Source organism: Anser cygnoides, chromosome 29, assembly GCF_040182565.1.
Source record: "Anser cygnoides isolate HZ-2024a breed goose chromosome 29, Taihu_goose_T2T_genome, whole genome shotgun sequence".
Classification (NCBI taxonomy): Eukaryota; Metazoa; Chordata; class Aves; order Anseriformes; family Anatidae; genus Anser; species Anser cygnoides.
In genome coordinates, this window is record NC_089901.1 from 4,479,987 (window position 1) to 4,551,002 (window position 71,016).

Sequence of the window (71,016 nt, forward strand, 5' to 3'; positions counted from 1 at the left end):
GGGGATGCACTGCAGTGAGTCCAGAGAGTGCACTGGCACCACTGGAAATGCAGTGCAGTGACTCCAGAGAGTGCACTGGCACCACTGGGGATGCAGTGCAGTGAGTCCAGAGAGTGCACTGGCAGCACGGGGGATGCAGTGCAGTGAGTCCTGAAAGTGCACTGGCACCTCTGGAGATGCACTGCAGTGAGTCCAGAGAGTGCACTGGCACCACTGGAAATGCAGTGCAGTGAGTCCAGAGAGTGCACTGGCAGCACTGGGGATGCAGTGCAGTGAGTCCAGAGAGTGCACTGGCAGCACTGGGGATGCAGTGCAGTGAGTCCAGAGAGTGCAGTGGCACCACTGGGGATGTACTTCAGTGACTCCAGGGAGTGCACTGGCACCACTGGGGATGCAGTGCAGTGAGTCCAGGGAGTGCACTGGCACCACTGGGGATGCACTGCAGTGAGTCCAGAGAGTGCACTGGCACCACTGGGGATGCAGTGCAGTGGGTCCAGAGAGTGCACTGGCACCACTGGGGATGCAGTGCAGTGAGTCCAGAGAGTGCACTGGCACCACTGGGGATGCAGTGCAGTGAGTCCAGAGAGTGCACTGGCACCAGTCGGGATTCAGTGCAGTGAGTCCAGAGAGTTCACTGGCACCACCGGGGATGCAGTGCAGTGAGTCCAGAGCGTGCACTGGCAGCACTGGGGAAGCAGTGCAGTGGGTCCAGAGAGTGCACTGGCACCAGTGGGGATGCAGTGCAGTGAGTCCAGAGAGTGCACTGGCACCACTGGGGATGCAGTGCAGTGACTCCAGAGAGTGCACTGGCACCACTGGGGATGCACTGCAGTGACTCCAGAGAGAGCACTGGCCCCACGGGGGATGCAGTGCAGTGACTCCAGAGAGTGCACTGGCACCACTGGGGATGCACTGCAGTGAGTCCAGAGAGTGCACTGGCACCACTGGAAATGCAGTGCAGTGACTCCAGAGAGTGCACTGGCACCACTGGGGATGCAGTGCAGTGAGTCCTGAAAGTGCACTGGCACCTCTGGAGATGCACTGCAGTGAGTCCAGAGAGTGCACAGGCACCACTGGAAATGCAGTGCAGTGAGTCCAGAGAGTGCACTGGCAGCACTGGGGATGCAGTGCAGTGAGTCCAGAGAGTGCACTGGCACCACTGGGGATGCAGTGCAGTGAGTCCAGAGAGTGCACTGGCCCCACTGGGGATGCAGTGCAGTGAGTCCAGAGAGTGCACTGGCACCACTGGGGATGAAGTGCAGTGAGTCCAGAGAGTTCACTGGCACCTCTGGGGATGCAGTGCAGTCAGTCCAGAGAATGCACTGGCATCAGTGGGGATGCAGTGCAGTGGGTCCAGAGAGTGCACTGGCACCAGTGGGGATGCAGTGCAGTGAGTCCAGAGAGTGCACTGGCACCAGTGGGGATGCAGTGCAGTGAGTTCAGAGAGTGCACTGGCACCACTGGGGATGCACTGCAGTGAGTCCAGAGAGTGCACTGGCACCAGTGGTGAAGCAGTGCAGTGAGTCCAGAGAGAGCACTGCCACCAGTGGGGATGCAGTGCAGTGAGTCCAGAGAATGCAGTGGCACCACTGGGGATGCAGTGCAGTGAGTCCAGAGAGTGCACTGGCACCACTGGGGATGCAGTGCATTGAGTCCAGAGAGTGCACTGGCACCAGTGGAGATGCAGTGCAGTGAGACCAGAGAGTTCACGTGCACCGGTGGGGATGCAGTGCAGTGGGTCCAGAGAGTGCATTGGCACCAGTCGGGATTCAGTGCAGTGAGTCCAGAGAGTGCACTGGCAGCACTGGGGATGCAGTGCAGTGAGTCCAGAGAGTGCACTGGCACCACTGGGGATGTACTTCAGTGACTCCAGGGAGTGCACTGGCACCACTGGGTATGCCGTGCAGTGAGTCCAGAGAGTGCACTGGCACCACTGGGGATGCACTGCAGTGAGTCCAGAGAGTGCACTGGCACCACTGGTGATGGAGTGCAGTGAGTCCAGAGAGTGCACTGGCACCACTGGGGATGCACTGCAGTGAGTCCAGAGAGTGCACTGGCACCACTGGGGATGCAGTGCAGTGAGTCCAGAGAGTGCAGTGGCACCAGTCGGGATTCAGTGCAGTGAGTCCAGAGAGTTCACTGGCACCACCGGGGATGCAGTGCAGTGAGTCCAGAGAGTGCACTGGCACCACTGTGGATGCAGTGCAGTGAGTCCAGAGAGTGCACTGGCACCACTGGGGATGCAGTGCAGTGAGTTCAGAGAGTGCACAGGCACCATTGGGGATGCAATGCAGTGACTACAGAGAGTGCACTGGCCCAATTGGGGATGCAGTTCAGTGAGTGCAGAGAGTGCACTGGCACCACTGGGGATGCAGTGCAGTGAGTCCAGAGAGTGCACTGGCACCAGTGCGGATGAAATGCAGTGACTCCAGAGAGTACACTGGCACCAGTGGGGATGCAGTGCAGTGAGTCCAGAGAGTGCAGTGGCACCAGTCGGGATTCAGTGCAGTGAGTCCAGAGAGTTCACTGGCACCACCGGGGATGCAGTGCAGTGAGTCCAGAGAGTGCACTGGCACCACTGTGGATGCAGTGCAGTGAGTCCAGAGAGTGCACTGGCACCACTGGGGATGCAGTGCAGTGAGTTCAGAGAGTGCACAGGCACCATTGGGGATGCAATGCAATGACTACAGAGAGTGCACTGGCCCAATTGGGGATGCAGTTCAGTGAGTGCAGAGAGTGCACTGGCACCACTGGGGATGCAGTGCAGTGAGTCCAGAGAGTGCACTGGCACCAGTGCGGATGCAATGCAGTGACTCCAGAGAGTACACTGGCACCAGTGGGGATGCAGTGCAGTGAGTCCAGAGAGTGCAGTGGCACCACTGGGGATGCACCCCCGTGAGTCCAGAGAGTGCACTGGCACCACTGGGGATGCAGTGCAGTGAGTCCAGAGAGTGCACTGGCACCACTGGGGATGCAGTGCAGTGAGTCCAGAGAGTGCACTGGCACCACTGGGGATGCAGTGCAGTGACACCAGAGAGTGCACTGGCACCAGTGGGGATGCAGTTCAGTGAGTCCAGAGAGTACACCGGCACCACTGGAGATGCACTGCGGTGAATCCAGAGAGTGCACTGGCACCAGTGGGGATGCACTGCAGTGAGTCCAGAGAGTGCAGTGGCACCACTGGGGATGCAGTGCAGTGAGTCCAGAGAGTGCACTGGCACCACTGGGGATGCAGTGCACTGAGTCCAGAGAGTGCACTGGCACCACTGGGGATGCACCCCGGTGAGTCCAGAGAGTGCACTGTCACCACTGGGAATGCAGTGCAGTGAGTCCAGAGAGTGCACTGGCACCACTGGTGATGCAGTGCAGTGAGTCCAGAGAGTGCACTGGCACCACTGGGGATGCAGTGCAGTGGGTCCAGAGAGTGCACTGGCACCACTGCGGATGCAGTGCAGTGAGTCCAGAGAGTGCACTGGCAGCACTGGTGATGCAGTGCAGTGAGTCCAGAGAGTGCACTGGCACCAGTGGGGATGCAGTGCAGTGACTCCAGAGAGTGCACTGGCACCACTGGAGATGTAGTGCAGTGAGTCCAGAGAGTGCACTGTCACCAGTGGGAATGCAGTGCAGTGAGTCCAGAGAGTGCACTGGCACCACTGGGGATGCAGTGCAGTGAGTCCAGAGAGAGCACTGGCACCACTGGAGATGCAGTGCAGTGAGTCCAGAGAGTGCACTGGCACCACTGGGGATGCAGTGCAGTGGGTCCAGAGAGTGCACTGGCACCACTGGGGATGCACTGCAGTGAGTCCAGAGAGTGCACTGGCACTACTGGGGATGCAGTGCAGTGACACCAGAGAGTGCACTGTCACCAGTGGGGATGCAGTGCAGTGAGTTCAGAGAGTGCACTGGCACCACTGGGGATGCAGTGCAGTGAGTCCAGAGAGTGCACTGGCACCAGTGGTGAAGCAGTGCAGTGAGTCCAGAGAGAGCACTGCCACCAGTGGGGATGCAGTGCAGTGAGTCCAGAGAATGCAGTGGCACCACTGGGGATGCAGTGTAGTGAGTCCAGAGAGTGCACTGGCACCACTGGGGATGCAGTGCATTGAGTCTAGAGAGTGCACTGGCACCAGTGGAGATGCAGTGCAGTGAGTCCAGAGAGTTCACGTGCACCGGTGGGGATGCAGTGCAGTGGGTCCAGAGAGTGCATTGGCACCAGTCGGGATTCAGTGCAGTGAGTCCAGAGAGTGCACTGGCAGCACTGGGGATGCAGTGCAGTGAGTCCAGAGAGTGCACTGGCACCACTGGGGATGTACTTCAGTGACTCCAGGGAGTGCACTGGCACCACTGGTTATGCCGTGCAGTGAGTCCAGAGAGTGCACTGGCACCACTGGGGATGCACTGCAGTGAGTCCAGAGAGTGCACTGGCACCACTGGGGATGCAGTGCAGTGGGTCCAGAGAGTGCACTGGCACCACTGGGGATGCACTGCAGTGAGTCCAGAGAGTGCACTGGCACCACTGGGGATGCAGTGCAGTGAGTCCAGAGAGTGCAGTGGCACCAGTCGGGATACAGTGCAGTGAGTCCAGAGAGTTCACTGGCACCACCGGGGATGCAGTGCAGTGAGTCCAGAGAGTGCACTGGCACCACTGTGGATGCAGTGCAGTGAGTCCAGAGAGTGCACTGGCACCACTGGGGATGCAGTGCAGTGAGTTCAGAGAGTGCACAGGCACCATTGGGGATGCAGTGCAGTGACTACAGAGAGTGCACTGGCCCAATTGGGGATGCAGTTCAGTGAGTGCAGAGAGTGCACTGGCACCACTGGGGATGCAGTGCAGTGAGTCCAGAGAGTGCACTGGCACCAGTGCGGATGCAATGCAGTGACTCCAGAGAGTACACTGGCACCAGTGGGGATGCAGTGCAGTGAGTCCAGAGAGTGCACTGGCACCACTGGGGATGCAGTGCAGTGAGTCCAGAGAGTGCACTGGCACCACTGGGGATGCAGTGCAGTGAGTCCAGAGAGTGCACTGGCACCACTGGGGATGCAGTGCAGTGACACCAGAGAGTGCACTGGCACCAGTGGGGATGCAGTGCAGTGAGTCCAGAGAGTACACCGGCACCACTGGAGATGCACTGCGGTGAATCCAGAGAGTGCACTGGCACCACTGGGGATGCACTGCAGTGAGTCCAGAGAGTGCAGTGGCACCACTGGGGATGCAGTGCAGTGAGTCCAGAGAGTGCACTGGCACCACTGGGGATGCAGTGCACTGAGTCCAGAGAGTGCACTGGCACCACTGGGGATGCACCCCGGTGAGTCCAGAGAGTGCACTGTCACCACTGGGAATGCAGTGCAGTGAGTCCAGAGAGTGCACTGGCACCACTGGTGATGCAGTGCAGTGAGTCCAGAGAGTGCACTGGCACCACTGCGGATGCAGTGCAGTGAGTCCAGAGAGTGCACTGGCAGCACTGGTGATGCAGTGCAGTGAGTCCAGACAGTGCACTGGCACCAGTGGGGATGCAGTGCAGTGACTCCAGAGAGTGCACTGGCACCACTGGAGATGTAGTGCAGTGAGTCCAGAGAGTGCACTGTCACCAGTGGGAATGCAGTGCACTGAGTCCAGAGAGTGCACTGGCACCACTGGGGATGCAGTGCAGTGAGTCCAGAGAGAGCACTGGCACCACTGGAGATGCAGTGCAGTGAGTCCAGAGAGTGCACTGGCACCACTGGGGATGCAGTGCAGTGGGTCCAGAGAGTGCACTGGCACCACTGGGGATGCACTGCAGTGAGTCCAGAGAGTGCACTGGCACTACTGGAGATGCAGTGCAGTGACACCAGAGAGTGCACTGTCACCACTGGGGATGCAGTGCAGTGAGTCCAGAGAGTGCACTGGCACCACTGGGGATGCAGTGCAGTGAGTCCAGAGAGTGCACTGGCACCACTGGGGATGCAGAGCCGTGACTCCAGAGAGTGCACTGGCACCAGAGGGGATGCAGTGAAGTGGGTCCAGAGAGTGCACTGGCACCAGTGGGGATGCAGTGCAGTGAGTCCAGAGAGTGCACTGGCACCACTGGAGATGCAGTGCAGTGAGTCCAGAGAGTGCACTGGCACCAGTGGGGATGCAGTCCAGTGAGTCCAGAGAGTGCACTGGCACCAGTGGGGATGCAGTGCAGTGAGTCCAGAGAGTGCACTGGCACCACTGGGGATGCAGTGCCGTGGGTCCAGAGAGTGCACTGGCACCAGTGGGGATGCAGTGTAGTGAGTCCAGAGAGTGCACTGGCACCAGTGGGGATGCAGTGCAGTGAGTTCAGAGAGTGCACTGGCACCATTGCGGATGCAGTGCAGTGGGTCCAGAGAGTGCACTGGCACCACTGGGGATGCAGTGCAGTGAGTCCAGAGAGTGCACTGGCCCCACTGGGGATGCAGTGCAGTGAGTCCAGAGAGTGCACTGGCACCACTGGGGATGAAGTGCAGTGAGTCCAGAGAGTTCACTGGCACCTCTGGGGATGCAGTGCAGTCAGTCCAGAGAATGCACTGGCATCAGTGGGGATGCAGTGCAGTGGGTCCAGAGAGTGCACTGGCACCAGTGGGGATGCAGTGCAGTGAGTCCAGAGAGTGCACTGGCACCAGTGGGGATGCAGTGCAGTGAGTTCAGAGAGTGCACTGGCACCACTGGGGATGCACTGCAGTGAGTCCAGAGAGTGCACTGGCACCAGTGGTGAAGCAGTGCAGTGAGTCCAGAGAGAGCACTGCCACCAGTGGGGATGCAGTGCAGTGAGTCCAGAGAATGCAGTGGCACCACTGGGGATGCAGTGCAGTGAGTCCAGAGAGTGCACTGGCACCACTGGGGATGCAGTGCATTGAGTCCAGAGAGTGCACTGGCACCAGTGGAGATGCAGTGCAGTGAGACCAGAGAGTTCACGTGCACCGGTGGGGATGCAGTGCAGTGGGTCCAGAGAGTGCATTGGCACCAGTCGGGATTCAGTGCAGTGAGTCCAGAGAGTGCACTGGCAGCACTGGGGATGCAGTGCAGTGAGTCCAGAGAGTGCACTGGCACCACTGGGGATGTACTTCAGTGACTCCAGGGAGTGCACTGGCACCACTGGGTATGCCGTGCAGTGAGTCCAGAGAGTGCACTGGCACCACTGGGGATGCACTGCAGTGAGTCCAGAGAGTGCACTGGCACCACTGGTGATGGAGTGCAGTGAGTCCAGAGAGTGCACTGGCACCACTGGGGATGCACTGCAGTGAGTCCAGAGAGTGCACTGGCACCACTGGGGATGCAGTGCAGTGAGTCCAGAGAGTGCAGTGGCACCAGTCGGGATTCAGTGCAGTGAGTCCAGAGAGTTCACTGGCACCACCGGGGATGCAGTGCAGTGAGTCCAGAGAGTGCACTGGCACCACTGTGGATGCAGTGCAGTGAGTCCAGAGAGTGCACTGGCACCACTGGGGATGCAGTGCAGTGAGTTCAGAGAGTGCACAGGCACCATTGGGGATGCAATGCAGTGACTACAGAGAGTGCACTGGCCCAATTGGGGATGCAGTTCAGTGAGTGCAGAGAGTGCACTGGCACCACTGGGGATGCAGTGCAGTGAGTCCAGAGAGTGCACTGGCACCAGTGCGGATGAAATGCAGTGACTCCAGAGAGTACACTGGCACCAGTGGGGATGCAGTGCAGTGAGTCCAGAGAGTGCAGTGGCACCAGTCGGGATTCAGTGCAGTGAGTCCAGAGAGTTCACTGGCACCACCGGGGATGCAGTGCAGTGAGTCCAGAGAGTGCACTGGCACCACTGTGGATGCAGTGCAGTGAGTCCAGAGAGTGCACTGGCACCACTGGGGATGCAGTGCAGTGAGTTCAGAGAGTGCACAGGCACCATTGGGGATGCAATGCAATGACTACAGAGAGTGCACTGGCCCAATTGGGGATGCAGTTCAGTGAGTGCAGAGAGTGCACTGGCACCACTGGGGATGCAGTGCAGTGAGTCCAGAGAGTGCACTGGCACCAGTGCGGATGCAATGCAGTGACTCCAGAGAGTACACTGGCACCAGTGGGGATGCAGTGCAGTGAGTCCAGAGAGTGCAGTGGCACCACTGGGGATGCACCCCCGTGAGTCCAGAGAGTGCACTGGCACCACTGGGGATGCAGTGCAGTGAGTCCAGAGAGTGCACTGGCACCACTGGGGATGCAGTGCAGTGAGTCCAGAGAGTGCACTGGCACCACTGGGGATGCAGTGCAGTGACACCAGAGAGTGCACTGGCACCAGTGGGGATGCAGTGCAGTGAGTCCAGAGAGTACACCGGCACCACTGGAGATGCACTGCGGTGAATCCAGAGAGTGCACTGGCACCAGTGGGGATGCACTGCAGTGAGTCCAGAGAGTGCAGTGGCACCACTGGGGATGCAGTGCAGTGAGTCCAGAGAGTGCACTGGCACCACTGGGGATGCAGTGCACTGAGTCCAGAGAGTGCACTGGCACCACTGGGGATGCACCCCGGTGAGTCCAGAGAGTGCACTGTCACCACTGGGAATGCAGTGCAGTGAGTCCAGAGAGTGCACTGGCACCACTGGTGATGCAGTGCAGTGAGTCCAGAGAGTGCACTGGCACCACTGGGGATGCAGTGCAGTGGGTCCAGAGAGTGCACTGGCACCACTGCGGATGCAGTGCAGTGAGTCCAGAGAGTGCACTGGCAGCACTGGTGATGCAGTGCAGTGAGTCCAGAGAGTGCACTGGCACCAGTGGGGATGCAGTGCAGTGACTCCAGAGAGTGCACTGGCACCACTGGAGATGTAGTGCAGTGAGTCCAGAGAGTGCACTGTCACCAGTGGGAATGCAGTGCAGTGAGTCCAGAGAGTGCACTGGCACCACTGGGGATGCAGTGCAGTGAGTCCAGAGAGAGCACTGGCACCACTGGAGATGCAGTGCAGTGAGTCCAGAGAGTGCACTGGCACCACTGGGGATGCAGTGCAGTGGGTCCAGAGAGTGCACTGGCACCACTGGGGATGCACTGCAGTGAGTCCAGAGAGTGCACTGGCACTACTGGGGATGCAGTGCAGTGACACCAGAGAGTGCACTGTCACCAGTGGGGATGCAGTGCAGTGAGTTCAGAGAGTGCACTGGCACCACTGGGGATGCAGTGCAGTGAGTCCAGAGAGTGCACTGGCACCAGTGGTGAAGCAGTGCAGTGAGTCCAGAGAGAGCACTGCCACCAGTGGGGATGCAGTGCAGTGAGTCCAGAGAATGCAGTGGCACCACTGGGGATGCAGTGTAGTGAGTCCAGAGAGTGCACTGGCACCACTGGGGATGCAGTGCATTGAGTCTAGAGAGTGCACTGGCACCAGTGGAGATGCAGTGCAGTGAGTCCAGAGAGTTCACGTGCACCGGTGGGGATGCAGTGCAGTGGGTCCAGAGAGTGCATTGGCACCAGTCGGGATTCAGTGCAGTGAGTCCAGAGAGTGCACTGGCAGCACTGGGGATGCAGTGCAGTGAGTCCAGAGAGTGCACTGGCACCACTGGGGATGTACTTCAGTGACTCCAGGGAGTGCACTGGCACCACTGGTTATGCCGTGCAGTGAGTCCAGAGAGTGCACTGGCACCACTGGGGATGCACTGCAGTGAGTCCAGAGAGTGCACTGGCACCACTGGGGATGCAGTGCAGTGGGTCCAGAGAGTGCACTGGCACCACTGGGGATGCACTGCAGTGAGTCCAGAGAGTGCACTGGCACCACTGGGGATGCAGTGCAGTGAGTCCAGAGAGTGCAGTGGCACCAGTCGGGATACAGTGCAGTGAGTCCAGAGAGTTCACTGGCACCACCGGGGATGCAGTGCAGTGAGTCCAGAGAGTGCACTGGCACCACTGTGGATGCAGTGCAGTGAGTCCAGAGAGTGCACTGGCACCACTGGGGATGCAGTGCAGTGAGTTCAGAGAGTGCACAGGCACCATTGGGGATGCAGTGCAGTGACTACAGAGAGTGCACTGGCCCAATTGGGGATGCAGTTCAGTGAGTGCAGAGAGTGCACTGGCACCACTGGGGATGCAGTGCAGTGAGTCCAGAGAGTGCACTGGCACCAGTGCGGATGCAATGCAGTGACTCCAGAGAGTACACTGGCACCAGTGGGGATGCAGTGCAGTGAGTCCAGAGAGTGCACTGGCACCACTGGGGATGCAGTGCAGTGAGTCCAGAGAGTGCACTGGCACCACTGGGGATGCAGTGCAGTGAGTCCAGAGAGTGCACTGGCACCACTGGGGATGCAGTGCAGTGACACCAGAGAGTGCACTGGCACCAGTGGGGATGCAGTGCAGTGAGTCCAGAGAGTACACCGGCACCACTGGAGATGCACTGCGGTGAATCCAGAGAGTGCACTGGCACCACTGGGGATGCACTGCAGTGAGTCCAGAGAGTGCAGTGGCACCACTGGGGATGCAGTGCAGTGAGTCCAGAGAGTGCACTGGCACCACTGGGGATGCAGTGCACTGAGTCCAGAGAGTGCACTGGCACCACTGGGGATGCACCCCGGTGAGTCCAGAGAGTGCACTGTCACCACTGGGAATGCAGTGCAGTGAGTCCAGAGAGTGCACTGGCACCACTGGTGATGCAGTGCAGTGAGTCCAGAGAGTGCACTGGCACCACTGCGGATGCAGTGCAGTGAGTCCAGAGAGTGCACTGGCAGCACTGGTGATGCAGTGCAGTGAGTCCAGACAGTGCACTGGCACCAGTGGGGATGCAGTGCAGTGACTCCAGAGAGTGCACTGGCACCACTGGAGATGTAGTGCAGTGAGTCCAGAGAGTGCACTGTCACCAGTGGGAATGCAGTGCACTGAGTCCAGAGAGTGCACTGGCACCACTGGGGATGCAGTGCAGTGAGTCCAGAGAGAGCACTGGCACCACTGGAGATGCAGTGCAGTGAGTCCAGAGAGTGCACTGGCACCACTGGGGATGCAGTGCAGTGGGTCCAGAGAGTGCACTGGCACCACTGGGGATGCACTGCAGTGAGTCCAGAGAGTGCACTGGCACTACTGGAGATGCAGTGCAGTGACACCAGAGAGTGCACTGTCACCACTGGGGATGCAGTGCAGTGAGTCCAGAGAGTGCACTGGCACCACTGGGGATGCAGTGCAGTGAGTCCAGAGAGTGCACTGGCACCACTGGGGATGCAGAGCCGTGACTCCAGAGAGTGCACTGGCACCAGAGGGGATGCAGTGAAGTGGGTCCAGAGAGTGCACTGGCACCAGTGGGGATGCAGTGCAGTGAGTCCAGAGAGTGCACTGGCACCACTGGAGATGCAGTGCAGTGAGTCCAGAGAGTGCACTGGCACCAGTGGGGATGCAGTCCAGTGACTCCAGAGAGTGCACTGGCCCCACGGGGGATGCAGTGCAGTGAGTCCAGAGAGTGCACTGGCACCACTGGGGATGCAGTGCCGTGGGTCCAGAGAGTGCACTGGCACCAGTGGGGATGCAGTGTAGTGAGTCCAGAGAGTGCACTGGCACCAGTGGGGATGCAGTGCAGTGAGTTCAGAGAGTGCACTGGCACCATTGCGGATGCAGTGCAGTGGGTCCAGAGAGTGCACTGGCACCACTGGGGATGCAGTGCAGTGAGTCCAGAGAGTGCACTGGCACCACTGGGGATGCAGTGCCGTGGGTCCAGAGAGTGCACAGGCACCACTGGGGATGCAGTGCAGTGAGTCCAGAGAGTGCACTGGCACCACTGGGGATGCAGTGCAGTGGGTCCAGAGAGTGCACTGGCACCACTGGGGATGCAGTGCAGTGAGTCCAGAGAGTGCACTGGCACCAGTCGGGATTCAGTGCAGTGAGTCCAGAGAGTTCACTGGCACCAGTGGGGATGCAGTGCAGCGAGTCCAGAGAGTGCACTGGCACCACTGGAGATGTAGTGCAGTGAGTCCAGAGAGTGCACTGTCACCAGTGGGAATGCAGTGCAGTGAGTCCAGAGAGTGCACTGGCACCACTGGGGATGCAGTGCAGTGAGTCCAGAGAGAGCACTGGCACCACTGGAGATGCAGTGCAGTGAGTCCAGAGAGTGCACTGGCACCACTGGGGATGCAGTGCAGTGAGTCCAGAGAGTGCTCTGGCACCACTGGGGATGCACTGCAGTGAGTCCAGAGAGTGCACTGGCACTACTGGGGATGCAGTGCAGTGACACCAGAGAGTGCACTGTCACCACTGGGGATGCAGTGCAGTGAGTCCAGAGAGTGCACTGGCACCACTGGGGATGCAGTGCAGTGAGTCCAGAGAGTGCACTGGCACCACTGGGGATGCAGAGCCGTGACTCCAGAGAGTGCACTGGCACCAGAGGGGATGCAGTGAAGTGGGTCCAGAGAGTGCACTGGCACCAGTGGGGATGCAGTGCAGTGAGTCCAGAGAGTGCACTGGCACCACTGGAGATGCAGTGCAGTGAGTCCAGAGAGTGCACTGGCACCACTGGGGATGCAGTGCAGTGAGTCCAGAGAGTGCACTGGCACCACTGGGGATGCAGTCCAGTGAGTCCAGAGAGTGCACTGGCACCAGTGGGGATGCAGTCCAGTGAGTCCAGAGAGTGCACTGGCACCACTGGGGATGCAGTGCCGTGGGTCCAGAGAGTGCACTGGCACCAGTGGGGATGCAGTGCAGTGAGTCCAGAGAGTGCACTGGCACCAGTGGGGATGCAGTGCAGTGAGTTCAGAGAGTGCACTGGCACCATTGCGGATGCAGTGCAGTGGGTCCAGAGAGTGCACTGGCACCACTAGTTATGCAGTGCAGAGACTCCAGAGAGTGCACTGGCACCACTGGGGATGCAGTGCAGTGAGTCCAGAGAGTACACAGGCACCACAGGGGATGCAGTGCAGTGAGTTCAGAGAGTGCACTGGCACCATTAGGGATGCAGTGCAGTGAGTCCAGAGAATGCACTGGCACCAGTGGGGATGCAGTGCAGTGGGTCCAGAGAGTGCACTGGCACCCCTGAGGATGCAGTGCAGTGAGTCCAGAGAGTGCACTGGCACCACTGGGGATGTACTGCAGTGACTCCAGGGAGTGCTCTGCACCACTGGGGATGCAGTGCAGTGAGACTAGAGAGTGCACTGGCACCACTGGGGATGCAGTGCAGTTAGTCCAGAGAGTGCACTGGCACCACTGGGGATGCAGTGCAGTGAGTCCAGAGAGTGTACTGGCAGCACTGGGGATGCAGTGCAGTGAGTCCAGAGAGTGCACTGGCACCACTGGGGATGCAGTGCAGTGAGTGCCGAGAGTGTACTGGCACCAGTGGGGATGCAGTGCAGTGAGTCCAGAGAGTGCACAGTCACCAGTGGTGAAGCAGTGCAGTGAGTCCAGAGAGAGCACTGCCACCACTGGGGATGCAGTGCAGTGAGTCCAGAGAGTGCACTGGCACCAGTGGGGATGCAGTGCAGTGAGTGCAGAGAGTGCACTGGCACCACTGGGGATGCAGTGCAGTGAGTCCAGAGAGTGCACTGGCACCACTGGGGATGCAGTGCAGTGAGTCCTGAGAGTGCACTGGCACCGCTGGAGATGCACTGCAGTGAGTCCAGAGAGTGCACTGGCACCACTGGAAATGCAGTGCAGTGAGTCCAGAGAGTGCACTGGCAGCACTGGGGATGCAGTGCAGTGAGTCCAGAGAGTGCACTGGCACCACTGGGGATGCAGTGCAGTGACTCCAGAGAGTGCACTGGCCCCACTGGGGATGCAGTGCAGTGAGTCCAGAGAGTGCACTGGCACCACTGGGAATGAAGTGCAGTGAGTCCAGAGAGTTCACTGGCACCACTGGGGATGCAGTGCAGTCAGTCCAGAGAATGCACTGGCATCAGTGGGGATGCAGTGCAGTGGGTCCAGAGAGTGCACTGGCACCAGTGGGGATGCAGTGCAGTGAGTCCAGAGAGTGCACTGGCACCAGTGGGGATGCAGTGCAGTGAGTTCAGAGAGTGCACTGGCACCACTGGGGATGCAGTGCAGTGAGTCCAGAGAGTGCACTGGCACCAGTGGTGAAGCAGTGCAGTGAGTCCAGAGAGAGCACTGCCACCAGTGGGGATGCAGTGCAGTGAGTTCAGAGAGTGCACTGGCAGCACTGGGGATGCAGTGCAGTGACTCCAGAGAGTGCACTGGCACCACTGGGGATGCAGTGCAGTGAGTCCAGAGAGTGCACTGGCAGCACTGGGAATGCAGTGCAGTGAGTCCAGAGAGTTCACGTGCACCGGTGGGGATGCAGTGCAGTGGGTCCAGAGAGTGCATTGGCTCCAGTCGGGATTCAGTGCAGTGAGTCCAGAGTGTACACTGGCAGCACTGGGGATGCAGTGCAGTGAGTCCAGAGAGTGCACTGGCACCATTGGGGATGTACTTCAGTGACTCCAGGGAGTGCACTGGCACCACTGGGGATGCAGTGCAGTGAGTCCAGGGAGTGCACTGGCACCACTGGGGATGCACTGCAGTGAGTCCAGAGAGTGCACTGGCACCACTGGGGATGCAGTGCAGTGGGTCCAGAGAGTGCACTGGCACCACTGGGGATGCACTGCAGTGAGTCCAGAGAGTGCACTGGCACCACTGGGGATGCAGTGCAGTGAGTCCAGAGAGTGCACTGGCACCAGTCGGGATTCAGTGCAGTGAGTCCAGAGAGTTCACTGGCACCACCAGGGATGCAGTGCAGTGAGTCCAGAGAGTGCACTGGCACCACTGTGGATGTACTTCAGTGACTCCAGGGAGTGCACTGGCACCAGTGGGGATGCACTGCAGTGAGTCCAGAGCGTGCACTGGCAGCACTGGGGAAGCAGTGCAGTGGGTCCAGAGAGTGCACTGGCACCAGTGGGGATGCAGTGCAGTGAGTCCAGAGAGTGCACTGGCACCACTGGGGATGCAGTGCAGTGACTCCAGAGAGTGCACTGGCACCACTGGGGATGCACTGCAGTGACTCCAGAGAGTGCACTGGCCCCACGGGGGATGCAGTGCAGTGACTCCAGAGAGTGCACTGGCACCACTGGGGATGCAGTGCAGTGACTCCAGAGAGTGCACTGGCACCACTGGGGATGCACTGCAGTGAGTCCAGAGAGTGCACTGGCACCACTGGAAATGCAGTGCAGTGACTCCAGAGAGTGCACTGGCACCACTGGGGATGCAGTGCAGTGAGTCCTGAAAGTGCACTGGCACCGCTGGAGATGCAGTGCAGTGAGTCCAGAGAGTGCACTGGCACCACTGGAAATGCAGTGCAGTGAGTCCAGAGAGTGCACTGGCACCACTGGGGATGCACTGCAGTGAGTCCAGAGAGTGCACTGGCACCACTGGGGATGCAGTGCAGTGAGTCCAGAGAGTGCACTGGCCTCACTGGGGATGCAGTGCAGTGAGTCCAGAGAGTGCACTGGCACCACTGGGGATGAAGTGCAGTGAGTCCAGAGAGTTCACTGGCACCTCTGGGGATGCAGTGCAGTCAGTCCAGAGAATGCACTGGCATCAGTGGGGATGCAGTGCAGTGGGTCCAGAGAGTGCACTGGCACCAGTGGGGATGCAGTGCAGTGAGTCCAGAGAGTGCACTGGCACCAGTGGGGATGCAGTGCAGTGAGTTCAGAGAGTGCACTGGCACCACTGGGGATGCAGTGCAGTGAGTCCAGAGAGTGCACTGGCACCAGTGGTGAAGCAGTGCAGTGAGTCCAGAGAGAGCACTGCCACCAGTGGGGATGCAGTGCAGTGAGTCCAGAGAATGCAGTGGCACCAGTGGTGATGCAGTGCAGTGAGTCCAGAGAGTTCACATGCACCGGTGGGGATGCAGTGCAGTGGGTCCAGAGAGTGCATTGGCACCAGTCGGGATTCAGTGCAGTGAGTCCAGAGAGTGCACTGGCAGCACTGGGGATGCAGTGCAGTGAGTCCAGAGAGTGCACTGGCACCACTGGGGATGTACTTCAGTGACTCCAGGGAGTGCACTGGCACCACTGGGTATGCAGTGCAGTGAGTCCAGAGAGTGCACTGGCCCCACAGGGGATGCACTGCAGTGAGTCCAGAGAGTGCACTGGCACCACTGGAGATGCAGTGCAGTGGATCCAGAGAGTGCACTGGCACCACTGGGGATGCACTGCAGTGAGTCCAGAGAGTGCACTGGCACCAGTGGGGATGCAGTGCAGTGAGTCCAGAGAGTGCACTGGCACCAGTCGGGATTCAGTGCAGTGAGTCCAGAGAGTTCACTGGCACCACCGGGGATGAAGTGCAGTGAGTCCAGAGAGTGCACTGGCACCACTGTGGATGCAGTGCAGTGAGTCCAGAGAGTGCACTGGCACCACTGGGGATGCAGTGCAGTGAGTCCAGAGAGTGCATTGGCACCAGTGGGGATGCACTGCAGTGAGTCCAGAGCGTGCACTGGCAGCACTGGGGAAGCAGTGCAGTGGGTCCAGAGAGTGCACTGGCACCAGTGGGGATGCAGTGCAGTGAGTCCAGAGAGTGCACTGGCACCACTGGGGATGCAGTGCAGTGACTCCAGAGAGTGCACTGGCACCACTGGGGATGCACTGCAGTGACTCCAGAGAGTGCACTGGCCCCACGGGGGATGCAGTGCAGTGACTCCAGAGAGTGCACTGGCACTACTGGGGATGCAGTGCAGTGACTCCAGAGAGTGCACTGGCACCACTGGGGATGCAGTGCAGTGAGTCCAGAGAGTGCACTGGCACCACTGGGGATGCAGTGCAGTGAATCCAGAGAGTGCACAGGCACCAGTAGGATGGAGTGTAGTGAGTCCAGAGAGTGCACTGGCACCAGAGGGGATGCAGTGCAGTGAGTCCAGAGAGTGCACAGGTACAACTGGGGATGCAGTGCAGTGAGTCCAGAGATTGCACTGGCACCACTGGTGATGCAGTGCAGTGAGTCCAGAGAGTGCACTGGCACCAGTGGGTATGCAGTGCAGTGAATCCAGAGAGTGCACAGGCACCAGTGGGGATGCAGTGCAGTGAGTCCAGAGAGTGCACTGGCACCAGTGGGGATGCAGTGCAGTGAGTCCAGAGAGTGCACTGGCCCCACTTGGTATGCAGTGCAGTGAGTCCAGAGAGAGCACTGGCAACAGAGGGGATACAGTGCAGTGAGTCTAGGGAGTGCACTGGCACCACTGGGGAAGCAGTGCAGTGAGTCCAGAGCATGCACTGGAAGCACTGGGGAAGCAGTGCAGTGACTCCAGATTGTGCACTGGCACCACTGGGGATGCAGTGCAGTGAGTCCAGAGAGTGCACTGGCACCACTGGGGATGCAGTGCAGTGAGTCCAGAGAGTGCAGTGGCACTACTGGGGATGCAGTGCAGTGACACCAGAGAGTGCACAGGCACCAGTGGGGATGCAGTGCAGTGAGTCCAGAGAGTGCACTGGCAACACTGGGGATGCACTGCAGTGAGTCCAGATAGTGCACTGGCACCAGTGGGGATGCAGTGCAGTGAGTCCAGAGAGTGCACTGGCACCACTGGGGATGCAGTGCAGTGGGTCCAGAGAGTGCACTGGCAGCACTGGGGATGCACTGCAGTGAGTCCAGAGAGTGCACTGGCACCAGTGGGGATGCAGTGCAGTGAGTCCAGAGAGTGCACTGGCACCACTGGGGATGCAGTGCAGTGGGTCCATAGAGTGCACTTTGACCTCTGGGGATGCAGTGCAGTGAGTCCAGAGAGTGCACTGGCACCAGTGGGGATGCAGTGCAGTGAGTCCAGAGAGTGCACTGGCACCACTGGGGATGCACTCCGGTGAGTCCAGAGAGTGCACTGGCACCACTGGGGATGCAGTGCAGTGAGTCCAGAGAGTGCACTGGCCTCACTGGGGATGCAGTGCAGTGAGTCGAGAGAGTGCACTGGCACCACTGGGGATGAAGTGCAGTGAGTCCAGAGAGTTCACTGGCACCTCTGGGGATGCAGTGCAGTCAGTCCAGAGAATGCACTGGCATCAGTGGGGATGCAGTGCAGTGGGTCCAGAGAGTGCACTGGCACCAGTGGGGATGCAGTGCAGTGAGTCCAGAGAGTGCACTGGCACCAGTGGGGATGCAGTGCAGTGAGTTCAGAGAGTGCACTGGCACCAGTGGTGAGGCAGTGCAGTGAGTCCAGAGAGAGCACTGCCACCAGTGGGGATGCAGTGCAGTGAGTCCAGAGAATGCAGTGGCACCAGTGGTGATGCAGTGCAGTGAGTCCAGAGAGTTCACATGCACCGGTGGGGATGCAGTGCAGTGGGTCCAGAGAGTGCATTGGCACCAGTCGGGATTCAGTGCAGTGAGTCCAGAGAGTGCACTGGCAGCACTGGGGATGCAGTGCAGTGAGTCCAGAGAGTGCACTGGCACCACTGGGGATGTACTTCAGTGACTCCAGGGAGTGCACTGGCACCACTGGGTATGCAGTGCAGTGAGTCCAGAGAGTGCACTGGCCCCACTGGGGATGCACTGCAGTGAGTCCAGAGAGTGCACTGGCACCACTGGAGATGCAGTGCAGTGGATCCAGAGAGTGCACTGGCACCACTGGGGATGCACTGCAGTGAGTCCAGAGAGTGCACTGGCACCAGTGGGGATGCAGTGCAGTGAGTCCAGAGAGTGCACTGGCACCAGTCGGGATTCAGTGCAGTGAGTCCAGAGAGTTCACTGGCACCACCGGGGATGAAGTGCAGTGAGTCCAGAGAGTGCACTGGCACCACTGTGGATGCAGTGCAGTGAGTCCAGAGAGTGCGCTGGCCCCACGGGGGATGCAGTGCAGTGACTCCAGAGAGTGCACTGGCACTACTGGGGATGCAGTGCAGTGACTCCAGAGAGTGCACTGGCACTACTGGGGATGCAGTGCAGTGACTCCAGAGAGTGCACTGGCACCACTGGGGATGCAGTGCAGTGAGTCCAGAGAGTGCACTGGCACCACTGGGGATGCAGTGCAGTGAATCCAGAGAGTGCACAGGCACCAGTAGGATGGAGTGTAGTGAGTCCAGAGAGTGCACTGGCACCAGAGGGGATGCAGTGCAGTGACTCCAGAGAGTGCACAGGTACAACTGGGGATGCAGTGCAGTGAGTCCAGAGATTGCACTGGCACCACTGGTGATGCAGTGCAGTGAGTCCAGAGAGTGCACTGGCACCAGTGGGTATGCAGTGCAGTGAATCCAGAGAGTGCACAGGCACCAGTGGGGATGCAGTGCAGTGAGTCCAGAGAGTGCACTGGCACCAGTGGGGATGCAGTGCAGTGAGTCCAGAGAGTGCACTGGCCCCACTTGGTATGCAGTGCAGTGAGTCCAGAGAGAGCACTGGCAACAGAGGGGATACAGTGCAGTGAGTCTAGGGAGTGCACTGGCACCACTGGGGAAGCAGTGCAGTGAGTCCAGAGCATGCACTGGAAGCACTGGGGAAGCAGTGCAGTGACTCCAGATTGTGCACTGGCACCACTGGGGATGCAGTGCAGTGAGTCCAGAGAGTGCACTGGCACCACTGGGGATGCAGTGCAGTGAGTCCAGAGAGTGCAGTGGCACTACTGGGGATGCAGTGCAGTGACACCAGAGAGTGCACTGGCACCAGTGGGGATGCAGTGCAGTGAGTCCAGAGAGTGCACTGGCACCACTGGGGATGCACTGCAGTGAGTCCAGATAGTGCACTGGCACCAGTGGGGATGCAGTGCAGTGAGTCCAGAGAGTGCACTGGCACCACTGGGGATGCAGTGCAGTGGGTCCAGAGAGTGCACTGGCAGCACTGGGGATGCACTGCAGTGAGTCCAGAGAGTGCACTGGCACCAGTGGGGATGCAGTGCAGTGAGTCCAGAGAGTGCACTGGCACCTCTGGGGATGCAGTGCAGTGGGTCCAGAGAGTGCACTTTGACCTCTGGGGATGCAGTGCAGTGAGTCCAGAGAGTGCACTGGCACCAGTGGGGATGCAGTGCAGTGAGTCCAGAGAGTGCACTGGCACCACTGGGGATGCACTCCGGTGAGTCCAGAGAGTGCACTGGCACCACTGGGGATGCAGTGCAGTGAGTCCAGAGAGTGCACTGGCACCACTGGGGATGCAGTGCAGTGACACCAGAGAGTGCACTGGCACCACTGGGGATGCAGTGCAGTGGGTTCAGAGAGTGCACTGGCACCACTGGGGATGCAGTGCAGTGAGTCCAGAGAGTGCACTGGCACCAGTGGGGATGCAGTGCAGTGAGTCCAGAGACTGCACTGGCAGCAGTGGGGATGTAGTGCAGTGACTCCAGAGAGTGCACTGGCACTACTGGAGATGCAGTGCAGTGGGTCCAGAGAGTGCACTGGCACCACTGGGGATGCAGTGCAGTGAGTCCAGAGAGTGCACTGGCACCACTGGGGATGCAGTGCAGTGGGTCCAGAGAGTGCACTGGCACCACTGGGGATGCACCCCGGTGAGTCCAGAGAGTGCACTGTCACCACTGGGAATGCAGTGCAGTGAGTCCAGAGAGTGCACTGGCACCACTGGTGATGCAGTGCAGTGAGTCCAGAGAGTGCACTGGCACCACTGGGGATGCAGTGCAGTGGGTCCAGAGAGTGCACTGGCACCACTGCGGATGCAGTGCAGTGAGTCCAGAGAGTGCACTGGCAGCACTGGTGATGCAGTGCAGTGAGTCCAGACAGTGCACTGGCACCAGTGGGGATGCAGTGCAGCGAGTCCAGAGAGTGCACTGGCACCACTGGAGATGTAGTGCAGTGAGTCCAGAGAGTGCACTGTCACCAGTGGGAATGCAGTGCAGTGAGTCCAGAGAGTGCACTGGCACCACTGGGGATGCAGTGCAGTGAGTCCAGAGAGAGCACTGGCACCACTGGAGATGCAGTGCAGTGAGTCCAGAGAGTGCACTGGCAACACTGGGGATGCAGTGCAGTGGGTCCAGAGAGTGCACTGGCACCACTGGGGATGCACTGCAGTGAGTCCAGAGAGTGCACTGGCACTACTGGGGATGCAGTGCAGTGACACCAGAGAGTGCACTGTCACCACTGGGGATGCAGTGCAGTGAGTCCAGAGAGTGCACTGGCACCACTGGGGATGCAGTGCAGTGAGTCCAGAGAGTGCACTGGCACCACTGGGGATGCAGAGCCGTGACTCCAGAGAGTGCACTGGCACCAGAGGGGATGCAGTGAAGTGGGTCCAGAGAGTGCACTGGCACCAGTGGGGATGCAGTGCAGTGAGTCCAGAGAGTGCACTGGCACCACTGGAGATGCAGTGCAGTGAGTCCAGAGAGTGCACTGGCACCACTGGGGATGCAGTGCAGTGAGTCCAGAGAGTGCACTGGCACCAGTGGGGATGCAGTCCAGTGAGTCCAGAGAGTGCACTGGCACCAGTGGGGATGCAGTGCAGTGAGTCCAGAGAGTGCACTGGCACCACTGGGGATGCAGTGCCGTGGGTCCAGAGAGTGCACTGGCACCAGTGGGGATGCAGTGCAGTGAGTCCAGAGAGTGCACTGGCACCAGTGGGGATGCAGTGCAGTGAGTTCAGAGAGTGCACTGGCACCATTGCGGATGCAGTGCAGTGGGTCCAGAGAGTGCACTGGCACCACTGGGGATGCAGTGCAGTGAGTCCAGAGAGTGCACTGGCACCACTGGGGATGCAGTACAGTGAGTCCAGACAGTGCACAGGCACCACTGGGGATGCAGTGCAGTGAGTTCAGAGAGTGCACTGGCACCATTAGGGATGCAGTGCAGTGAGTCCAGAGAATGCACTGGCACCAGTGGGGATGCAGTGCAGTGGGTCCAGAGAGTGCACTGGCACCCCTGAGGATGCAGTGCAGTGAGTCCAGAGAGTGCACTGGCACCACTGGGGATGCACTGCAGTGACTCCAGGGAGTGCTCTGCACCACTGGGGATGCTTGCAGTGAGACTAGAGAGTGCACAGGCACCATGGGGATGCAGTGCAGTTAGTCCAGAGAGTGCACTGGCACCACTGGGGATGCAGTGCAGTGAGTCCAGAGAGTGCACTGGCAGCACTGGGGATGCAGTGCAGTGAGTCCAGAGAGTCCACTGGCACCACTGGGGATGCAGTGCAGTGAGTGCCGAGAGTGTACTGGCACCACTGGGGATGCAGTGCAGTGAGTCCAGAGAGTGCACAGTCACCAGTGGTGAAGCAGTGCAGTGAGTCCAGAGAGAGCACTGCCACCACTGGGGATGCAGTGCAGTGAGTCCAGAGAGTGCACTGGCACCAGTGGGGATGCAGTGCAGTGAGTGCAGAGAGTGCACTGGCACCACTGGGGATGCAGTGCAGTGAGTCCAGAGAGTGCACTGGCACCACTGGGGATGCAGTGCAGTGAGTCCTGAGAGTGCACTGGCACCGCTGGAGATGCACTGCAGTTAGTCCAGAGAGTGCACTGGCACCACTGGAAATGCAGTGCAGTGAGTCCAGAGAGTGCACTGGCAGCACTGGGGATGCAGTGCAGTGAGTCCAGAGAGTGCACTGGCACCACTGGGGGTGCAATTCTGTGGGTCCAGAGAGTGCTCTGGCACCACTGGGGATGCAGTGCAGTGATTCCAGAGAGTGCACTGGCACCACTGGGGATGCAGTGCAGTGAGTCCAGAGAGTGCACTGGCACCAGTGGGGTTGCAGTGCAGTGAGTTCAGAGAGTGCACTGGCACCATTGCGGATGCAGTGCAGTGGGTCCAGAGAGTGCACTGGCACCACTGGGGATGCAGTGCAGTGAGTCCAGAGAGTGCACTGGCACCACTGGGGATGCAGTGCAGTGAGTCCAGACAGTGCACAGGCACCACTGGGGATGCAGTGCAGTGAGTTCAGAGAGTGCACTGGCACCATTAGGGATGCAGTGCAGTGAGTCCAGAGAATGCACTGGCACCAGTGGGGATGCAGTGCAGTGGGTCCAGAGAGTGCACTGGCACCCCTGAGGATGCAGTGCAGTGAGTCCAGAGAGTGCACTGGCACCACTGGGGATGCACTGCAGTGACTCCAGGGAGTGCTCTGCACCACTGGGGATGCTTGCAGTGAGACTAGAGAGTGCACAGGCACCATGGGGATGCAGTGCAGTTAGTCCAGAGAGTGCACTGGCACCACTGGGGATGCAGTGCAGTGAGTCCAGAGAGTGCACTGGCAGCACTGGGGATGCAGTGCAGTGAGTCCAGAGAGTGCACTGGCACCACTGGGGATGCAGTGCAGTGAGTGCCGAGAGTGTACTGGCACCAGTGGGGATGCAGTGCAGTGAGTCCAGAGAGTGCACAGTCACCAGTGGTGAAGCAGTGCAGTGAGTCCAGAGAGAGCACTGGCCCCACTGGGGATGCAGTGCAGTGAGTCCAGAGAGTGCACTGGCACCAGTGGGGATGCAGTGCAGTGAGTGCAGAGAGTGCACTGGCACCACTGGGGATGCAGTGCAGTGAGTCCAGAGAGTGCACTGGCACCACTGGGGATGCAGTGCAGTGAGTCCTGAGAGTGCACTGGCACCGCTGGAGATGCACTGCAGTGAGTCCAGAGAGTGCACTGGCACCACTGGAAATGCAGTGCAGTGAGTCCAGAGAGTGCACTGGCACCACTGGGGATGCAGTGCAGTGAGTCCAGAGAGTGCACTGGCACCACTGGGGATGCAGTGCAGTGACTCCAGAGAGTGCACTGGCATCACTGGGGATGCAGTGCAGTGAGTCCAGAGAGTGCACTGGCACCACTGGGGATGAAGTGCAGTGAGTCCAGAGAGTTCACTGGCACCACTGGGGATGCAGAGCAGTGAGTCCAGAGAGTGCACTGGCACCACTGGGGATGCAGTGCAGTCAGTCCAGAGAATGCACTGGCATCAGTGGGGATGCAGTGCAGTGGGTCCAGAGAGTGCACTGGCACCAGTGGGGATGCAGTGCAGTGAGTCCAGAGAGTGCACTGGCACCAGTGGGGATGCAGTGCAGTGAGTTCAGAGAGTGCACTGGCACCACTGGGGATGCAGTGCAGTGAGTCCACTGAGTGCACTGGCACCAGTGGTGAAGCAGTGCAGTGAGTCCAGAGAGAGCACTGCCACCAGTGGGGATGCAGTGCAGTGAGTCCAGAGAGTGCACTGGCACCACTGGGGATGCAGTGCAGTGAGTCCAGAGAGTGCACTGGCAGCACTGGGGATGCAGTGCAGTGAGTCCAGAGAGTTCACGTGCACCGGTGGGGATGCAGTGCAGTGGGTCCAGAGAGTGCATTGGCACCAGTCGGGATTCAATGCAGTGAGTCCAGAGTGTGCACTGGCAGCACTGGGGATGCAGTGCAGTGAGTCCAGAGAGTGCACTGGCACCACTGGGGATGCAGTGCAGTGAGTCCAGAGAGTGCACTGGCACCACTGGAGATGTAGTGCAGTGAGTCCAGAGAGTGCACTGTCACCAGTGGGAATGCAGTGCACTGAGTCCAGAGAGTGCACTGGCACCACTGGGGATGCACTGCAGTGAGTCCAGAGAGTGCACTGGCACCACTGGGGATGCAGTGCAGTGGGTCCAGAGAGTGCACTGGCACCACTGGGGATGCAGTGCAGTGAGTCCAGAGAGTGCACTGGCACCACTGGGGATGCAGTGCAGTGAGTCCAGAGAGTGCACTGGCACCAGTCGGGATTCAGTGCAGTGAGTCCAGAGAGTTCACTGGCACCACCGGGGATGCAGTGCAGTGAGTCCAGAGAGTGCACTGGCACCACTGTGGATGTACTTCAGTGACTCCAGGGAGTGCACTGGCACCAGTGGGGATGCACTGCAGTGAGTCCAGAGCGTGCACTGGCAGCACTGGGGAAGCAGTGCAGTGGGTCCAGAGAGTGCACTGGCACCAGTGGGGATGCAGTGCAGTGAGTCCAGAGAGTGCACTGGCACCACTGGGGATGCAGTGCAGTGACTCCAGAGAGTGCACTGGCACCACTGGGGATGCACTGCAGTGACTCCAGAGAGTGCACTGGCCCCACGGGGGATGCAGTGCAGTGACTCCAGAGAGTGCACTGGCACCACTGGGGATGCAGTGCAGTGACTCCAGAGAGTGCACTGGCACCACTGGGGATGCACTGCAGTGAGTCCAGAGAGTGCACTGGCACCACTGGAAATGCAGTGCAGTGACTCCAGAGAGTGCACTGGCACCACTGGGGATGCAGTGCAGTGAGTCCTGAAAGTGCACTGGCACCTCTGGAGATGCACTGCAGTGAGTCCAGAGAGTGCACTGGCACCACTGGAAATGCAGTGCAGTGAGTCCAGAGAGTGCACTGGCAGCACTGGGGATGCAGTGCAGTGAGTCCAGAGAGTGCACTGGCACCACTGGGGATGCAGTGCAGTGAGTCCAGAGAGTGCACTGGCCCCACTGGGGATGCAGTGCAGTGAGTCCAGAGAGTGCACTGGCACCACTGGGGATGAAGTGCAGTGAGTCCAGAGAGTTCACTGGCACCTCTGGGGATGCAGTGCAGTCAGTCCAGAGAATGCACTGGCATCAGTGGGGATGCAGTGCAGTGGGTCCAGAGAGTGCACTGGCACCAGTGGGGATGCAGTGCAGTGAGTCCAGAGAGTGCACAGTCACCAGTGGTGAAGCAGTGCAGTGAGTCCAGAGAGAGCACTGCCACCACTGGGGATGCAGTGCAGTGAGTCCAGAGAGTGCACTGGCACCAGTGGTGAAGCAGTGCAATGAGTCCAGAGAGAGCACTGCCACCAGTGGGGATGCAGTGCAGTGAGTCCAGAGAATGCAGTGGCACCACTGGGGATGCAGTGCAGTGAGTCCAGAGAGTGCACTGGCACCACTGGGGATGCAGTGCACTGAGTCCAGAGAGTGCACTGGCACCACAGGGGATGCACTGCAGTGAGTCCAGAGAGTGCACTGTCACCACTGGGAATGCAGTGCAGTGCGTCCAGAGAGTGCACTGGCACCACTGGTGATGCAGTGCAGTGAGTCCAGAGAGTGCACTGGCAGCACTGGTGATGCAGTGCAGTGAGTCCAGACAGTGCACTGGCACCAGTGGGGATGCAGTGCAGCGAGTCCAGAGAGTGCACTGGCACCACTGGAGATGTAGTGCAGTGAGTCCAGAGAGTGCACTGTCACCAGTGGGAATGCAGTGCAGTGAGTCCAGAGAGTGCACTGGCACCACTGGGGATGCAGTGCAGTGAGTCCAGAGAGAGCACTGGCACCACTGGAGATGCAGTGCAGTGAGTCCAGAGAGTGCACTGGCACCACTGGGGATGCAGTGCAGTGGGTCCAGAGAGTGCACTGGCACCACTGGGGATGCACTGCAGTGAGTCCAGAGAGTGCACTGGCACTACTGGGGATGCAGTGCAGTGACACCAGAGAGTGCACTGGCACCAGTGGGGATGCAGTGCAGTGAGTTCAGAGAGTGCACTGGCACCACTGGGGATGCAGTGCAGTGAGTCCAGAGAGTGCACTGGTACCAGTGGTGAAGCAGTGCAGTGAGTCCAGAGAGAGCACTGCCACCAGTGGGGATGCAGTGCAGTGAGTCCAGAGAGTGCACTGGCACCACTGGGGATGCAGTGCAGTGAGTCCAGAGAGTGCACTGGCAGCACTGGGGATGCAGTGCAGTGATTCCAGAGAGTTCACGTGCACCGGTGGGGATGCAGTGCAGTGAGTCCAGAGAGTGCATTGGCACCAGTCGGGATTCAGTGCAGTGAGTCCAGAGTGTGCACTGGCAGCACTGGGGATGCAGTGCAGTGAGTCCAGAGAGTGCACTGGCACCACTGGGGATGTACTTCAGTGACTCCAGGGAGTGCACTGGCACCACTGGGGATGCAGTGCAGTGAGTCCAGGGAGTGCACTGGCCCCACTGGGGATGCACTGCAGTGAGTCCAGAGAGTGCACTGGCACCACTGGGGATGCAGTGCAGTGGGTCCAGAGAGTGCACTGGCACCACTGGGGATGCAGTGCAGTGAGTCCAGAGAGTGCACTGGCACCAGTCGGGATTCAGTGCAGTGAGTCCAGAGAGTTCACTGGCACCGCCGGGGATGCAGTGCAGTGAGTCCAGAGAGTGCACTGGCACCACTGTGGATGTACTTCAGTGACTCCAGGGAGTGCACTGGCACCAGTGGGGTGCACTGCAGTGAGTCCAGAGCGTGCACTGGCAGCACTGGGGAAGCAGTGCAGTGGGTCCAGAGAGTGCACTGGCACCAGTGGGGATGCAGTGCAGTGAGTCCAGAGAGTGCACTGGCACCAGTGGGGATGCAGTGCAGCGAGTCCAGAGAGTGCACTGGCACCACTGGGGATGCACTGCAGTGACTCCAGAGAGTGCACTGGCCCCACGGGGGATGCAGTGCAGTGACTCCAGAGAGTGCACGGGCACCACTGGGGATGCAGTGCAGTGACTCCAGAGAGTGCACTGGCACCACTGGGGATGCACTGCAGTGAGTCCAGAGAGTGCACTGGCACCACTGGAAATGCAGTGCAGTGACTCCAGAGAGTGCACTGGCACCACTGGGGATGCAGTGCAGTGAGTCCAGAGAGTGCACTGGCAGCACTGGGGATGCAGTGCAGTGAGTCCAGAGAGTGCACTGGCACCACTGGGGATGCAGTGCAGTGAGTCCAGAGAGTGCACTGGCCCCACTGGGGATGCAGTGCAGTGAGTCCAGAGAGTGCACTGGCACCACTGGGGATGAAGTGCAGTGAGTCCAGAGAGTTCACTGGCACCTCTGGGGATGCAGTGCAGTCAGTCCAGAGAATGCACTGGCATCAGTGGGGATGCAGTGCAGTGGGTCCAGAGAGTGCACTGGCACCAGTGGGGATGCAGTGCAGTGAGTCCAGAGAGTGCACTGGCACCACTGGGGATGCAGTGCAGTGAGTCCAGAGAGTGCACTGGCACCAGTGGTGAAGCAGTTCAGTGAGTCCAGAGAGAGCACTGCCACCAGTGGGGATGCAGTGCAGTGAGTCCAGAGAGTGCACTGGCACCACTGGGGATGCAGTGCAGTGAGTCCAGAGAGTGCACTGGCACCACTGGGGATGCAGTGCAGTGAGTCCAGAGAGTTCACGTGCACCGGTGGGGATGCAGTGCAGTGGGTCCAGAGAGTGCATTGGCACAAGTCGGGATTCAGTGCAGTGAGTCCAGAGAGTGCACTGGCAGCACTGGGGATGCAGTGCAGTGAGTCCAGAGAGTGCACTGGCACCACTGGGGATGTACTTCAGTGACTCCAGGGAGTGCACTGGCACCACTGGGTATGCCGTGCAGTGAGTCCAGAGAGTGCACTGGCCCCACTGGGGATGCACTGCAGTGAGTCCAGAGAGTGCACTGGCACCACTGGGGATGCAGTGCAGTGGGTCCAGAGAGTGCACTGGCACCACTGGGGATGCACTGCAGTGAGTCCAGAGAGTGCACTGGCACCACTGGGGATGCAGTGCAGTGAGTCCAGAGAGTGCAGTGGCACCAGTCGGGATTCAGTGCAGTGAGTCCAGAGAGTTTACTGGCACCACCGGGGATGCAGTGCAGTGAGTCCAGAGAGTGCACTGGCACCACTGTGGATGCAGTGCAGTGAGTCCAGAGAGTGCACTGGCACCAGTGGGGATGCACTGCAGTGAGTCCAGAGCGTGCACTGGCAGCACTGGGGAAGCAGTGCAGTGGGTCCAGAGAGTGCACTGGCACCAGTGGGGATGCAGTGCAGTGAGTCCAGAGAGTGCACTGGCACCACTGGGGATGCAGTGCAGTGACTCCAGAGAGTGCACTGGCACCACTGGGGATGCAGTGCAGTGACTCCAGAGAGTGCACTGGCACTACTGGGGATGCAGTGCAGTGACTCCAGAGAGTGCACTGGCACCACTGGGGATGCAGTGCAGTGAGTCCAGAGAGTGCACTGGCACCACTGGGGATGCAGTGCAGTGAATCCAGACAGTGCACAGGCACCAGTGGGGATGCAGTGCAGTGAGTCCAGAGAGTGCACTGGCACCAGAGGGGATGCAGTGCAGTGAGTCCAGAGAGTGCACAGGCACAACTGGGGATGCAGTGCAGTGAGTCCAGAGATTGCACTGGCACCACTGGTGATGCAGTGCAGTGAGTCCAGAGAGTGCACTGGCACTACTGGAGATGCAGTGCAGTGAGTCCAGAGAGTGCACTGGCACCACTGGGGATGCAGTGCAGTGAGTCCAGAGAGTGCACTGGCACCACTGGGGATGCAGTGCAGTGGGTCCAGAGAGTGCACTGGCACCACTGGGGATGCACCCCGGTGAGTCCAGAGAGTGCACTGGCACCACTGGGATGCAGTGCAGTGAGTCCAGAGAGTGCACTGGCACCACTGGGGATGAAGTGCAGTGAGTTCAGAGAGTGCACTGGCATCATTGGGGATGCAGTGCAGTGACTACAGAGAGTGCACTGGCCCAATTGGGGATGCAGTTCAGTGAGTGCAGAGAGTGCACTGGCACCACTGGGGATGCAGTGCGGTGAGTCCAGAGAGTGCACTGGCACCAGTGCGGATGCAAGGCAGTGACTCCAGAGAGTACGCTGGCACCAGTGGGGATGCAGTGCAGTGAGTCCAGAGAGTGCAGTGGCACCACTGGGGATGCACCCCCGTGAGTCCAGAGAGTGCACTGGCACCACTGGGGATGCACTGCAGTGAGTCCAGAGAGTGCACTGGCACTACTGGGGATGCAGTGCAGTGACACCAGAGAGTGCACTGTCACCACTGGGGATGCAGTGCAGTGAGTCCAGAGAGTGCACTGGCACCACTGGGGATGCAGTGCAGTGAGTCCAGAGAGTGCACTGGCACCACTGCGGATGCAGAGCCGTGACTCCAGAGAGTGCACTGGCACCAGAGGGGATGCAGTGAAGTGGGTCCAGAGAGTGCACTGGCACCAGTGGGGATGCAGTGCAGTGAGTCCAGAGAGTGCACTGGCACCACTGGAGATGCAGTGCAGTGAGTCCAGAGAGTGCACTGGCACCACTGGGGATGCAGTGCAGTGAGTCCAGAGAGTGCACTGGCACCAGTGGGGATGCAGTGCAGTGAGTCCAGAGAGTGCACTGGCACCACTGGGGATGCAGAGCCGTGGGTCCAGAGAGTGCACTGGCACCAGTGGGGATGCAGTGCAGTGAGTCCAGAGAGTGCACTGGCACCAGTGGGGATGCAGTGCAGTGAGTCCAGAGAGTGCACTGGCACCAGTGGGTATGCAGTGCAGTGAGTTCAGAGAGTGCACTGGCACCATTGCGGATGCAGTGCAGTGGGTCCAGAGAGTGCACTGGCACCCCTGAGGATGCAGTGCAGTGAGTCCAGAGAGTGCACTGGCACCACTGGGGATGCACTGCAGTGACTCCAGGGAGTGCTCTGCACCACTGGGGATGCTTGCAGTGAGACTAGAGAGTGCACTGGCACCACTGGGGATGCAGTGCAGTTAGTCCAGAGAGTGCACTGGCACCACTGGGGATGCAGTGCAGTGAGTCCAGAGAGTGCACTGGCAGCACTGGGGATGCAGTGCAGTGAGTCCAGAGAGTGCACTGGCACCACTGGGGATGCAGTGCAGTGAGTGCCGAGAGTGTACTGGCACCAGTGGGGATGCAGTGCAGTGGGTCCAGAGAGTGCACTGGCACCAGTGGGGATGCAGTGCAGTGAGTCCAGAGAGTGCACTGGCACCACTGGGGATGCAGTGCAGTGAGTTCAGAGAGTGCACTGGCACCACTGGGGATGCAGTGCAGTGAGTCCAGAGAGTGCACTGGTACCAGTGGTGAAGCAGTGCAGTGAGTCCAGAGAGAGCACTGCCACCAGTGGGGATGCAGTGCAGTGAGTCCAGAGAGTGCACTGGCACCACTGGGGATGCAGTGCAGTGAGTCCAGAGAGTGCACTGGCAGCACTGGGGATGCAGTGCAGTGATTCCAGAGAGTTCACGTGCACCGGTGGGGATGCAGTGCAGTGAGTCCAGAGAGTGCATTGGCACCAGTCGGGATTCAGTGCAGTGAGTCCAGAGTGTGCACTGGCAGCACTGGGGATGCAGTGCAGTGAGTCCAGAGAGTGCACTGGCACCACTGGGGATGTACTTCAGTGACTCCAGGGAGTGCACTGGCACCACTGGGGATGCAGTGCAGTGAGTCCAGGGAGTGCACTGGCCCCACTGGGGATGCACTGCAGTGAGTCCAGAGAGTGCACTGGCACCACTGGGGATGCAGTGCAGTGGGTCCAGAGAGTGCACTGGCACCACTGGGGATGCAGTGCAGTGAGTCCAGAGAGTGCACTGGCACCAGTCGGGATTCAGTGCAGTGAGTCCAGAGAGTTCACTGGCACCGCCGGGGATGCAGTGCAGTGAGTCCAGAGAGTGCACTGGCACCACTGTGGATGTACTTCAGTGACTCCAGGGAGTGCACTGGCACCAGTGGGGATGCACTGCAGTGAGTCCAGAGCGTGCACTGGCAGCACTGGGGAAGCAGTGCAGTGGGTCCAGAGAGTGCACTGGCACCAGTGGGGATGCAGTGCAGTGAGTCCAGAGAGTGCACTGGCACCAGTGGGGATGCAGTGCAGCGAGTCCAGAGAGTGCACTGGCACCACTGGGGATGCACTGCAGTGACTCCAGAGAGTGCACTGGCCCCACGGGGGATGCAGTGCAGTGACTCCAGAGAGTGCACGGGCACCACTGGGGATGCAGTGCAGTGACTCCAGAGAGTGCACTGGCACCACTGGGGATGCACTGCAGTGAGTCCAGAGAGTGCACTGGCACCACTGGACATGCAGTGCAGTGACTCCAGAGAGTGCACTGGCACCACTGGGGATGCAGTGCAGTGAGTCCAGAGAGTGCACTGGCAGCACTGGGGATGCAGTGCAGTGAGTCCAGAGAGTGCACTGGCACCACTGGGGATGCAGTGCAGTGAGTCCAGAGAGTGCACTGGCCCCACTGGGGATGCAGTGCAGTGAGTCCAGAGAGTGCACTGGCACCACTGGGGATGAAGTGCAGTGAGTCCAGAGAGTTCACTGGCACCTGTGGGGATGCAGTGCAGTCAGTCCAGAGAATGCACTGGCATCAGTGGGGATGCAGTGCAGTGGGTCCAGAGAGTGCACTGGCACCAGTGGGGATGCAGTGCAGTGAGTCCAGAGAGTGCACTGGCACCAGTGGGGATGCAGTGCAGTGAGTCCAGAGAGTGCACTGGCACCACTGGGGATGCAGTGCAGTGAGTCCAGAGAGTGCACTGGCACCAGTGGTGAAGCAGTTCAGTGAGTCCAGAGTGAGCACTGCCACCAGTGGGGATGCAGTGCAGTGAGTCCAGAGAGTGCACTGGCACCACTGGGGATGCAGTGCAGTGAGTCCAGAGAGTGCACTGGCACCACTGGGGATGCAGTGCAGTGAGTCCAGAGAGTTCACGTGCACCGGTGGGGATGCAGTGCAGTGGGTCCAGAGAGTGCATTGGCACCAGTCGGGATTCAGTGCAGTGAGTCCAGAGAGTGCACTGGCAGCACTGGGGATGCAGTGCAGTGAGTCCAGAGAGTGCACTGGCACCACTGGGGATGTACTTCAGTGACTCCAGGGAGTGCACTGGCACCACTGGGTATGCCGTGCAGTGAGTCCAGAGAGTGCACTGGCCCCACTGGGGATGCACTGCAGTGAGTCCAGAGAGTGCACTGGCACCACTGGGGATGCAGTTCAGTGGGTCCAGAGAGTGCACTGGCACCACTGGGGATGCACTGCAGTGAGTCCAGAGAGTGCACTGGCACCACTGGGGATGCAGTGCAGTGAGTCCAGAGAGTGCAGTGGCACCAGTCGGGATTCAGTGCAGTGAGTCCAGAGAGTTTACTGGCACCACCGGGGATGCAGTGCAGTGAGTCCAGGGAGTGCACTGGCACCACTGTGGATGCAGTGCAGTGAGTCCAGAGAGTGCACTGGCACCAGTGGGGATGCACTGCAGTGAGTCCAGAGCGTGCACTGGCAGCACTGGGGAAGCAGTGCAGTGGGTCCAGAGAGTGCACTGGCACCAGTGGGGATGCAGTGCAGTGAGTCCAGAGAGTGCACTGGCACCACTGGGGATGCAGTGCAGTGACTCCAGAGAGTGCACTGGCACCACTGGGGATGCAGTGCAGTGACTCCAGAGAGTGCACTGGCACTACTGGGGATGCAGTGCAGTGACTCCAGAGAGTGCACTGGCACCACTGGGGATGCAGTGCAGTGAGTCCAGAGAGTGCACTGGCACCACTGGGGATGCAGTGCAGTGAATCCAGACAGTGCACAGGCACCAGTGGGGATGCAGTGTAGTGAGTCCAGAGAGTGCACTGGCACCAGAGGGGATGCAGTGCAGTGAGTCCAGAGAGTGCACAGGCACAACTGGGGATGCAGTGCAGTGAGTCCAGAGATTGCACTGGCACCACTGGTGATGCAGTGCAGTGAGTCCAGAGAGTGCACTGGCACTACTGGAGATGCAGTGCAGTGAGTCCAGAGAGTGCACTGGCACCACTGGGGATGCAGTGCAGTGAGTCCAGAGAGTGCACTGGCACCACTGGGGATGCAGTGCAGTGGGTCCAGAGAGTGCACTGGCACCACTGGGGATGCACCCCGGTGAGTCCAGAGAGTGCACTGGCACCACTGGGATGCAGTGCAGTGAGTCCAGAGAGTGCACTGGCACCACTGGGGATGCAGTGCAGTGAGTTCAGAGAGTGCACTGGCATCATTGGGGATGCAGTGCAGTGACTACAGAGAGTGCACTGGCCCAATTGGGGATGCAGTTCAGTGAGTCCAGAGAGTGCACTGGCACCACTGGGGATGCACTGCAGTGAGTCCAGAGAGTGCAGTGGCACCAGTCGGGATGCAGTACAGTGAGTCCAGAGAGTGCACTGGCCCCACTGGGGATGCAGTGCAGTGAGTCCAGAGAGTGCACTGGCACCAGTGGGGATGCAGTGCAGTGGGTCCAGAGAGTGCACTGGCACCAGTGGGGATGCAGTGCAGTGAGTCCAGAGAGTGCAGTGGCACCACTGGGGATGCAGTGCATTGAGTCCAGAGAGTGCAGTGGCACCAGTCGGGATGCAGTACAGTGAGTCCAGAGAGTGCACTGGCACCACTGGGGACGCAGTGCAGTGAGTAAACAGAGTGCACTGGCACCAGTGGGGATGCAGTGCAGTGAGTCCAGAGAGTGCACTGGCACCACTGGGGATGCAGTGCAGTGAGTCCAGAGAGTGCACTGGCACCACTGGGGATGCACTGCAGTGACTCCAGGGAGTGCACTGGCACCAGAGGGCATGCAGTGCAGTGGTTCCAGAGAGTGCACTGGCACCAGTGGGGTGCAGTGCAGTGAGTCCAGAGAGTGCACTGGCACCACTGGGGATGCAGTGCTGTGAGTCCAGAGAGTGCACTGGCACCACTGGGGATGCAGTGCAGTGAGTCCAGAGAGTGCACTGGCACCAGTGGTGAAGCAGTGCAGTGAGTCCAGAGAGAGCACTGCCACCAGTGGGGATGCAGTGCAGTGAGTCCCGAGATTGCACTCGCACCAGTGGGGATGCAGTGCAGTGAGTCCAGAGCGTGCACTGGAAGCACTGGGGAAGCAGTGCAGTGACTCCAGAGTGTGCACTGGCACCACTGGGGAAGCAGTGTAGTGAGTCCAGAGAGTGCACTGGCCCCACTGGGGATGCAGTGCAGTGAGTCCAGAGAGTGCACTGGCACCACTGGGGATGCAGTGCAGTGAGTCCAGAGAGTGCACTGGCACCACTGGGGATGCAGTGAAGTGACTGCAGAGAGTGCACTGGCACCAGTGGGGATGCAGTGCAGTGAGTCCATAGAGTGCACTGGCACCACTGGGGATGCAGTGCAGTGAGTCCAGAGAGTGCACTGGCAGCACTGGGGATGCAGTGCAGTGAGTCCAGAGAGTGCACTGGCACGACTGGGGATGCACCCCGGTGAGTCCAGAGAGTGCACTGGCACCACTGGGGATGCACCCCGGTGAGTCAAGAGAGTGCACTGGCCCCACTGGGGATGCAGTGCAGTGAGTCCAGAGAGTGCACTGGCACCACTGGGGATGCACTGCAGTGAGTCCAGAGAGTGCACTGGCACCACTGGGTTAGCAGTGCATTGAGTCCAGAGCGTGCACTGGCACCAGTGGGGAAGCAGTGCAGTGACTCCAGAGTGTGCACTGGCACCACTGGGGATGCAGTGCAGTGAGTCCAGAGAGTGCACTGGTACCACTGGGAATGCAGTGCAGTGAGTCCAGAGAGTGCACTGGCACCACTGTGGATGCAGTGCAATGAGTCCAGAGAGTGCACTGGCACCACTGGTGATGCAGTGCAGTGAGTCCAGAGAGTGCACTGGCACCACTGGGGATGCAGAGCAGTGACTCCAGAGAGTGCACTGGCACCACTGGGGATGCAGTGCAGTGAGTCCAGAAAGTGCACTGGCACCAGCGGGGATGCAGTGCAGTGAGTCCAGAGAGTGCACTGGCACCAGTGGGGATGCAGTGCAGTGAGTCCAGAGAGTACACTGGCACTACTGGGGATGCAGTGCAGTGACACCAGAGAGTGCACTGGCACCACTGGGGATGCAGTGCAGTGAGTCCAGAGACTGCACTGGCACCAGTGGGGATGCAGTGCAGTGAGTCCAGAGAGTGCACTGGCAGCACTGGGGATGCAGTGCAGTGACTCCAGAGAGTGCACTGGCACCACTGGGGATGCAGTGCAGTGGGTCCAGAGAGTGCACTGGCACCACTGGGGATGCACTGCAGTGAGTCCAGAGAGTGCACTGTCACCACTGGGGATGCAGTGCATTGAGTCCAGAGAGTGCACTGGCACCACTGGGGATGCAGTGCAGTGACTCCAGAGAGTGCACTGGCACCACTGGGGATGCAGTGCAGTGAGTCCAGAGAGTGCACTGGCACCAGTCGGGATGCAGTGCAGTGAGTCCAGAGAGTGCACTGGCACCACTGGGGGTGCAATGCTGTGGGTCCAGAGAGTGCACTGGCACCACTGGGGATGCAGTGCAGTGATTCCAGAGAGTGCACTGGCACCAGTGGGGATGCACTTCAGCGACTCCAGAGAGTGCACTGGCCCCACTGGGGATGCAGTGCAGTGAGTCCAGAGAGTGCACTGGCACCAGTGGGGATGCAGTGCAGTGAGTCCATAGAGTGCACTGGCACCACTGGGGATGCAGTGCAGTGGGTCCAGAGAGTGCACTGGCAGCACTGGGGATGCAGTGCAGTGAGTCCAGAGAGTGCACTGGCACCGGTGGGGATGCAGTGCACTGAGTCCAGAGAGTGCACTGGCACCACTGGGGATGCACCCCGGTGAGTCAAGAGAGTGCACTGGCCCCACTGGGAATGCAGTGCAGTGAGTCCAGAGAGTGCACTGGCACCACTGGGGATGCACTGCAGTGAGTCCAGAGAGTGCACTGGCACCACTGGGTTAGCAGTGCATTGAGTCCAGAGCGTGCACTGGCACCAGTGGGGAAGCAGTGCAGTGACTCCAGAGTGTGCACTGGCACCACTGGGGATGCAGTGCAGTGAGTCCAGAGAGTGCACTGGCACCACTGGGAGTGCAGTGCAGTTAGTCCAGAGAGTGCACTGGCACCACTGGGGATGCAGAGCAGTGACTCCAGAGAGTGCACTGGCACCACTGGGGATGCAGTGCAGTGGGTCCAGAGAGTGCACTGGCACCAGTCGGGATGCAGTGCAGTGAGTCCAGAGAGTGCACTGGCACCACTGGGGATGCAGTGCAGTGAGTCCAGAGAGTGCACTGGCACCACTGGTGTGCAATGCTGTCGGTCCAGAGAGTGCACTGGCACCACTGTGGATGCAGAGCAGTGACTCCAGAGAGTGCAACGGCACCACTGGGGATGCAGTGCAGTGAGTCCAGAGAGTGCACTGGCACCACTGGGGATGCAGTGCAGTGACTCCAGAGAGTGCACTGGCACCACTGGGGATGCAGTGCAGTGGGTCCAGAGAGTGCACTGGCACCACTGGGGATGCAGTGCAGTGAGTCCAGAGAGTGCACTGGCACCAGAGGGGATGCAGTGCAGTGAGTCCAGAGAGTGCACCGGCACCACTGGGGATGCAGTGCAGTGAGTCCAGAGAGTGCACTGGCACCACTGGTGATGCAGTGCAGTGAGTCCAGAGAGTGCACTGGCACCAGTGGTGATAAAGTGCAGTGAGTCCAGACAGTGCACTAGCACCACTGGGGATGCAGTGCAGTGAGTCCAGAGAGTGCACTGGCACCAGTGGGGATGCAGTGCAGTGAGTCCAGAGAGTGCACTGGCATCACTGGGGATGCAGTGCAGTGAGTCCAGAGAGAGCACTGGCAACAGAGAGGATACAGTGCAGTGAGTCCAGGGAGTGCACTGGCACCACTGGGGAAGCAGTGCAGTGAGTCCAGAGCGTTAACTGGAAGCACTGGGGAAGCAGTGCAGTGACTCCAGATTGTGCACTGGCACCACTGGGGATGCAGTGCAGTGAGTCCAGAGAGTGCACTGGCACCACTGGGGATGAAGTGCAGTGAGTCCAGAGAGTTCACTGGCACCACTGGGGATGCAGTGCAGTCAGTCCAGAGAATGCACTGGCATCAGTGGGGATGCAGTGCAGTGAGTCCAGAGAGTGCACTGGAACCAGTGGGGATGCAGTGCAGTGAGTTCAGAGAGTGCACTGGCACCACTGGGGATGCAGTGCAGTGAGTCCAGAGAGTTCACTGGCACCAGTGGTGAAGCAGTGCAGTGAGTCCAGAGAGAGCACTGCCACCAGAGGGGATGCAGTGCAGTGAGTCCAGAGAATGCAGTGGCACCAGTGGGGATGCAGTGCAGTGAGTCCAGAGAGTGCACTGGCACCACTGGGGATGCAGTGCAGTGAGTCCAGAGAGTGCACTGGCACCAGTGGAGATGCAGTGCAATGGGTCCAGAGAGTGCATTGGCACCAGTCGGGATTCAGTGCAGTGAGTCCAGAGAGTGCACTGGTAGCACTGGGGATGCAGTGCAGTGAGTCCAGAGAGTGCACTGGCACCACTGGGGATGTACTTCAGTGACTCCAGGGAGTGCACTGGCACCACTGGGTATGCAGTGCAGTGAGTCCAGAGAGTGCACTGGCCCCACTGGGGATGCACTGCAGTGAGTCCAGAGAGTGCACTGGCACCACTGGGGATGCAGTGCAGTGTGTCCAGAGAGTGCACTGGCACCACTGGGGATGCACTGCAGTGAGTCCAGAGAGTGCACTGGCACCACTGGGGATGCAGTGCAGTCAGTCCAGAGAGTGCACTGGCACCAGTCAGGATTCAGTGCAGTGAGTCCAGAGAGTTCACTGGAACCACCGGGGATGCAGTGCAGTGAGTCCAGAGAGTGCACTGGCACCACTGTGGATGCAGTGCAGTGAGTCCAGAGAGTGCACTGGCACCACTGGGGATGCAGTGCAGTGAGTCCAGAGAGTGCATTGGCACCAGTGGGGATGCACTGCAGTGAGTCCAGAGCGTGCACTGGCAGCACTGGGGAAGCAGTGCAGTGGGTCCAGAGAGTGTACTGGCACCAGTGGGGATGCAGTGCAGTGAGTCCAGAGAGTGCACTGGCAACACTGGGGATGCAGTGCAATGAGTCCAGAGAGTGCACTGGCACCACTGGGGATGCACTGCAGTGACTCCAGAGAGTGCTCTGGCCCCACGGGGGATGCAGTGCAGTGAGTCCAGAGAGTGCACTGGCACCACTGGGGATGCAGTGCAGTGAATCCAGAGAGTGCACTGGCACCAGTGGTGATGCAGTGTAGTGAGTCCAGAGAGTGCACTGGCACCAGAGGGGATGCAGTGCAGTGAGTCCAGAGAGTGCACCGGCACAACTGGGGATGCAGTGCAGTGGGTCCAGAGAGTGCACTGGCACCAGTGGGGATGCAGTGCAGTGAGTCCAGAGAGTGCACTGGCACCACTGGGGATGCAGTGCAGTGACTCCAGAGAGTGCACTGGCACTACTGGGGATGCAGTGCAGTGACTCCAGAGAGTGCACTGGCACCACTGGGGATGCAGTGCAGTGAGTCCAGAGAGTGCACTGGCACCACTGGGGATGCAGTGCAGTGAATCCAGAGAGTGCACAGGCACCACTGGGGATGCAGTGTAGTGAGTCCAGAGAGTGCACTGGCACCAGAGGGGATGCAGTGCAGTGAGTCCAGAGAGTGCACCGGCACAACTGGGGATGCAGTGCAGTGAGTCCAGAGAGTGCACTGGCACCACTGGTGATGCAGTGCAGTGAGTCCAGAGAGTGCACTGGCACCAGTGGGTATGCAGTGCAGTGAATCCAGAGAGTGCACAGGCACCAGTGGGGATGCAGTGCAGTGAGTCCAGAGAGTGCACTGGCAGCACTGGTGATGCAGTGCAGTGAGTTCAGACAGTGCACTGGCACCGGTGGGGATGCAGTGCAGTGAGTCCAGACAGTGCTCTAGCACCACTGGGGATGCAGTGCAGTGAGTCCAGAGAGTGCATTGGCACCAGTGGGGATGCACTGCAGTGAGTCCAGAGCGTGCACTGGCAGCACTGGGGAAGCAGTGCAGTGGGTCCAGAGAGTGCACTGGCACCAGTGGGGATGCAGTGCAGTGAGTCCAGAGAGTGCACTGGCACCACTGGGGATGCAGTGCAGTGACTCCAGAGAGTGCACTGGCACCACTGGGGATGCACTGCAGTGACTCCAGAGAGTGCTCTGGCCCCACGGGGGATGCAGTGCAGTGAGTCCAGAGAGTGCACTGGCACCACTGGAGATGCAGTGCAGTGAATCCAGAGAGTGCACAGGCACCAGTGGGGATGCAGTGTAGTGAGTCCAGAGAGTGCACTGGCACCAGAGGGGATGCAGTGCAGTGAGTCCAGAGAGTGCACCGGCACAACTGGGGATGCAGTGCAGTGGGTCCAGAGAGTGCACTGGCACCACTGGGGATGCAGTGCAGTGAGTCCAGAGAGTGCACTGGCACCACTGGGGATGCAGTGCAGTGACTCCAGAGAGTGCACTGGCACTACTGGGGATGCAGTGCAGTGACTCCAGAGAGTGCACTGGCACCACTGGGGATGCAGTGCAGTGAGTCCAGAGAGTGCACTGGCACCACTGGGGATGCAGTGCAGTGAATCCAGAGAGTGCACAGGCACCAGTGGGGATGCAGTGTAGTGAGTCCAGAGAGTGCACTGGCACCAGAGGGGATGCAGTGCAGTGAGTCCAGAGAGTGCACCGGCACAACTGGGGATGCAGTGCAGTGAGTCCAGAGAGTGCACTGGCACCACTGGGGATGCAGTGCAGTGAGTCCAGAGAGTGCACTGGCACCAGTGGGTATGCAGTGCAGTGAATCCAGAGAGTGCACAGGCACCAGTGGGGATGCAGTGCAGTGAGTCCAGAGAGTGCACTGGCAGCACTGGTGATGCAGTGCAGTGAGTTCAGACAGTGCACTGGCACCGGTGGGGATGCAGTGCAGTGAGTCCAGACAGTGCTCTAGCACCACTGGGGATGCAGTGCAGTGAGTCCAGAGAGTGCAGTGGCACCATTGGGGATGCAGTGCAGTGAGTCCAGAGAGTGCACTGGCCCCACTGGGTATGCAGTGCAGTGAGTCCAGAGAGAGCACTGGCAATAGAGGGGATACAGTGCAGTGAGTCTAGGGAGTGCACTGGCACCACTGGGGAAGCAGTGCAGTGAGTCCAGAGCATGCACTGGAAGCACTAGGGAAGCAGTGCATTGACTCCAGATTGTGCACTGGCACCACTGGGGATGCAGTGCAGTGAGTCCAGAGAGTGCACTGGCACCACTGGGGATGCAGTGCAGTGAGTCCAGAGAGTGCACTGGCACCAGTGGTGAAGCAGTTCAGTGAGTCCAGAGAGAGCACTGCCACCAGTGGGGATGCAGTGCAGTGAGTCCAGAGAGTGCACTGGCACCACTGGGGATGCAGTGCAGTGAGTCCAGAGAGTGCACTGGCACCACTGGGGATGCAGTGCAGTGAGTCCAGAGAGTTCACGTGCACCGGTGGGGATGCAGTGCAGTGGGTCCAGAGAGTGCATTGGCACAAGTCGGGATTCAGTGCAGTGAGTCCAGAGAGTGCACTGGCAGCACTGGGGATGCAGTGCAGTGAGTCCAGAGAGTGCACTGGCACCACTGGGGATGTACTTCAGTGACTCCAGGGAGTGCACTGGCACCACTGGGTATGCCGTGCAGTGAGTCCAGAGAGTGCACTGGCCCCACTGGGGATGCACTGCAGTGAGTCCAGAGAGTGCACTGGCACCACTGGGGATGCAGTGCAGTGGGTCCAGAGAGTGCACTGGCACCACTGTGGATGCAGTGCAGTGAGTCCAGAGAGTGCACTGGCACCAGTGGGGATGCACTGCAGTGAGTCCAGAGCGTGCACTGGCATCACTGGGGAAGCAGTGCAGTGGTCCAGAGAGTGCACTGGCACCAGTGGGGATGCAGTGCAGTGAGTCCAGAGAGTGCACTGGCACCACTGGGGATGCAGTGCAGTGACTCCAGAGAGTGCACTGGCACCACTGGGGATGCAGTGCAGTGACTCCAGAGAGTGCACTGGCACTACTGGGGATGCAGTGCAGTGACTCCAGAGAGTGCACTGGCACCACTGGGGATGCAGTGCAGTGAGTCCAGAGAGTGCACTGGCACCACTGGGGATGCAGTGCAGTGAATCCAGACAGTGCACAGGCACCAGTGGGGATGCAGTGTAGTGAGTCCAGAGAGTGCACTGGCACCAGAGGGGATGCAGTGCAGTGAGTCCAGAGAGTGCACAGGCACAACTGGGGATGCAGTGCAGTGAGTCCAGAGATTGCACTGGCCCCACTGGGGATGCAGTGCAGTGAGTCCAGAGAGTGCACTGGCACTACTGGAGATGCAGTGCAGTGAGTCCAGAGAGTGCACTGGCACCACTGGGGATGCAGTGCAGTGAGTCCAGAGAGTGCACTGGCACCACTGGGGATGCAGTGCAGTGGGTCCAGAGAGTGCACTGGCACCACTGGGGATGCACCCCGGTGAGTCCAGAGAGTGCACTGGCACCACTGGGATGCAGTGCAGTGAGTCCAGAGAGTGCACTGGCACCACTGGGGATGAAGTGCAGTGAGTTCAGAGAGTGCACTGGCATCATTGGGGATGCAGTGCAGTGACTACAGAGAGTGCACTGGCCCAATTGGGGATGCAGTTCAGTGAGTGCAGAGAGTGCACTGGCACCACTGGGGATGCAGTGCGGTGAGTCCAGAGAGTGCACTGGCACCAGTGCGGATGCAAGGCAGTGACTCCAGAGAGTACGCTGGCACCAGTGGGGATGCAGTGCAGTGAGTCCAGAGAGTGCAGTGGCACCACTGGGGATGCACCCCCGTGAGTCCAGAGAGTGCACTGGCACCACTGGGGATGCACTGCAGTGAGTCCAGAGAGTGCACTGGCACTACTGGGGATGCAGTGCAGTGACACCAGAGAGTGCACTGTCACCACTGGGGATGCAGTGCAGTGAGTCCAGAGAGTGCACTGGCACCACTGGGGATGCAGTGCAGTGAGTCCAGAGAGTGCACTGGCACCACTGCGGATGCAGAGCCGTGACTCCAGAGAGTGCACTGGCACCAGAGGGGATGCAGTGAAGTGGGTCCAGAGAGTGCACTGGCACCAGTGGGGATGCAGTGCAGTGAGTCCAGAGAGTGCACTGGCACCACTGGAGATGCAGTGCAGTGAGTCCAGAGAGTGCACTGGCACCACTGGGGATGCAGTGCAGTGAGTCCAGAGAGTGCACTGGCACCAGTGGGGATGCAGTGCAGTGAGTCCAGAGAGTGCACTGGCACCAGTGGGGATGCAGTGCAGTGAGTCCAGAGAGTGCACTGGCACCACTGGGGATGCAGTGCCGTGGGTCCAGAGAGTGCACTGGCACCAGTGGGGATGCAGTGCAGTGAGTCCAGAGAGTGCACTGGCACCAGTGGGGATGCAGTGCAGTGAGTTCAGAGAGTGCACTGGCACCATTGCGGATGCAGTGCAGTGGGTCCAGAGAGTGCACTGGCACCCCTGAGGATGCAGTGCAGTGAGTCCAGAGAGTGCACTGGCACCACTGGGGATGCACTGCAGTGACTCCAGGGAGTGCTCTGCACCACTGGGGATGCTTGCAGTGAGACTAGAGAGTGCACTGGCACCACTGGGGATGCAGTGCAGTTAGTCCAGAGAGTGCACTGGCACCACTGGGGATGCAGTGCAGTGACTCCAGAGAGTGCACTGGCACCACTGGGGATGCAGTGCAGTGAGTCCAGAGAGTGCACTGGCACCAGTCGGGATGCAGTGCAGTGAGTCCAGAGAGTGCACTGGCACCACTGGGGGTGCAATGCTGTGGGTCCAGAGAGTGCACTGGCACCACTGGGGATGCAGTGCAGTGATTCCAGAGAGTGCACTGGCACCAGTGGGGATGCACTTCAGCGACTCCAGAGAGTGCACTGGCCCCACTGGGGATGCAGTGCAGTGAGTCCAGAGAGTGCACTGGCACCAGTGGGGATGCAGTGCAGTGAGTCCATAGAGTGCACTGGCACCACTGGGGATGCAGTGCAGTGGGTCCAGAGAGTGCACTGGCAGCACTGGGGATGCAGTGCAGTGAGTCCAGAGAGTGCACTGGCACCGGTGGGGATGCAGTGCACTGAGTCCAGAGAGTGCACTGGCACCACTGGGGATGCACCCCGGTGAGTCAAGAGAGTGCACTGGCCCCACTGGGAATGCAGTGCAGTGAGTCCAGAGAGTGCACTGGCACCACTGGGGATGCACTGCAGTGAGTCCAGAGAGTGCACTGGCACCACTGGGTTAGCAGTGCATTGAGTCCAGAGCGTGCACTGGCACCAGTGGGGAAGCAGTGCAGTGACTCCAGAGTGTGCACTGGCACCACTGGGGATGCAGTGCAGTGAGTCCAGAGAGTGCACTGGCACCACTGGGAGTGCAGTGCAGTTAGTCCAGAGAGTGCACTGGCACCACTGGGGATGCAGAGCAGTGACTCCAGAGAGTGCACTGGCACCACTGGGGATGCAGTGCAGTGGGTCCAGAGAGTGCACTGGCACCAGTCGGGATGCAGTGCAGTGAGTCCAGAGAGTGCACTGGCACCACTGGGGATGCAGTGCAGTGAGTCCAGAGAGTGCACTGGCACCACTGGTGTGCAATGCTGTCGGTCCAGAGAGTGCACTGGCACCACTGTGGATGCAGAGCAGTGACTCCAGAGAGTGCAACGGCACCACTGGGGATGCAGTGCAGTGAGTCCAGAGAGTGCACTGGCACCACTGGGGATGCAGTGCAGTGACTCCAGAGAGTGCACTGGCACCACTGGGGATGCAGTGCAGTGGGTCCAGAGAGTGCACTGGCACCAGTCGGGATGCAGTGCAGTGAGTCCAGAGAGTGCACTGGCACCAGAGGGGATGCAGTGCAGTGAGTCCAGAGAGTGCACAGGCACCACTGGGGATGCAGTGCAGTGAGTCCAGAGAGTGCACTGGCACCACTGGTGATGCAGTGCAGTGAGTCCAGAGAGTGCACAGGCACCAGTGGTGATAAAGTGCAGTGAGTCCAGACAGTGCACTAGCACCACTGGGGATGCAGTGCAGTGAGTCCAGAGAGTGCACTGGCACCAGTGGGGATGCAGTGCAGTGAGTCCAGAGAGTGCACTGGCATCACTGGGGATGCAGTGCAGTGAGTCCAGAGAGAGCACTGGCAACAGAGAGGATACAGTGCAGTGAGTCCAGGGAGTGCACTGGCACCACTGGGGAAGCAGTGCAGTGAGTCCAGAGCGTTAACTGGAAGCACTGGGGAAGCAGTGCAGTGACTCCAGATTGTGCACTGGCACCACTGGGGATGCAGTGCAGTGAGTCCAGAGAGTGCACTGGCACCACTGGGGATGAAGTGCAGTGAGTCCAGAGAGTTCACTGGCACCACTGGGGATGCAGTGCAGTCAGTCCAGAGAATGCACTGGCATCAGTGGGGATGCAGTGCAGTGAGTCCAGAGAGTGCACTGGAACCAGTGGGGATGCAGTGCAGTGAGTTCAGAGAGTGCACTGGCACCACTGGGGATGCAGTGCAGTGAGTCCAGAGAGTTCACTGGCACCAGTGGTGAAGCAGTGCAGTGAGTCCAGAGAGAGCACTGCCACCAGTGGGGATGCAGTGCAGTGAGTCCAGAGAATGCAGTGGCACCAGTGGGGATGCAGTGCAGTGAGTCCAGAGAGTGCACTGGCACCACTGGGGATGCAGTGCAGTGAGTCCAGAGAGTGCACTGGCACCAGTGGAGATGCAGTGCAATGGGTCCAGAGAGTGCATTGGCACCAGTCGGGATTCAGTGCAGTGAGTCCAGAGAGTGCACTGGTAGCACTGGGGATGCAGTGCAGTGAGTCCAGAGAGTGCACTGGCACCACTGGGGATGTACTTCAGTGACTCCAGGGAGTGCACTGGCACCACTGGGTATGCAGTGCAGTGAGTCCAGAGAGTGCACTGGCCCCACTGGGGATGCACTGCAGTGAGTCCAGAGAGTGCACTGGCACCACTGGGGATGCAGTGCAGTGGGTCCAGAGAGTGCACTGGCACCACTGGGGATGCACTGCAGTGAGTCCAGAGAGTGCACTGGCACCACTGGGGATGCAGTGCAGTCAGTCCAGAGAGTGCACTGGCACCAGTCAGGATTCAGTGCAGTGAGTCCAGAGAGTTCACTGGAACCACCGGGGATGCAGTGCAGTGAGTCCAGAGAGTGCACTGGCACCACTGTGGATGCAGTGCAGTGAGTCCAGAGAGTGCACTGGCACCACTGGGGATGCAGTGCAGTGAGTCCAGAGAGTGCATTGGCACCAGTGGGGATGCACTGCAGTGAGTCCAGAGCGTGCACTGGCAGCACTGGGGAAGCAGTGCAGTGGGTCCAGAGAGTGTACTGGCACCAGTGGGGATGCAGTGCAGTGAGTCCAGAGAGTGCACTGGCAACACTGGGGATGCAGTGCAATGAGTCCAGAGAGTGCACTGGCACCACTGGGGATGCACTGCAGTGACTCCAGAGAGTGCTCTGGCCCCACGGGGGATGCAGTGCAGTGAGTCCAGAGAGTGCACTGGCACCACTGGGGATGCAGTGCAGTGAATCCAGAGAGTGCACTGGCACCAGTGGTGATGCAGTGTAGTGAGTCCAGAGAGTGCACTGGCACCAGAGGGGATGCAGTGCAGTGAGTCCAGAGAGTGCACCGGCACAACTGGGGATGCAGTGCAGTGGGTCCAGAGAGTGCACTGGCACCAGTGGGGATGCAGTGCAGTGAGTCCAGAGAGTGCACTGGCACCACTGGGGATGCAGTGCAGTGACTCCAGAGAGTGCACTGGCACTACTGGGGATGCAGTGCAGTGACTCCAGAGAGTGCACTGGCACCACTGGGGATGCAGTGCAGTGAGTCCAGAGAGTGCACTGGCACCACTGGGGATGCAGTGCAGTGAATCCAGAGAGTGCACAGGCACCACTGGGGATGCAGTGTAGTGAGTCCAGAGAGTGCACTGGCACCAGAGGGGATGCAGTGCAGTGAGTCCAGAGAGTGCACCGGCACAACTGGGGATGCAGTGCAGTGAGTCCAGAGAGTGCACTGGCACCACTGGTGATGCAGTGCAGTGAGTCCAGAGAGTGCACTGGCACCAGTGGGTATGCAGTGCAGTGAATCCAGAGAGTGCACAGGCACCAGTGGGGATGCAGTGCAGTGAGTCCAGAGAGTGCACTGGCAGCACTGGTGATGCAGTGCAGTGAGTTCAGACAGTGCACTGGCACCGGTGGGGATGCAGTGCAGTGAGTCCAGACAGTGCTCTAGCACCACTGGGGATGCAGTGCAGTGAGTCCAGAGAGTGCATTGGCACCAGTGGGGATGCACTGCAGTGAGTCCAGAGCGTGCACTGGCAGCACTGGGGAAGCAGTGCAGTGGGTCCAGAGAGTGCACTGGCACCAGTGGGGATGCAGTGCAGTGAGTCCAGAGAGTGCACTGGCACCACTGTGGATGCACTTCAGTGACTCCAGAGAGTGCACTGGCACCACTGGGGATGCACTGCAGTGACTCCAGAGAGTGCTCTGGCCCCACGGGGGATGCAGTGCAGTGAGTCCAGAGAGTGCACTGGCACCACTGGAGATGCAGTGCAGTGAATCCAGAGAGTGCACAGGCACCAGTGGGGATGCAGTGTAGTGAGTCCAGAGAGTGCACTGGCACCAGAGGGGATGCAGTGCAGTGAGTCCAGAGAGTGCACCGGCACAACTGGGGATGCAGTGCAGTGGGTCCAGAGAGTGCACTGGCACCACTGGGGATGCAGTGCAGTGAGTCCAGAGAGTGCACTGGCACCACTGGGGATGCAGTGCAGTGACTCCAGAGAGTGCACTGGCACTACTGGGGATGCAGTGCAGTGACTCCAGAGAGTGCACTGGCACCACTGGGGATGCAGTGCAGTGAGTCCAGAGAGTGCACTGGCACCACTGGGGATGCAGTGCAGTGAATCCAGAGAGTGCACAGGCACCAGTGGGGATGCAGTGTAGTGAGTCCAGAGAGTGCACTGGCACCAGAGGGGATGCAGTGCAGTGAGTCCAGAGAGTGCACCGGCACAACTGGGGATGCAGTGCAGTGAGTCCAGAGAGTGCACTGGCACCACTGGGGATGCAGTGCAGTGAGTCCAGAGAGTGCACTGGCACCAGTGGGTATGCAGTGCAGTGAATCCAGAGAGTGCACAGGCACCAGTGGGGATGCAGTGCAGTGAGTCCAGAGAGTGCACTGGCAGCACTGGTGATGCAGTGCAGTGAGTTCAGACAGTGCACTGGCACCGGTGGGGATGCAGTGCAGTGAGTCCAGACAGTGCTCTAGCACCACTGGGGATGCAGTGCAGTGAGTCCAGAGAGTGCAGTGGCACCATTGGGGATGCAGTGCAGTGAGTCCAGAGAGTGCACTGGCCCCACTGGGTATGCAGTGCAGTGAGTCCAGAGAGAGCACTGGCAATAGAGGGGATACAGTGCAGTGAGTCTAGGGAGTGCACTGGCACCACTGGGGAAGCAGTGCAGTGAGTCCAGAGCATGCACTGGAAGCACTAGGGAAGCAGTGCATTGACTCCAGATTGTGCACTGGCACCACTGGGGATGCAGTGCAGTGAGTCCAGAGAGTGCACTGGCACCACTGGGGATGCAGTGCAGTGAGTCCAGAGAGTGCACTGGCACCAGTGGTGAAGCAGTTCAGTGAGTCCAGAGAGAGCACTGCCACCAGTGGGGATGCAGTGCAGTGAGTCCAGAGAGTGCACTGGCACCACTGGGGATGCAGTGCAGTGAGTCCAGAGAGTGCACTGGCACCACTGGGGATGCAGTGCAGTGAGTCCAGAGAGTTCACGTGCACCGGTGGGGATGCAGTGCAGTGGGTCCAGAGAGTGCATTGGCACAAGTCGGGATTCAGTGCAGTGAGTCCAGAGAGTGCACTGGCAGCACTGGGGATGCAGTGCAGTGAGTCCAGAGAGTGCACTGGCACCACTGGGGATGTACTTCAGTGACTCCAGGGAGTGCACTGGCACCACTGGGTATGCCGTGCAGTGAGTCCAGAGAGTGCACTGGCCCCACTGGGGATGCACTGCAGTGAGTCCAGAGAGTGCACTGGCACCACTGGGGATGCAGTGCAGTGGGTCCAGAGAGTGCACTGGCACCACTGGGGATGCACTGCAGTGAGTCCAGAGAGTGCACTGGCACCACTGGGGATGCAGTGCAGTGAGTCCAGAGAGTGCAGTGGCACCAGTCGGGATTCAGTGCAGTGAGTCCAGAGAGTTTACTGGCACCACCGGGGATGCAGTGCAGTGAGTCCAGAGAGTGCACTGGCACCACTGTGGATGCAGTGCAGTGAGTCCAGAGAGTGCACTGGCACCAGTGGGGATGCACTGCAGTGAGTCCAGATCGTGCACTGGCAGCACTGGGGAAGCAGTGCAGTGGGTCCAGAGAGTGCACTGGCACCAGTGGGGATGCAGTGCAGTGAGTCCAGAGAGTGCACTGGCACCACTGGGGATGCAGTGCAGTGACTCCAGAGAGTGCACTGGCACCACTGGGGATGCAGTGCAGTGACTCCAGAGAGTGCACTGGCACTACTGGGGATGCAGTGCAGTGACTCCAGAGAGTGCACTGGCACCACTGGGGATGCAGTGCAGTGAGTCCAGAGAGTGCACTGGCACCACTGGGGATGCAGTGCAGTGAATCCAGACAGTGCACAGGCACCAGTGGGGATGCAGTGTAGTGAGTCCAGAGAGTGCACTGGCACCAGAGGGGATGCAGTGCAGTGAGTCCAGAGAGTGCACAGGCACAACTGGGGATGCAGTGCAGTGAGTCCAGAGATTGCACTGGCACCACTGGTGATGCAGTGCAGTGAGTCCAGAGAGTGCACTGGCACTACTGGAGATGCAGTGCAGTGAGTCCAGAGAGTGCACTGGCACCACTGGGGATGCAGTGCAGTGAGTCCAGAGAGTGCACTGGCACCACTGGGGATGCAGTGCAGTGGGTCCAGAGAGTGCACTGGCACCACTGGGGATGCACCCCGGTGAGTCCAGAGAGTGCACTGGCACCACTGGGATGCAGTGCAGTGAGTCCAGAGAGTGCACTGGCACCACTGGGGATGAAGTGCAGTGAGTTCAGAGAGTGCACTGGCATCATTGGGGATGCAGTGCAGTGACTACAGAGAGTGCACTGGCCCAATTGGGGATGCAGTTCAGTGAGTGCAGAGAGTGCACTGGCACCACTGGGGATGCAGTGCGGTGAGTCCAGAGAGTGCACTGGCACCAGTGCGGATGCAAGGCAGTGACTCCAGAGAGTACGCTGGCACCAGTGGGGATGCAGTGCAGTGAGTCCAGAGAGTGCAGTGGCACCACTGGGGATGCACCCCCGTGAGTCCAGAGAGTGCACTGGCACCACTGGGGATGCACTGCAGTGAGTCCAGAGAGTGCACTGGCACTACTGGGGATGCAGTGCAGTGACACCAGAGAGTGCACTGTCACCACTGGGGATGCAGTGCAGTGAGTCCAGAGAGTGCACTGGCACCACTGGGGATGCAGTGCAGTGAGTCCAGAGAGTGCACTGGCACCACTGCGGATGCAGAGCCGTGACTCCAGAGAGTGCACTGGCACCAGAGGGGATGCAGTGAAGTGGGTCCAGAGAGTGCACTGGCACCAGTGGGGATGCAGTGCAGTGAGTCCAGAGAGTGCACTGGCACCACTGGAGATGCAGTGCAGTGAGTCCAGAGAGTGCACTGGCACCACTGGGGATGCAGTGCAGTGAGTCCAGAGAGTGCACTGGCACCAGTGGGGATGCAGTGCAGTGAGTCCAGAGAGTGCACTGGCACCAGTGGGGATGCAGTGCAGTGAGTCCAGAGAGTGCACTGGCACCACTGGGGATGCAGTGCCGTGGGTCCAGAGAGTGCACTGGCACCAGTGGGGATGCAGTGCAGTGAGTCCAGAGAGTGCACTGGCACCAGTGGGGATGCAGTGCAGTGAGTTCAGAGAGTGCACTGGCACCATTGCGGATGCAGTGCAGTGGGTCCAGAGAGTGCACTGGCACCCCTGAGGATGCAGTGCAGTGAGTCCAGAGAGTGCACTGGCACCACTGGGGATGCACTGCAGTGACTCCAGGGAGTGCTCTGCACCACTGGGGATGCTTGCAGTGAGACTAGAGAGTGCACTGGCACCACTGGGGATGCAGTGCAGTTAGTCCAGAGAGTGCACTGGCACCACTGGGGATGCAGTGCAGTGAGTCCAGAGAGTGCACTGGCAGCACTGGGGATGCAGTGCAGTGAGTCCAGAGAGTGCACTGGCACCACTGGGGATGCAGTGCAGTGAGTGCCGAGAGTGTACTGGCACCAGTGGGGATGCAGTGCAGTGGGTCCAGAGAGTGCACTGGCACCAGTGGGGATGCAGTGCAGTGAGTCCAGAGAGTGCACTGGCACCAGTGGGGATGCAGTGCAGTGAGTTCAGAGAGTGCACTGGCACCACTGGGGATGCAGTGCAGTGAGTCCAGAGAGTGCACTGGTACCAGTGGTGAAGCAGTGCAGTGAGTCCAGAGAGAGCACTGCCACCAGTGGGGATGCAGTGCAGTGAGTCCAGAGAGTGCACTGGCACCACTGGGGATGCAGTGCAGTGAGTCCAGAGAGTGCACTGGCAGCACTGGGGATGCAGTGCAGTGATTCCAGAGAGTTCACGTGCACCGGTGGGGATGCAGTGCAGTGAGTCCAGAGAGTGCATTGGCACCAGTCGGGATTCAGTGCAGTGAGTCCAGAGTGTGCACTGGCAGCACTGAGGATGCAGTGCAGTGAGTCCAGAGAGTGCACTGGCACCACTGGGGATGTACTTCAGTGACTCCAGGGAGTGCACTGGCACCACTGGGGATGCAGTGCAGTGAGTCCAGGGAGTGCACTGGCCCCACTGGGGATGCACTGCAGTGAGTCCAGAGAGTGCACTGGCACCACTGGGGATGCAGTGCAGTGGGTCCAGAGAGTGCACTGGCACCACTGGGGATGCAGTGCAGTGAGTCCAGAGAGTGCACTGGCACCAGTCGGGATTCAGTGCAGTGAGTCCAGAGAGTTCACTGGCACCGCCGGGGATGCAGTGCAGTGAGTCCAGAGAGTGCACTGGCACCACTGTGGATGTACTTCAGTGACTCCAGGGAGTGCACTGGCACCAGTGGGGATGCACTGCAGTGAGTCCAGAGCGTGCACTGGCAGCACTGGGGAAGCAGTGCAGTGGGTCCAGAGAGTGCACTGGCACCAGTGGGGATGCAGTGCAGTGAGTCCAGAGAGTGCACTGGCACCAGTGGGGATGCAGTGCAGCGAGTCCAGAGAGTGCACTGGCACCACTGGGGATGCACTGCAGTGACTCCAGAGAGTGCACTGGCCCCACGGGGGATGCAGTGCAGTGACTCCAGAGAGTGCACGGGCACCACTGGGGATGCAGTGCAGTGACTCCAGAGAGTGCACTGGCACCACTGGGGATGCACTGCAGTGAGTCCAGAGAGTGCACTGGCACCACTGGAAATGCAGTGCAGTGACTCCAGAGAGTGCACTGGCACCACTGGGGATGCAGTGCAGTGAGTCCAGAGAGTGCACTGGCAGCACTGGGGATGCAGTGCAGTGAGTCCAGAGAGTGCACTGGCACCACTGGGGATGCAGTGCAGTGAGTCCAGAGAGTGCACTGGCCCCACTGGGGATGCAGTGCAGTGAGTCCAGAGAGTGCACTGGCACCACTGGGGATGAAGTGCAGTGAGTCCAGAGAGTTCACTGGCACCTCTGGGGATGCAGTGCAGTCAGTCCAGAGAATGCACTGGCATCAGTGGGGATGCAGTGCAGTGGGTCCAGAGAGTGCACTGGCACCAGTGGGGATGCAGTGCAGTGAGTCCAGAGAGTGCACTGGCACCACTGGGGATGCAGTGCAGTGAGTCCAGAGAGTGCACTGGCACCAGTGGTGAAGCAGTTCAGTGAGTCCAGAGTGAGCACTGCCACCAGTGGGGATGCAGTGCAGTGAGTCCAGAGAGTGCACTGGCACCACTGGGGATGCAGTGCAGTGAGTCCAGAGAGTGCACTGGCACCACTGGGGATGCAGTGCAGTGAGTCCAGAGAGTTCACGTGCACCGGTGGGGATGCAGTGCAGTGGGTCCAGAGAGTGCATTGGCACCAGTCGGGATTCAGTGCAGTGAGTCCAGAGAGTGCACTGGCAGCACTGGGGATGCAGTGCAGTGAGTCCAGAGAGTGCACTGGCACCACTGGGGATGTACTTCAGTGACTCCAGGGAGTGCACTGGCACCACTGGGTATGCCGTGCAGTGAGTCCAGAGAGTGCACTGGCCCAACTGGGGATGCACTGCAGTGAGTCCAGAGAGTGCACTGGCACCACTGGGGATGCAGTGCAGTGGGTCCAGAGAGTGCACTGGCACCACTGGGGATGCACTGCAGTGAGTCCAGAGAGTGCACTGGCACCACTGGGGATGCAGTGCAGTGAGTCCAGAGAGTGCAGTGGCACCAGTCGGGATTCAGTGCAGTGAGTCCAGAGAGTTTACTGGCACCACCGGGGATGCAGTGCAGTGAGTCCAGGGAGTGCACTGGCACCACTGTGGATGCAGTGCAGTGAGTCCAGAGAGTGCACTGGCACCAGTGGGGATGCACTGCAGTGAGTCCAGAGAGTGCACTGGCACCACTGGGGATGCAGTGCAGTGACTCCAGAGAGTGCACTGGCACCACTGGGGATGCAGTGCAGTGACTCCAGAGAGTGCACTGGCACTACTGGGGATGCAGTGCAGTGACTCCAGAGAGTGCACTGGCACCACTGGGGATGCAGTTCAGTGAGTCCAGAGAGTGCACTGGCACCACTGGGGATGCAGTGCAGTGAATCCAGACAGTGCACAGGCACCAGTGGGGATGCAGTGTAGTGAGTCCAGAGAGTGCACTGGCACCAGAGGGGATGCAGTGCAGTGAGTCCAGAGAGTGCACAGGCACAACTGGGGATGCAGTGCAGTGAGTCCAGAGATTGCACTGGCACCACTGGTGATGCAGTGCAGTGAGTCCAGAGAGTGCACTGGCACTACTGGAGATGCAGTGCAGTGAGTCCAGAGAGTGCACTGGCACCACTGGGGATGCAGTGCAGTGAGTCCAGAGAGTGCACTGGCACCACTGGGGATGCAGTGCAGTGGGTCCAGAGAGTGCACTGGCACCACTGGGGATGCACCCCGGTGAGTCCAGAGAGTGCACTGGCACCACTGGGATGCAGTGCAGTGAGTCCAGAGAGTGCACTGGCACCACTGGGGATGCAGTGCAGTGAGTTCAGAGAGTGCACTGGCATCATTGGGGATGCAGTGCAGTGACTACAGAGAGTGCACTGGCCCCACGGGGGATGCAGTGCAGTGACTCCAGAGAGTGCACTGGCACCACTGGGGATGCACTGCAGTGAGTCCAGAGAGTGCAGTGGCACCAGTCGGGATGCAGTACAGTGAGTCCAGAGAGTGCACTGGCCCCACTGGGGATGCAGTGCAGTGAGTCCAGAGAGTGCACTGGCACCAGTGGGGATGCAGTGCAGTGGGTCCAGAGAGTGCACTGGCACCAGTGGGGATGCAGTGCAGTGAGTCCAGAGAGTGCAGTGGCACCACTGGGGATGCAGTGCATTGAGTCCAGAGAGTGCAGTGGCACCAGTCGGGATGCAGTACAGTGAGTCCAGAGAGTGCACTGGCACCACTGGGGACGCAGTGCAGTGAGTAAACAGAGTGCACTGGCACCAGTGGGGATGCAGTGCAGTGAGTCCAGAGAGTGCACTGGCACCACTGGGGATGCAGTGCAGTGAGTCCAGAGAGTGCACTGGCACCACTGGGGATGCACTGCAGTGACTCCAGGGAGTGCACTGGCACCAGAGGGCATGCAGTGCAGTGGTTCCAGAGAGTGCACTGGCACCAGTGGGGTGCAGTGCAGTGAGTCCAGAGAGTGCACTGGCACCACTGGGGATGCAGTGCTGTGAGTCCAGAGAGTGCACTGGCACCACTGGGGATGCAGTGCAGTGAGTCCAGAGAGTGCACTGGCACCAGTGGTGAAGCAGTGCAGTGAGTCCAGAGAGAGCACTGCCACCAGTGGGGATGCAGTGCAGTGAGTCCCGAGATTGCACTCGCACCAGTGGGGATGCAGTGCAGTGAGTCCAGAGCGTGCACTGGAAGCACTGGGGAAGCAGTGCAGTGACTCCAGAGTGTGCACTGGCACCACTGGGGAAGCAGTGTAGTGAGTCCAGAGAGTGCACTGGCCCCACTGGGGATGCAGTGCAGTGAGTCCAGAGAGTGCACTGGCACCACTGGGGATGCAGTGCAGTGAGTCCAGAGAGTGCACTGGCACCACTGGGGATGCAGTGAAGTGACTGCAGAGAGTGCACTGGCACCAGTGGGGATGCAGTGCAGTGAGTCCATAGAGTGCACTGGCACCACTGGTGATGCAGTGCAGTGGGTCCAGAGAGTGCACTGGCAGCACTGGGGATGCAGTGCAGTGAGTCCAGAGAGTGCACTGGCACCACTGGGGATGCACCCCGGTGAGTCCAGAGAGTGCACTGGCACCACTGGGGATGCACCCCGGTGAGTCAAGAGAGTGCACTGGCCCCACTGGGGATGCAGTGCAGTGAGTCCAGAGAGTGCACTGGCACCACTGGGGATGCACTGCAGTGAGTCCAGAGAGTGCACTGGCACCACTGGGTTAGCAGTGCATTGAGTCCAGAGCGTGCACTGGCACCAGTGGGGAAGCAGTGCAGTGACTCCAGAGTGTGCACTGGCACCACTGGGGATGCAGTGCAGTGAGTCCAGAGAGTGCACTGGTACCACTGGGAATGCAGTGCAGTGAGTCCAGAGAGTGCACTGGCACCACTGGGGATGCAGTGCAATGAGTCCAGAGAGTGCACTGGCACCACTGGTGATGCAGTGCAGTGAGTCCAGAGAGTGCACTGGCACCACTGGGGATGCAGAGCAGTGACTCCAGAGAGTGCACTGGCACCACTGGGGATGCAGTGCAGTGAGTCCAGAAAGTGCACTGGCACCAGCGGGGATGCAGTGCAGTGAGTCCAGAGAGTGCACTGGCACCAGTGGGGATGCAGTGCAGTGAGTCCAGAGAGTACACTGGCACTACTGGGGATGCAGTGCAGTGACACCAGAGAGTGCACTGGCACCACTGGGGATGCAGTGCAGTGAGTCCAGAGACTGCACTGGCACCAGTGGGGATGCAGTGCAGTGAGTCCAGAGAGTGCACTGGCAGCACTGGGGATGCAGTGCAGTGACTCCAGAGAGTGCACTGGCACCACTGGGGATGCAGTGCAGTGGGTCCAGAGAGTGCACTGGCACCACTGGGGATGCACTGCAGTGAGTCCAGAGAGTGCACTGTCACCACTGGGGATGCAGTGCATTGAGTCCAGAGAGTGCACTGGCACCACTGGGGATGCAGTGCAGTGACTCCAGAGAGTGCACTGGCACCACTGGGGATGCAGTGCAGTGAGTCCAGAGAGTGCACTGGCACCAGTCGGGATGCAGTGCAGTGAGTCCAGAGAGTGCACTGGCACCACTGGGGGTGCAATGCTGTGGGTCCAGAGAGTGCACTGGCACCACTGGGGATGCAGTGCAGTGATTCCAGAGAGTGCACTGGCACCAGTGGGGATGCACTTCAGCGACTCCAGAGAGTGCACTGGCCCCACTGGGGATGCAGTGCAGTGAGTCCAGAGAGTGCACTGGCACCAGTGGGGATGCAGTGCAGTGAGTCCTTAGAGTGCACTGGCACCACTGGGGATGCAGTGCAGTGGGTCCAGAGAGTGCACTGGCAGCACTGGGGATGCAGTGCAGTGAGTCCAGAGAGTGCACTGGCACCGGTGGGGATGCAGTGCACTGAGTCCAGAGAGTGCACTGGCACCACTGGGGATGCACCCCGGTGAGTCAAGAGAGTGCACTGGCCCCACTGGGAATGCAGTGCAGTGAGTCCAGAGAGTGCACTGGCACCACTGGGGATGCACTGCAGTGAGTCCAGAGAGTGCACTGGCACCACTGGGTTAGCAGTGCATTGAGTCCAGAGCGTGCACTGGCACCAGTGGGGAAGCAGTGCAGTGACTCCAGAGTGTGCACTGGCACCACTGGGGATGCAGTGCAGTGAGTCCAGAGAGTGCACTGGCACCACTGGGAGTGCAGTGCAGTTAGTCCAGAGAGTGCACTGGCACCACTGGGGATGCAGAGCAGTGACTCCAGAGAGTGCACTGGCACCACTGGGGATGCAGTGCAGTGGGTCCAGAGAGTGCACTGGCACCAGTCGGGATGCAGTGCAGTGAGTCCAGAGAGTGCACTGGCACCACTGGGGATGCAGTGCAGTGAGTCCAGAGAGTGCACTGGCACCACTGGTGTGCAATGCTGTCGGTCCAGAGAGTGCACTGGCACCACTGTGGATGCAGAGCAGTGACTCCAGAGAGTGCAACGGCACCACTGGGGATGCAGTGCAGTGAGTCCAGAGAGTGCACTGGCACCACTGGGGATGCAGTGCAGTGACTCCAGAGAGTGCACTGGCACCACTGGGGATGCAGTGCAGTGGGTCCAGAGAGTGCACTGGCACCACTGGGGATGCAGTGCAGTGAGTCCAGAGAGTGCACTGGCACCAGAGGGGATGCAGTGCAGTGAGTCCAGAGAGTGCACCGGCACCACTGGGGATGCAGTGCAGTGAGTCCAGAGAGTGCACTGGCACCACTGGTGATGCAGTGCAGTGAGTCCAGAGAGTGCACTGGCACCAGTGGTGATAAAGTGCAGTGAGTCCAGACAGTGCACTAGCACCACTGGGGATGCAGTGCAGTGAGTCCAGAGAGTGCACTGGCACCAGTGGGGATGCAGTGCAGTGAGTCCAGAGAGTGCACTGGCATCACTGGGGATGCAGTGCAGTGAGTCCAGAGAGAGCACTGGCAACAGAGAGGATACAGTGCAGTGAGTCCAGGGAGTGCACTGGCACCACTGGGGAAGCAGTGCAGTGAGTCCAGAGCGTTAACTGGAAGCACTGGGGAAGCAGTGCAGTGACTCCAGATTGTGCACTGGCACCACTGGGGATGCAGTGCAGTGAGTCCAGAGAGTGCACTGGCACCACTGGGGATGAAGTGCAGTGAGTCCAGAGAGTTCACTGGCACCACTGGGGATGCAGTGCAGTCAGTCCAGAGAATGCACTGGCATCAGTGGGGATGCAGTGCAGTGAGTCCAGAGAGTGCACTGGAACCAGTGGGGATGCAGTGCAGTGAGTTCAGAGAGTGCACTGGCACCACTGGGGATGCAGTGCAGTGAGTCCAGAGAGTTCACTGGCACCAGTGGTGAAGCAGTGCAGTGAGTCCAGAGAGAGCACTGCCACCAGTGGGGATGCAGTGCAGTGAGTCCAGAGAATGCAGTGGCACCAGTGGGGATGCAGTGCAGTGAGTCCAGAGAGTGCACTGGCACCACTGGGGATGCAGTGCAGTGAGTCCAGAGAGTGCACTGGCACCAGTGGAGATGCAGTGCAATGGGTCCAGAGAGTGCATTGGCACCAGTCGGGATTCAGTGCAGTGAGTCCAGAGAGTGCACTGGTAGCACTGGGGATGCAGTGCAGTGAGTCCAGAGAGTGCACTGGCACCACTGGGGATGTACTTCAGTGACTCCAGGGAGTGCACTGGCACCACTGGGTATGCAGTGCAGTGAGTCCAGAGAGTGCACTGGCCCCACTGGGGATGCACTGCAGTGAGTCCAGAGAGTGCACTGGCACCACTGGGGATGCAGTGCAGTGGGTCCAGAGAGTGCACTGGCACCACTGGGGATGCACTGCAGTGAGTCCAGAGAGTGCACTGGCACCACTGGGGATGCAGTGCAGTCAGTCCAGAGAGTGCACTGGCACCAGTCAGGATTCAGTGCAGTGAGTCCAGAGAGTTCACTGGAACCACCGGGGATGCAGTGCAGTGAGTCCAGAGAGTGCACTGGCACCACTGTGGATGCAGTGCAGTGAGTCCAGAGAGTGCACTGGCACCAGTGGGGATGCAGTGCAGTGAGTCCAGAGAGTGCATTGGCACCAGTGGGGATGCACTGCAGTGAGTCCAGAGCGTGCACTGGCAGCACTGGGGAAGCAGTGCAGTGGGTCCAGAGAGTGTACTGGCACCAGTGGGGATGCAGTGCAGTGAGTCCAGAGAGTGCACTGGCAACACTGGGGATGCAGTGCAATGAGTCCAGAGAGTGCACTGGCACCACTGGGGATGCACTGCAGTGACTCCAGAGAGTGCTCTGGCCCCACGGGGGATGCAGTGCAGTGAGTCCAGAGAGTGCACTGGCACCACTGGGGATGCAGTGCAGTGAATCCAGAGAGTGCACTGGCACCAGTGGTGATGCAGTGTAGTGAGTCCAGAGAGTGCACTGGCACCAGAGGGGATGCAGTGCAGTGAGTCCAGAGAGTGCACCGGCACAACTGGGGATGCAGTGCAGTGGGTCCAGAGAGTGCACTGGCACCAGTGGGGATGCAGTGCAGTGAGTCCAGAGAGTGCACTGGCACCACTGGGGATGCAGTGCAGTGACTCCAGAGAGTGCACTGGCACTACTGGGGATGCAGTGCAGTGACTCCAGAGAGTGCACTGGCACCACTGGGGATGCAGTGCAGTGAGTCCAGAGAGTGCACTGGCACCACTGGGGATGCAGTGCAGTGAATCCAGAGAGTGCACAGGCACCACTGGGGATGCAGTGTAGTGAGTCCAGAGAGTGCACTGGCACCAGAGGGGATGCAGTGCAGTGAGTCCAGAGAGTGCACCGGCACAACTGGGGATGCAGTGCAGTGAGTCCAGAGAGTGCACTGGCACCACTGGTGATGCAGTGCAGTGAGTCCAGAGAGTGCACTGGCACCAGTGGGTATGCAGTGCCGTGAATCCAGAGAGTGCACAGGCACCAGTGGGGATGCAGTGCAGTGAGTCCAGAGAGTGCACTGGCAGCACTGGTGATGCAGTGCAGTGAGTTCAGACAGTGCACTGGCACCGGTGGGGATGCAGTGCAGTGAGTCCAGACAGTGCTCTAGCACCACTGGGGATGCAGTGCAGTGAGTCCAGAGAGTGCATTGGCACCAGTGGGGATGCACTGCAGTGAGTCCAGAGCGTGCACTGGCAGCACTGGGGAAGCAGTGCAGTGGGTCCAGAGAGTGCACTGGCACCAGTGGGGATGCAGTGCAGTGAGTCCAGAGAGTGCACTGGCACCACTGGGGATGCAGTGCAGTGACTCCAGAGAGTGCACTGGCACCACTGGGGATGCACTGCAGTGACTCCAGAGAGTGCTCTGGCCCCACGGGGGATGCAGTGCAGTGAGTCCAGAGAGTGCACTGGCACCACTGGAGATGCAGTGCAGTGAATCCAGAGAGTGCACAGGCACCAGTGGGGATGCAGTGTAGTGAGTCCAGAGAGTGCACTGGCACCAGAGGGGATGCAGTGCAGTGAGTCCAGAGAGTGCACCGGCACAACTGGGGATGCAGTGCAGTGGGTCCAGAGAGTGCACTGGCACCACTGGGGATGCAGTGCAGTGAGTCCAGAGAGTGCACTGGCACCACTGGGGATGCAGTGCAGTGACTCCAGAGAGTGCACTGGCACTACTGGGGATGCAGTGCAGTGACTCCAGAGAGTGCACTGGCACCACTGGGGATGCAGTGCAGTGAGTCCAGAGAGTGCACTGGCACCACTGGGGATGCAGTGCAGTGAATCCAGAGAGTGCACAGGCACCAGTGGGGATGCAGTGTAGTGAGTCCAGAGAGTGCACTGGCACCAGAGGGGATGCAGTGCAGTGACTCCAGAGAGTGCACCGGCACAACTGGGGATGCAGTGCAGTGAGTCCAGAGAGTGCACTGGCACCACTGGGGATGCAGTGCAGTGAGTCCAGAGAGTGCACTGGCACCAGTGGGTATGCAGTGCAGTGAATCCAGAGAGTGCACAGGCACCAGTGGGGATGCAGTGCAGTGAGTCCAGAGAGTGCACTGGCAGCACTGGTGATGCAGTGCAGTGAGTTCAGACAGTGCACTGGCACCGGTGGGGATGCAGTGCAGTGAGTCCAGACAGTGCTCTAGCACCACTGGGGATGCAGTGCAGTGAGTCCAGAGAGTGCAGTGGCACCATTGGGGATGCAGTGCAGTGAGTCCAGAGAGTGCACTGGCCCCACTGGGTATGCAGTGCAGTGAGTCCAGAGAGAGCACTGGCAATAGAGGGGATACAGTGCAGTGAGTCTAGGGAGTGCACTGGCACCACTGGGGAAGCAGTGCAGTGAGTCCAGAGCATGCACTGGAAGCACTAGGGAAGCAGTGCATTGACTCCAGATTGTGCACTGGCACCACTGGGGATGCAGTGCAGTGAGTCCAGAGAGTGCACTGGCACCACTGGGGATGCAGTGCAGTGAGTCCAGAGAGTGCAGTGGCACTACTGGGGATGCAGTGCAGTGACACCAGAAAGTGCACTGGCACCAGTGGGGATGCAGTGCAGTGAGTCCAGAGAGTGCACTGGCACCACTGGGGATGCACTGCAGTGAGTCCAGAGAGTGCACTGGCACTACTGGGGATGCAGTGCAGTGAGTCCAGAGAGTGCAATGGCACCACTGGGGATGCACTCCGGTGAGTCCAGAGAGTGCACTGGCACCACTGGGGATGCAGTGCAGTGAGTCCAGAGAGTGCACTGGCACCACTGGGGATGCAGTGCAGTGACACCAGAGAGTGCACTGGCACCACTGGGGATGCAGTGCAGTGGGTTCAGAGAGTGCACTGGCACCACTGGGGATGCACCCCGGTGAGTTCTGAGAGTGCACTGGCACCACTGGGGATGCAGTGCAGTGAGTCCAGAGAGTGCACTGGCACCACTGGGGATGCAGTTCAGTGACTCCAGAGAGTGCACTGGCACTACTGGAGATGCAGTTCAGTGGGTCCAGAGAGTGCACTGGCACCACTGGGGATGCAGTGCAGTGAGTCCAGAGAGTGCACTGGCACCACTGGGGATGCAGTGCAGTGGGTCCAGAGAGTGCACTGGCACCACTGGGGATGCACCCCGGTGAGTCCAGAGAGTGCACTGGCACCACTGGGATGCAGTGCAGTGAGTCCAGAGAGTGCACTGGCACCACTGGGGATGCAGTGCAGTGAGTTCAGAGAGTGCACTGGCACAATTGGGGATGCAGTGCAGTGACTACAGAGAGTGAACTGGCCCAATTGGGGATGCAGTTCAGTGAGTGCAGAGAGTGCACTGGCACCACTGGGGATGCAGTGCAGTGAGTCCAGAGAGTGCACTGGCACCAGTGCGGATGCAATGCAGTGACTCCAGAGAGTACACTTTCACCACTGGGGATGCAGTGCAGTGAGTCCAGAGAGTGCAGTGGCACCACTGGGGATGCACCCCCGTGAGTCCAGAGAGTGCACTGGCACCACTGGGGATGCAGTGCAGTGAGTCCAGAGAGTGCACTGGCAGCAGTGGTGATGCAGTGCAGTGAGTCCAGAGAGTGCACTGGCACCACTGGGGATGCAGTGCAGTGACACCAGAGAGTGCACTGGCACCACTGGGGATGCAGTGCAGTGAGTCCAGAGAGTGCACCGGCACCACTGGAGATGCACTGCGGTGAATCCAGAGAGTGCACTGGCACCACTGGGGATGCAGTGCAGTGAGTCCACAGAGTGCAGTGGCACCACTGGGGATGCAGTGCAGTGAGTCCAGAGAGTGCACTGGCACCACTGGGGATGCAGTGCACTGAGTCCAGAGAGTGCACTGGCACCACTGGGGATGCAGTGCAGTGGGTCCATAGAGTGCACTGGCACCAGTGGGGATGCACCCCGTTGAGCCCAGAGAGTGCAATGGCACCAGTGGGGATGCAGTGCAGTGAGTCCAGAGAGTGCACTGGCAGCACTGGGGATGCAGTGCAGTGAGTCCAGAGAGTGCACTGGCACCACTGGGGATGCAGTGCAGTGAGTCCACAGAGTGCACTGGCACCACAGGGATGCAGTGCAGTGGGTCCAGAGAGTGCACTGGCACCAATGGGGATGCAGTGCAGTGAGTCCAGAGAGTGCACTGGAACCACTGCGGATGCAGTGCAGTCAGTCCAGAGAATGCACTGGCACCAGTGGGGATGCAGTGCAGTGGGTCCAGAGAGTGCACTGGCACCAGTGGGGATGCAGTACAGTGAGTCCAGAGAGTGCACTGGCACCACTGGGGAAGCAGTGCAGTGAGTCCAGAGCGTTAACTGGAAGCACTGGGGAAGCAGTGCAGTGACTCCAGATTGTGCACTGGCACCACTGGGGATGCAGTGCAGTGAGTCCAGAGAGTGCACTGGCACCACTGGGGATGAAGTGCAGTGAGTCCAGAGAGTTCACTGGCACCACTGGGGATGCAGTGCAGTCAGTCCAGAGAATGCACTGGCATCAGTGGGGATGCAGTGCAGTGAGTCCAGAGAGTGCACTGGAACCAGTGGGGATGCAGTGCAGTGAGTTCAGAGAGTGCACTGGCACCACTGGGGATGCAGTGCAGTGAGTCCAGAGAGTTCACTGGCACCAGTGGTGAAGCAGTGCAGTGAGTCCAGAGAGAGCACTGCCACCAGTGGGGATGCAGTGCAGTGAGTCCAGAGAATGCAGTGGCACCAGTGGGGATGCAGTGCAGTGAGTCCAGAGAGTGCACTGGCACCACTGGGGATGCAGTGCAGTGAGTCCAGAGAGTGCACTGGCACCAGTGGAGATGCAGTGCAATGGGTCCAGAGAGTGCATTGGCACCAGTCGGGATTCAGTGCAGTGAGTCCAGAGAGTGCACTGGTAGCACTGGGGATGCAGTGCAGTGAGTCCAGAGAGTGCACTGGCACCACTGGGGATGTACTTCAGTGACTCCAGGGAGTGCACTGGCACCACTGGGTATGCAGTGCAGTGAGTCCAGAGAGTGCACTGGCACCACTGGGGATGCACTGCAGTGAGTCCAGAGAGTGCACTGGCACCACTGGGGATGCAGTGCAGTGGGTCCAGAGAGTGCACTGGCACCACTGGGGATGCACTGCAGTGAGTCCAGAGAGTGCACTGGCACCACTGGGGATGCAGTGCAGTCAGTCCAGAGAGTGCACTGGCACCAGTCAGGATTCAGTGCAGTGAGTCCAGAGAGTTCACTGGAACCACCGGGGATGCAGTGCAGTGAGTCCAGAGAGTGCACTGGCACCACTGTGGATGCAGTGCAGTGAGTCCAGAGAGTGCACTGGCACCAGTGGGGATGCAGTGCAGTGAGTCCAGAGAGTGCATTGGCACCAGTGGGGATGCACTGCAGTGAGTCCAGAGCGTGCACTGGCAGCACTGGGGAAGCAGTGCAGTGGGTCCAGAGAGTGTACTGGCACCAGTGGGGATGCAGTGCAGTGAGTCCAGAGAGTGCACTGGCAACACTGGGGATGCAGTGCAATGAGTCCAGAGAGTGCACTGGCACCACTGGGGATGCACTGCAGTGACTCCAGAGAGTGCTCTGGCCCCACGGGGGATGCAGTGCAGTGAGTCCAGAGAGTGCACTGGCACCACTGGGGATGCAGTGCAGTGAATCCAGAGAGTGCACTGGCACCAGTGGTGATGCAGTGTAGTGAGTCCAGAGAGTGCACTGGCACCAGAGGGGATGCAGTGCAGTGAGTCCAGAGAGTGCACCGGCACAACTGGGGATGCAGTGCAGTGGGTCCAGAGAGTGCACTGGCACCAGTGGGGATGCAGTGCAGTGAGTCCAGAGAGTGCACTGGCACCACTGGGGATGCAGTGCAGTGACTCCAGAGAGTGCACTGGCACTACTGGGGATGCAGTGCAGTGACTCCAGAGAGTGCACTGGCACCACTGGGGATGCAGTGCAGTGAGTCCAGAGAGTGCACTGGCACCACTGGGGATGCAGTGCAGTGAATCCAGAGAGTGCACAGGCACCACTGGGGATGCAGTGTAGTGAGTCCAGAGAGTGCACTGGCACCAGAGGGGATGCAGTGCAGTGAGTCCAGAGAGTGCACCGGCACAACTGGGGATGCAGTGCAGTGAGTCCAGAGAGTGCACTGGCACCACTGGTGATGCAGTGCAGTGAGTCCAGAGAGTGCACTGGCACCAGTGGGTATGCAGTGCAGTGAATCCAGAGAGTGCACAGGCACCAGTGGGGATGCAGTGCAGTGAGTCCAGAGAGTGCACTGGCAGCACTGGTGATGCAGTGCAGTGAGTTCAGACAGTGCACTGGCACCGGTGGGGATGCAGTGCAGTGAGTCCAGACAGTGCTCTAGCACCACTGGGGATGCAGTGCAGTGAGTCCAGAGAGTGCATTGGCACCAGTGGGGATGCACTGCAGTGAGTCCAGAGCGTGCACTGGCAGCACTGGGGAAGCAGTGCAGTGGGTCCAGAGAGTGCACTGGCACCAGTGGGGATGCAGTGCAGTGAGTCCAGAGAGTGCACTGGCACCACTGGGGATGCAGTGCAGTGACTCCAGAGAGTGCACTGGCACCACTGGGGATGCACTGCAGTGACTCCAGAGAGTGCTCTGGCCCCACGGGGGATGCAGTGCAGTGAGTCCAGAGAGTGCACTGGCACCACTGGAGATGCAGTGCAGTGAATCCAGAGAGTGCACAGGCACCAGTGGGGATGCAGTGTAGTGAGTCCAGAGAGTGCACTGGCACCAGAGGGGATGCAGTGCAGTGAGTCCAGAGAGTGCACCGGCACAACTGGGGATGCAGTGCAGTGGGTCCAGAGAGTGCACTGGCACCACTGGGGATGCAGTGCAGTGAGTCCAGAGAGTGCACTGGCACCACTGGGGATGCAGTGCAGTGACTCCAGAGAGTGCACTGGCACTACTGGGGATGCAGTGCAGTGACTCCAGAGAGTGCACTGGCACCACTGGGGATGCAGTGCAGTGAGTCCAGAGAGTGCACTGGCACCACTGGGGATGCAGTGCAGTGAATCCAGAGAGTGCACAGGCACCAGTGGGGATGCAGTGTAGTGAGTCCAGAGAGTGCACTGGCACCAGAGGGGATGCAGTGCAGTGAGTCCAGAGAGTGCACCGGCACAACTGGGGATGCAGTGCAGTGAGTCCAGAGAGTGCACTGGCACCACTGGGGATGCAGTGCAGTGAGTCCAGAGATTGCACTGGCACCAGTGGGTATGCAGTGCAGTGAATCCAGAGAGTGCACAGGCACCAGTGGGGATGCAGTGCAGTGAGTCCAGAGAGTGCACTGGCAGCACTGGTGATGCAGTGCAGTGAGTTCAGACAGTGCACTGGCACCGGTGGGGATGCAGTGCAGTGAGTCCAGACAGTGCTCTAGCACCACTGGGGATGCAGTGCAGTGAGTCCAGAGAGTGCAGTGGCACCATTGGGGATGCAGTGCAGTGAGTCCAGAGAGTGCACTGGCCCCACTGGGTATGCAGTGCAGTGAGTCCAGAGAGAGCACTGGCAATAGAGGGGATACAGTGCAGTGAGTCTAGGGAGTGCACTGGCACCACTGGGGAAGCAGTGCAGTGAGTCCAGAGCATGCACTGGAAGCACTAGGGAAGCAGTGCATTGACTCCAGATTGTGCACTGGCACCACTGGGGATGCAGTGCAGTGAGTCCAGAGAGTGCACTGGCACCACTGGGGATGCAGTGCAGTGAGTCCAGAGAGTGCAGTGGCACTACTGGGGATGCAGTGCAGTGACACCAGAAAGTGCACTGGCACCAGTGGGGATGCAGTGCAGTGAGTCCAGAGAGTGCACTGGCACCACTGGGGATGCACTGCAGTGAGTCCAGAGAGTGCACTGGCACTACTGGGGATGCAGTGCAGTGAGTCCAGAGAGTGCAATGGCACCACTGGGGATGCACTCCGGTGAGTCCAGAGAGTGCACTGGCACCACTGGGGATGCAGTGCAGTGAGTCCAGAGAGTGCACTGGCACCACTGGGGATGCAGTGCAGTGACACCAGAGAGTGCACTGGCACCACTGGGGATGCAGTGCAGTGGGTTCAGAGAGTGCACTGGCACCACTGGGGATGCACCCCGGTGAGTTCTGAGAGTGCACTGGCACCACTGGGGATGCAGTGCAGTGAGTCCAGAGAGTGCACTGGCACCACTGGGGATGCAGTTCAGTGACTCCAGAGAGTGCACTGGCACTACTGGAGATGCAGTTCAGTGGGTCCAGAGAGTGCACTGGCACCACTGGGGATGCAGTGCAGTGAGTCCAGAGAGTGCACTGGCACCACTGGGGATGCAGTGCAGTGGGTCCAGAGAGTGCACTGGCACCACTGGGGATGCACCCCGGTGAGTCCAGAGAGTGCACTGGCACCACTGGGATGCAGTGCAGTGAGTCCAGAGAGTGCACTGGCACCACTGGGGATGCAGTGCAGTGAGTTCAGAGAGTGCACTGGCACAATTGGGGATGCAGTGCAGTGACTACAGAGAGTGAACTGGCCCAATTGGGGATGCAGTTCAGTGAGTGCAGAGAGTGCACTGGCACCACTGGGGATGCAGTGCAGTGAGTCCAGAGAGTGCACTGGCACCAGTGCGGATGCAATGCAGTGACTCCAGAGAGTACACTTTCACCACTGGGGATGCAGTGCAGTGAGTCCAGAGAGTGCAGTGGCACCACTGGGGATGCACCCCCGTGAGTCCAGAGAGTGCACTGGCACCACTGGGGATGCAGTGCAGTGAGTCCAGAGAGTGCACTGGCAGCAGTGGTGATGCAGTGCAGTGAGTCCAGAGAGTGCACTGGCACCACTGGGGATGCAGTGCAGTGACACCAGAGAGTGCACTGGCACCACTGGGGATGCAGTGCAGTGAGTCCAGAGAGTGCACCGGCACCACTGGAGATGCACTGCGGTGAATCCAGAGAGTGCACTGGCACCACTGGGGATGCAGTGCAGTGAGTCCACAGAGTGCAGTGGCACCACTGGGGATGCAGTGCAGTGAGTCCAGAGAGTGCACTGGCACCACTGGGGATGCAGTGCACTGAGTCCAGAGAGTGCACTGGCACCACTGGGGATGCAGTGCAGTGGGTCCATAGAGTGCACTGGCACCAGTGGGGATGCACCCCGTTGAGCCCAGAGAGTGCAATGGCACCAGTGGGGATGCAGTGCAGTGAGTCCAGAGAGTGCACTGGCAGCACTGGGGATGCAGTGCAGTGAGTCCAGAGAGTGCACTGGCACCACTGGGGATGCAGTGCAGTGAGTCCACAGAGTGCACTGGCACCACAGGGATGCAGTGCAGTGGGTCCAGAGAGTGCACTGGAACCACTGCGGATGCAGTGCAGTCAGTCCAGAGAATGCACTGGCACCAGTGGGGATGCAGTGCAGTGGGTCCAGAGAGTGCACTGGCACCAGTGGGGATGCAGTACAGTGAGTCCAGAGAGTGCACTGGCACCACTGGGGATGCAGTGCAGTGAGTCCAGAGAGTGCACTGGCACCACTGGGGATGCAGTGCAGTGGGTCCAGAGAGTGCACTGGCACCACAGGGGATGCAGTGCAGTGAGTCCAGAGAGTGCACTGGAACCACTGGGGATGCAGTGCAGTCAGTCCAGAGAATGCACTGGCACCAGTGGGGATGCAGTGCAGTGGGTCCAGAGAGTGCACTGGCACCAGTGGGGATGCAGTGCAGTGGGTCCAGAGAGTGCACGGGCACCAGTGGGGATGCAGTGCAGTGAGTCCAGAGAGTGCACTGGCACCACTGGGGATGCACTGCAGTGAGTCCAGAGAGTGCAGTGGCACCAGTCGGGATGCAGTACAGTGAGTTCAGAGAGTGCACTGGCACCACTGAGGATGCAGTGCAGTGAGTCCAGAGAGTGCACTGGCACCAGTGGGGATGCAGTGCAGTGAGTCCAGAGAGTGCACTGGCACCACTGGGGATGCAGTGCTGTGAGTCCAGAGAGTGCACTGGCACCACTGGGGATGCAGTGCAGTGAGTGCAGAGAGTGCACTGGCACCAGTGGGGATGCAGTGCAGTGAGTCCATAGAGTGCACTGGCACCAGTGGTGAAGCAGTGCAGTGAGTCCAGAGAGAGCACTGGCACCACTGGGGATGCAGTGCAGTGAGTACCGAGATTGCACTGGCACCAGTGGGGAAGCAGTACAGTGAGTCCAGAGCGTGCACTGGAAGCAGTGGGGAAGCAGTGCAGTGACTCCAGAGTGTGCACTGGCACCACTGGGGAAGCAGTGTAGTGAGTCCAGAGAGTGCACTTGCCCCACTGGGGATGCAGTGCAGTGAGTCCAGAGAGTGCACTGGCACCACTGGGGATGCAGTGCAGTGAGTCCAGAGAGTGCACTGGCACCACTGGGGATGCAATGAAGTGACTCCAGAGAGTGCACTGGCACCAGTGGGGATGCAGTGCAGTGAGTCCATAGAGTGCACTGGCACCACTGGGGATGCAGTGCAGTGGGTCCAGAGAGTGCACTGGCAGCACTGGGGATGCAGTGCAGTGAGTCCAGAGAGTGCACTGGCACCACTGGGGATGCACCCCGGTGAGTCCAGAGAGTGCACTGGCACCACTGGGGATGCACCCCGGTGAGTCCAGAGAGTGCACTGGCAGCACTGGGGATGCAGTGCAGTGAGTCCAGAGAGTGCACTGGCACCACTGGGGATGCAGTGCAGTGAGTCCAGAGAGTGCACTGGCACCACAGGGGATGCAGTGCAGTGGGTCCAGAGAGTGCACTGGCACCAATGGGGATGCAGTGCAGTGAGTCCAGAGAGTGCACTAGAACCACTGGGGATGCAGTGCAGTCAGTCCAGAGAATGCACTGGCACCAGTGGGGATGCAGTGCAGTGGGTCCAGAGAGTGCACTGGCACCAGTGGGGATGCAGTGCAGTGGGTCCAGAGAGTGCACTGGCACCAGTGTGGATGCAGTGCAGTGAGTCCAGAGAGTGCACTGGCACCACTGGGGATGCAGTGCAGTGAGTCCAGAGAGTGCAGTGGCACCAGTCGGGATGCAGTACAGTGAGTCCAGAGAGTGCACTGGCACCACTGGGGATGCAGTGCAGTGAGTCCAGAGAGTGCACTGGCACCAGTGGGGATGCAGTGCAGTGAGTCCAGAGAGTGCACTGGCACCACTGGGGATGCAGTGCAGTGAGTCCAGAGAGTGCACTGGCACCACTGGGGATGCACTGCAGTGACTCCAGGGAGTGCACTGGCACCAGAGGGGATGCAGTGCAGTGGGTCCAGAGAGTGCACTGGCACCAGTGGGGTGCAGTGCAGTGAGTCCAGAGAGTGCACTGGCACCACTGGGGATGCAGTGCTGTGAGTCCAGAGAGTGCACTGGCAGCACTGGGGATGCAGTGCAGTGAGTCCAGAGAGTGCACTGGCACCAGTGGGGATGCAGTGCAGTGAGTCCAGAGAGTGCACTGGCACCAGTGGTGAAGCAGTGCAGTGAGTCCAGAGAGAGCACTGGCACCACTGGGGATGCAGTGCAGTGAGTCCAGAGAGTGCACTGGCACCACTGGGGATGCAGTGAAGTGACTCCAGAGAGTGCACTGGCACCAGTGGGGATGCAGTGCAGTGAGTCCATAGTACACTGGCACCACTGGGGATGCAGTGCAGTGGGTCCAGAGAGTGCACTGGCAGCACTGGGGATGCAGTGCAGTGAGTCCAGAGAGTGCACTGGCACCACTGGGGATGCAGTGCAGTGAGTCCAGAGAGTGCACTGGCACCACTGGGGGTGCAATGCTGTGGGTCCAGAGAGTGCACTGGCACCACTGGGGATGCAGTGCAGTGATTCCAGAGAGTGCACTGGCACCAGTGGGGATGCACTTCAGCGACTCCAGAGAGTGCACTGGCCCCACTGGGGATGCAGTGCAGTGAGTCCATAGAGTGCACTGGCACCACTGGGGATGCAGTGAAGTGAGTCCAGAGAGTGCACTGGCACCACTGGGGATGCAGTGAAGTGACTCCAGAGAGTGCACTGGCACCAGTGGGGATGCAGTGCAGTGAGTCCATAGAGTGCACTGGCACCACTGGGGATGCAGTGCAGTGGGTCCAGAGAGTGCACTGGCACCACTGGGGATGCAGTGCAGTGACTCCAGAGAGTGCACTGGCACCACTGGGGATGCAGTGCAGTGAGTCCAGAGAGTGCACTGGCACCACTGGGGGTGCAATGCTGTGGGTCCAGAGAGTGCAGTGGCACCACTGGGGTTGCAGTGCAGTGATTCCAGAGAGTGCACTGGCACCAGTGGGGATGCACTTCAGCGACTCCAGAGAGTGCACTGGCCCCACTGGGGATGCAGTGCAGTGAGTCCATAGAGTGCACTGGCACCACTGGGGATGCAGTGCAGTGGGTCCAGAGAGTGCACTGGCACCACTGGGGATGCAGTGCAGTGAGTCCAGAGAGTGCACTGGCACCACTGGGGATGCACTGCAGTGACTCCAGAGAGTGCACTGGCACCACAGGGGATGCAGTGCAGTGGGTCCAGAGAGTGCACTGGCACCAGTGGGGATGCAGTGCAGTGAGTCCAGAGAGTGCACTGGAACCACTGGGGATGCAGTGCAGTCAGTCCAGAGAATGCACTGGCACCAGTGGGGATGCAGTGCAGTGGGTCCAGAGAGTGCACTGGCACCAGTGGGGATGCAGTGCAGTGGGTCCAGAGAGTGCACTGGCACCAGTGGGGATGCAGTGCAGTGAGTCCAGAGAGTGCACTGGCACCACTGGGGATGCAGTGCAGTGAGTCCAGAGAGTGCAGTGGCACCAGTCGGGATGCAGTACAGTGAGTCCAGAGAGTGCACTGGCACCACTGGGGATGCACTGCAGTGAGTCCAGAGAGTGCACTGGCACCAGTGGGGATGCAGTGCAGTGAGTCCAGAGAGTGCACTGGCACCACTGGGGATGCAGTGCAGTGGGTCCAGAGAGTGCACTGGCCCCCTGGGGATGCAGTGCAG